Source organism: Nicotiana tabacum, chromosome 3 (genome assembly GCF_000715075.1).
Source record: "Nicotiana tabacum cultivar K326 chromosome 3, ASM71507v2, whole genome shotgun sequence".
Classification (NCBI taxonomy): Eukaryota; Viridiplantae; Streptophyta; class Magnoliopsida; order Solanales; family Solanaceae; genus Nicotiana; species Nicotiana tabacum.
In genome coordinates, this window is record NC_134082.1 from 74,098,185 (window position 1) to 74,170,273 (window position 72,089).

Genomic DNA, 72,089 nt, shown 5'->3' on the forward strand with positions numbered 1-72,089 from the left:
CTCTTTGCTAGTTTTCACTAACAAGACACTCATTTCAATTTCACTACTTACCGTCGCCTCACGGTGCCCGTGTGGGTTTTCACCAATAAGACTCTCTCATTTTATTTCTCTGTTTACCATCGCCTTACGGTGCCCGTGTAGATTTTCACCAATAAGACTCTCTCATTTTATTTCTCTCATTTTGTTGTATCAGATCCAAGTAACTCTATCCTCCCATTTTGAACCTATTTGCCGATTGATCAGAAGGACTTGAACAAGATTTTAGGGTAAAAATGATTTGGATTGAGTTACAACTTTGGAACCTTTTCAGGCGAAACCATCGCCGAACCATTATAACATTTGCCCTAGTTTCATTTTTTTTTGGTGGGGGGGAGGGGAATTTAAATTTTTATTTTAGTGTGACTGAACCCCAAAAAGAGGCTGTCTACGTATCCTTTTGAAATCAAGTCGAACGTAGTTTAGGGAACTTTATTTTTTATTTTCTTTTGTTTTTTCTTTTTGCTTTGTTTTCTCTTTCTTTTTTTTTTCTTTCCTTTTTCCTCTATTTTTCATCATTTTTTTCATTTCATTTTCTTTGTCTTTTCTTCCCTTTTTTTGTATCTTTCTTTTTCTTCTCCTTTTTTCATTTTTTTTCTTCATTTCATTTTTTTCATTTTTTTATTTTTTTCAATAACACTTTCAGGTTCCAAATAGGGTAATCAAAGAAAAGTAAAGGATTTGCTAAGGGGTGATAGTGTTTGGATAGTGAGAAAGAAAGCTTCTTCATCCCAATCAGAAAAGATTAATGCTATATAGAGGATCCAACATAGTACCTTTTGAATGCATGTGCATTGACAGTTGTTTCAGGGATATTTCCTTCGATGTGTCCCAAGTACAACGCACTCTTTTGGTATTACTCTTGTTGCAATATATGGACCTTTCCAATCTGGAACCAATTTTCCTTCAGCTGTTCCAACTTGTTGTTTTGTTCCCTTAAACTTATCTTCATTATTATATAATTCTTGATTCATCATTTCGAGGTTTGACAACGTTTTAGGATCCGGGCATGAAATCCTCAAACATGTCATGTTATTTAAATCTGCATTTAACAGAACTAAAAAGAGAATAAGAAAAATGACAAGATTAAGAAAAGAGACATTCTTGGACAATGAAATATTAATTTCATTGGATTTTTGATTTTTGACTTTTGGTTTTTTGATTTTTTGATTTTTTTTTCAATTTTTAAAGATAGAAGGGTTTACATCGGAAAGTAAGACAATAAAGTAAAATATCCGGATCACATCCTGAGATAATTCAGACATAGAAAGGATAGCAAGGCTGGCTACTAAGATTCCCATCTAATGGGGAATTTTCATGCTTGGCGACCATTTTTTGGCTTTTCTTCTGTCTCGGCAATGGCTGCAATGGTATTTAGTGCCGGATCAAATTCCTCATCTTCACAAATCATTCCGACTATTGCCCGATGTCGTGGGCAGGAAACAGATTGTTCATCACATCAGGAGCTTCTTCATCCCGAAAAACAATTCTTTCAGCTTCAATCAAATCTTCAACTGCCCTTTTAAGGGTCCAACAGTCCTCATACTATGTCCTACTACTCCAGAGTGGTATTCACATCTAGCATCAGCTCGGTGCGAGGGGGACTCAGGGTTTGGCTGGTTTAGGGGCACTGGCTACTATAGATTTAGCCTACTTAGCTTTTGGAACAAGCTTGAATACGATTCACCAATAAGGGTGAATTGATTCTTTCTGAAAGGCTCTCTTGGGCGAGGATTGTATTAGGGATCATTTGGTTGAGGATTATAAGGAGTTTGGTAAGGATGGACATTTCTGGGAGCTGGAGCTCGGTTTTGTCGATAATGTTGTGGCCGCGTGCAAGGTTACATGTTTATCACTACATAAGGAGGTGGTGCCACGACATAAGCAGCATCTTGAAGGGGATAATAATATTGAGGGACCTCAGGAAGCATATATAATTAGCTGAATAACCTGCGGGTTCCCCTCGAGCTGGAAGTCATCATGGCCCCTTATTCTCTCCTATTTCCATTTATCAAATCCTCTGAATCATCTTGAACATCTGGTGATGTGGCTTTAAAAGCAGTATGACTCAAGATTTGACCCATTTTTAGTCCACTTTCTACCATCTCCCCAATTTTGATAGCCTCAGCAAATGGCTTTCCCATAACGGACATCATGTTCTGGATGTAGTCCGCCTCTTGGGCTTGTAGAAAGACTGTGACCATTTCAATTTCATCCATTGGAGGATTTACCCTGGCATCCTGCTCACGCCATTTGACAGTATATTCGCAGAAGATTTCTGCGATTTTCTTTTTCAAATTGGCCAAAGAGTTTCTCTCAGGAGCGATGTCCACATTATACTGGAACTGACGGACAAAATCTCTAGCCATATCGTCCCACACGTGCTAATGGGTAATTTCTTGATCCGTGTACCACTCAGAAGCGATTCCAGTGAGGTTTTCCCCAAAATAAGTGATTAGCAGCTCCTCTTTTCCACCAACACCCATCAGCTGGTTACAATATCGTTTCAGGTGAGCGACCGGGTCTCCGTGCCCGTCGTACTTTTCAAATTTTAGCATCTTGAAACCAGCCGGCAAGTGGACATGGTGAAACATACAGAGGTCAGAGTATGAGACACTATTTTGGCCATTCACACCTTACATGTTTTTCAGGCTTTGTTCCAGGCTCTTCATCTTCCGAGCCATTTCCTCTTGCTCAGGATTTTTAACAACCTTTTCTTGCTCCACCGAGAGATCACAATGTGGAGGTTGAGTAAATAAGTATAGGGTCACATATGTCATTTCTGGTTGAAGCTCTGGACTCTGAAAGATAAACATTGGAGGCGGTGCCCTTGAAGCCGGTGCCTGGGGGCGAACCATAGAAGGCATGCCAGGATCATTGAACGACATTGGAAGGTGTCCGCATGGGATGAGCGGGTTGGGCACAGGGGCGTTGGTAACCTCGCCTGACCTGGGGATCAACTCAGGGAACCCAGGTATTGCACTTGGCGGTTCCCTACCATTAGACTAGGCGTCCCACATTTCCAATATGCGGAGACACAATATCTTATTCTCTTCAGCAACTGCTGATTCTAGCTGCAGAATAGTCGATGTCGGGCTATCCTCAGAACCGGTGATTGGTACATTGCTTGCAGAGGCCATCTATGCCTTTGGATCTTGTGAAGGAGGGGAGGCTAGACTACCAACAAAATCAACCACCAAAACCTAACTAGTTTGCACACCCAACAACCTTGTTAGTTTTGAGATATTTAACATATAGGAAATCGCACGTTGGGATGCAATGCACCTAACAATTAAACGCTTCTACCATGTGTTTGAACGGTTGCATGTTTCACCCCGGCCTTAACTAACTCTTTCAGTATGTACCTCTTTTCTTCATTTCTGCCTCTCTTTAATCATTCTTGATTTTTCATCTCGTTTTTGCCGCTCTTTTATTTTGGTACTCTCTTTTTCTCTTTTTGTGTGTCACTCTTGTATTTCTTGTCGCTCTCTTTTCCTTTTTCTTTTTTTTTTCACTCAATTTTTCGCTCTTTTTTCAGTTTATTTTCACTCAATTTATTTATGGCTATGATCGAATCTGATGGGGATTGCCTACGTATCATGACGCCGCACGAATCAGATCTTGCGTAGTTCGGGAAGATTGAGAATGGAGTAAATAAACTAACTTTTTTTAATAACACTCAGACGATGAAAGCTTTGAGGCAAAAGAAAAATGTTTTTTTTTTCAATTCTCTATTTTATTTTTTTTAATTTTCGAAAGAAATGCTTTAAAAGAAGAAAGGAAATATTTTTTGGATTTTTGATTTTGAATCTTTTTTTTGAAAGAAATTCTTCTTAAAATTCCTTTTCTTTTCATTTGAACTTTGAGAATTTCAAAAGTAAAAGGAAAATATTTTCATTTCAATTTTCTTTTGTTTTCTCTTTTTCTAAAGAAGAAAGAAAATATAAGGATTTTGGATGTTGCTTCTCAATTTTCGAAAGAGGGACTATTAAGAAAATGTATTGGATTTCTGAGTTTTTATTTATTTACAAAAACACTTCTAAAGAAAAGCGAAAATATTTTTGGACTTCAATTTTTCAATATTTTTTTTGAAAGAAGGACTTTTAAACAAGGATTTTTTTTTGATTTTTTTCTTCTGAATTTTTGGGAAAACTACTTCAAAATGAAAGAAACCCATATTTTGGATTTTGATTTTTTATTATTTTTTATCTCATTTATCCGTATGAAAGACTTCAAAAGAAGGAAACTACTTTTTTTTGAGTTAAAAAAATACTTCTTTTTTTTTTTGAATTTTCTAAGGAAAGATTTCTAAAGAAGGAACTAAAGGAAAATATTTTTGGATTTTTGAGAATTGGAGTCAGAACCGATGAGGTTTGCCTACGTATCTCACATCCAGTGAGAATCAGACCGGTGTAGTTCGGTCAGTTTTGACGGAACAAGGGAAACATGGCACTTGATAATTTTGGCTCATTTTGAAATGACTCTTCTTTTTTCTTTTATTTCAGAATTTCGGAAGAGTTTCAGGATTTTCCAAATACCTACTTCTTGCTCTTGTTTTTATTTATTTATTTATTTTTTTTGACTTTTTATTTCCCTATTCTAGAAGCCGGTCAACATGCAAGCCAAAGAAAACTGATACGCAAGTAGCACGTAAGATGCATCAGGATGTTCTTTTTAATTTGGGTACACCTGTCCTAGATGAACCCAACCCTTGTGTTCAGTCCCCAAGGCCAAATGCACGTGATGCAAATAAACGTTCCTACTAGGGATCCGACATGAGGTTACGTTATTCTAAGTTTAAACCTGAGGTTGTGTTCAAGACCTGCCTTACCCAAGCGAACAGCTCGAGCCGAAGAAGGGGCAACGTACCAGGAGCACGAAAGTCTACCCGGCTCTGTTGCTGGCCTAGCCTCATTCTATTTGGTATAAATTCTAACAAAAAAAAGTGGGCCACGCGAACGTGTGCACCATTTTTTAGAAGACTCAAGGGAGGCGTATAGAGGCAGTTTAATACAGTTCAAGTAATATCAAAGCGGTAAATAGGTGACAATTAGCACATTAGGTACACAAAATACAGTTATATCAACAATAAAAAAAGTCAAGTAAAAATCACATTAACAAGCTCGAATTCTTAAAACCTGAACTAGAAGTTCTGGGTTCGATCCCCGGCGGAGTCGCCAGAGCAGTCACATCTCCATTTTAGCACCCGAGGGGGGTATATAAGAGAGTTTTTCCAATTAAAGTGACATTATTTGCAATGGGATTATTTTATTTATTTTTTCAGAGTCGCCACTTGGAATAATTTGTTTGGTGTCCCAAGTCACCGATTTATTTTTTAAAATCTCAAATCGAGGAAAATTGACTTTATTTAAAAGTCTGCGAACCAGAAATTCTAGATAAGGAATTCTGTTAACCCGGGAGAAGGTGTTAGGCATTCCCGGGTTCTGTGGTTCTAGCATGGTCGCTTACTTGGCTTAAATTGTTTAACTACTCATTTAGGACCTATGTGCATTTATCCTTTTAACGCTTTTTAATTGCTTGATTATTTGTACTTAAGGAATTATCTTAAAACGAGTCACGCGTACGTGTACTCATTTTGTTTGGTGCGTCAAGAATCATGTCACGCGTATGTGTCCACAATAATCACGCTTTATTATTATTAAGAAAGTTTGGCCGAAGTTGCGCGAACGCATACTCCAATTTTATTTCTAAAATCGTAATTATGTCACGTGGACGTGTACACAATCACAATGATGGATTAAGTCGTGCATAAAGCAAGCTACGAATGTTCAAGTTATTTCCTAAATTTTGAGATTATTGCGAACACCATAGATATGAAATTTATCATTATGAAAGAAATGTAATTTACCGTTTTTGAACATATATGTACCGGTAACATTGTTATAAAGAAAATGGAGAAGCTTCGGTATATAATGGAAATAGGCAAAGCTAGTACCTCTAATGAACTGCGCCTAACAAAACTGATTCTCATATGGCCAAAATTTTCATTTTAATATCAAAATTAATTCCTAAACTTGTTAGCCCATTTTTGAGTTCAAATCTCTTTCTCAATCTTTACATCCTTGGCCAGTAGCTCATACAACACATTACCAAACAAACTCTCAGCAAAAGCAATACCAAAATCCATGAAAAATAACAGATGACATGTAAATCGTGAACACAAACTCAAGGTATCAATTATTCGTCCGATAAATTTATTTTCACTAGCTAAATTTAGCAAAGCATTCACCAAGTAAATAGACTAATTCCCAGAAATGTTAAACAAATTACACCACATAACTATCACATTTTAAATCTAAAGTAAATAAAAGACAAAAAGTTAGAAATCAAAAACTCAATTGCTTTTCTCTAAGAAGCTCGAACTCAAAAAATGTTGAAACAACGAAGTCAAACTTTCCGATCAAACTCGAAAGCAAATCGAACCAACGAACTAGAGCCTTCGCCGACGACCTCGAACGGACCCTCGCTGACAAACTCCAAACTCGCCGGTTTAAAGGGTCTGTTTCGCCACTGTTTTGTGGCGAAATCGGCAGCGATTTGAGATGTTGTTTCAGGGCGTTTGGTTGGTTTTTGCGGCTAGTTTGGGGATGTTTTTCAGCTACCTTTAGAGTCCATTTAGCTGGTATTTTTAGACTGTTTAGAATCTAAGTTTCAGCTACATTTTTGTGGTATTTTAATGGAGTTTTAGGGGGGTTGTTTTGGGGTGTTCATGGCTAGAAATGAAGAGGATGTATGGTAGTTTTGGAGCAGTCTTAAGTTCAATCTCGTCGGCCATAGCTCATGCAATCAAGCGACAAAGAGCAAAGAGCATAGAGCAAAGAGTTTTAGGGGGTTGTTTTGGGGTGTTCATGGATAGAAATGAAGAGGATGTATGGTAGTTTTTGAGCAGTCTTAAGTTCAATCTCGTCGGCCATGGCTCATGCAATCAAGAGACAAAGAGCAAAGCTTCAAAGACGACTTTTCTTTATCTCCATTCCATGCCACTTTCCTTCAAAATGAATATTTTTGAAGAGCCAATGCCTGGGTGCTCCTTGGTTAGCTTTTTGTTTTTTGCAATTTTTGTCGATAAAATTGTCTTGAGTCTTTTTCCAAAAAAGGGATGTTGCCGTTCTAGTTTTTTAGTGTGTAGGTCTAGGTATTGAAAACTTAGGATAGGGTTTCTATAATTGGGTATTTTATATGGAGGTGGGAAGGGATGATGACCATTGGATTAGAAGAAAATAAATGGCTAGAATTAAATCTTGCACTTAAGTGGGCTAATGGGTTGGGAAGAATGAGATAAGGCTAATTGGGTTGGACCATATCTTTTGGGTTTGAACTTAGGCTAAAAAGACGAAATAATACAATGTATCTATAAAAATATAAAAATCACTCTAAATTAAAATAAACTAACATAAAACTAAATACTACGAGTGAAACTATTTTTTTTATTTTCAAATGTTATAATACTATAAATATAAATATACTAATTGACTTTAACCTAAAGATAATTTTTTTTTTGCATTTTTGTATTTTTTGTGATAAAAATAAAGTAAAAGAGTCAACACTATTTAAAATAATGATACTAAACCTAAATTAAATATTTACTCTAAAATGTGTAAATCTTGGGGAGGGCAAAAAATTACATGTCTACAACGGTGATTCGTCTCATGTGTTGGATTCCATCTTAATCCAGTTGGACAAGGATTTGTCTTATGTTGAGTAGTCGCTGGCTATTTTGGACAGGCAGGTTCGAAAGTTGAGGTCGAAGAATATTACTTCAAAAAAGGTCTAGTGGAGGGGTCAACCAGTCGAGGAGTAGACTTGGGAGACCGAGCATGATATGCGTAGCCATTATCCTCATGTTTTCACCACTTCAGGTATGTCTCTACACTCGTTCGATGACAACGTTTGATTTAAGAGGGGGATGATGTAATGACTCGGCCTGTCGTTTTGAGTATTTTAGCCTCGATCCCCTATTTATTGCCTCCTCTATGTTATATTGTGGTTATGTGACTTGCTGGGTGTTTAGTTTTGGTTTCGGGGGTGTTTCGGAGTGAAATGATACACAATCCCTAAGTTGGAGCATTAAGTTGATAGAGTTGACCGTAGTTTGACTTTTGTGTAGAAAACCCCGGAATGGAGTTTTGGCGGTTGAATAGCTCTGTATGGTGATTTTAGACTTAGAAGCATGTCCGGATATTAATTTGGATGTTTGTAGGTCGTTTCGACTTGAATTGGCAAAAGTTAGAAAGTTGAAGGTTTGGAAGGTTGAAAAGTTTGATTGGGAGTTGATTTTATTGATATTGGGGTCGTCTTTCGATTTAGAAAGTTGGATTAAGTCTGTAATGTCATTTATGACTTGTATGCAAAATTTGAAGTCAATCGGAGTTGTTTTGGTATGAATCGGTATTAGTTTTGAAATTCAGAAGTTTATAAGTTCATTATGCTTGAATCGATGCACGATTCGTGGTTCTAATATTTTTTGATGTGATTTGACGCTTCGAGCATGTTCTTATGTTATTTTATGACTTGTTGGTATGTTTGGTTGAGGTCTCGGGGCCCCGGGTGTAATTCGGATCATGTTCGGCGCATTTCGAAACCTTGAAGACTGATGAATCTTCTGCTGGTGGTTTCTTTGTACGCGATCGCGAGTGGAGGTTCGCAATAACGAAAAGCTGTTTGAAAAATGCTGAAATTTATTCTATGCGATCACAAGATGGGTTACGCGATCACGAAGTTTGGAGAGTAAGTGAATTGTGAACGTGTGTCATTGGTCGCTTTCGCGAAGAAGGAATGAGGAGGCTGTAGGTCCATGCATTTTGTTCTTCGCGATCGCGTGAGGGGTTCTGCGATCACATAGCTTGTGGAGTTTGTGAGTCGCGTTCGTGTGGGGTGTTACACATTCGCGGAGAGTATTTTGGCAGCCTGTGAAAGTTGTGCTTCGCTATCACGAAGCATTTCCCGCGATCGCAAAGAAGAAGAACACTTGGGCAGAATTTAAAGTTCAAAACGTGAGTTTCATCTCATCTTTCATAATTTGAACCTAGAGAGCTCGGTGTGAGGTGATTTTTCGAGAGTTTTTAAGGAAATTATTGGGGTAAGTGATTCTAACTCGGATTGGACTATATTTCATGAATCTATTGCTATTTTCATCATCTAATTAGTGATTTGAGTTGGAAATTTAGGGAAGAATAATTGTGAAAACTTTATAGACTAAATTTTGGGGTTTGAAAGGCGATTTGAGGTCGAATTTGAGTAATTCTTGTATGGGTGGACTCGTTATCGAATGGGTGTTCGGATTTTGTAATTTTGGTCGGGTTCCGAGATGCGAGTCCGAGTTGACTTTTTGAGTTGACTTTTTATTTCCTTAAAATGATCGTAATTTTATTGTTCGAAATAGTTTCCTATAATTTATATTTATGGTATGAAGTTGTTTTGTCTAGATCCGAGCTGTTCGGTGTTGGATAATTGAGGGAAATGCTTACTGGTGGATTGAGTTAGCGTGTTTTGATGTAAGTGTCTTGCATAACTTTGTGTGGAGGAATTACTCCTTAGGATTGGTGTTGTTTGTGATAATTGTGATGTGTGGAATCCAAGTACGCAAGGCGACGAGTGTTTACACGGGCTAACTGTGGAAATTTACCGATTTTAACTGCGTAGATTCCTTTCATTCTTTACTTGAGTTATATTATCATGTTATATTCATCATTAGTTTCGCATGTTTTACTTGTCTTATGTCTTACTTGTTAATTGCTCTACATGTTTAGTCGAATTTTTTTTTTGCATACTTTATTCCATATTCATTATTTATCCGTTGATTTTTTCAATTGAAGTTATTATTCTTGGAATATCTTGTTGTTGAAGTTGGTATTGAGTTATAAGGGTCGTGATTCACATTGAGGCAAAGTGTTAAGTTGTGAAATACTATTCTCGTTGAGTTATTCACTTCCGGTTGCTGTTGATAATACTCCTGTGCATATTGTAATTGAGCAATAGGCTACTTGTTGTGAAAATACTATTGTTGTTGGTTTCTTAGCAAGTTGTGATATTGGGCACTTGAGATGCGATTTGTGATACGTTGTGATATTGATACGCATACGGTAGTATAAGGTTTTGGGGTTGAAACGCATGCGGTGAGATAAGATGGGCTTGATACGCGTGTTGCTAGTTTGGCAACTACTTGAAACCACACAGTGTGATAAGGTGGCTAAAACGCAGGATGCTATTTCAAAAAAAATGATTTTCAAAACTAAATGCAAGGCACCTGCGATGATATAAGGAAAGATCACGGTAGTGACTCTTGTTGTTACTTCTCTGTTACTTCACTTGTGTTTGGTTGTTTTGTCTCCTTGACTTAACATTTCTGATTTTCTTCCGTGATGCATTATTGCCTTGATTCTGTGTAGCAAATTTTGGCATATTCCTTACTTGTTTCATTTCCATTGTTATTATTATTGCACAATTAAATTGTTCATCCTGTTTCTTATTTATTTTAGTAGGGCCTTGACTTGACCTCGTCACTACTCTACCGAGATTAGGTTTGGCACTTACTAGGTACCGTTTTGGTGGACTCATGTTACGTTTCTGCACATCCTTTGTGAAGATCCAGGTACCTCCTACTAGTCCAGGCATTAGTAACTTGAGTTCGTACTTGCAGACTTCAAGGTACACCTGCCGACATCTGCATGCCTCGGAGTCACCCTCTATCTATTTTCATATCTTCCTTCTTTTACTAGATACAGTTGTATATGGATGATTATGACACCGTTGTAGAGCTTGTGACTCGATATCACCAGGTTTTAGGGAAATTGTATATGCTGAGTTGTGGAGTCTTCTTTATTAAAATTGTTGAGTATTTGAGAGTTTACTTGTTATTTCAGTTATTTTCGCATGTTTGTTAAGCTTTCCTAGTCTTATAGACTGATGCTATCACGACATCCTAGGGAGAAAATTTGGGGTCGTGACTAACGACAACATGGGCTACAACGTACCCCTCAAAAGGCCGTGGATACCCGAGATGAAGGTTGTGCCCTGAACTATCATCAACTGTTAAAATTCCCAACCCTAGAAGAAATCAAACAAATAAGAGTAGATCAATTGGCAGCAAGAGAGATGAACGCATTGTCGATTTCTAGCAGCAAGGAAAATGAGCCCAGAAAATAGCAATTATAGGAACCGCTGCCTTCTCCCTTGCCAAATGAAGATGATAAAGGCGAGGAGTCATTAGAATCCCACCGGGTACCAAGATACTTTCAAGTACCGGAGGAGACAGATGCAACCAAGTCCATTGCAGAAGAACTCGAGCAAGTGGATTTATTCAAATTATTTTTGGAAAGGAAGTTTCACTTCGGAAAGAGACTCAATCCCAAACTTAGATTAGGATTTATTAATTTCCCTAAAGTTAACGTCGATTGCTTTGCATGGTCGCAGTCGGATATGACAGATATCTCATTGGATGTGGCCATGTACAAGCTAATCCTTGATCCGAACTTCCCACCGGTAAGGCAAAAGAAGCGCCCAATAGCCGAGGTCAGAAATAAGTTTGTTAAAGAAGAGGTAATTCAACTTCTCGAAATCGGTTTAATCCGGGAGGTAAAATATCCAGAATGGTTAGGTAATGTAGTTTTAGTTCCAAAGAAGAATAACAAGCTTAGAATGTGTGTAGATTATAGGGATTTAAATAAGGCATGCCCTAAAGACTTCTTCCCATTGCCGGGTAGGAGTTAATGTGTTTCCTTGACGCTTACTCCGGGTACAATTAAATCAAGATGAATTCGGAGGATCAAGGAAAAAATTCTTTCATTTAACAAGTGTCACAAATGTAAAGAGGAACTTAAAGAAATGGTGACAGTAAGAAATGAAGAGGAGTTTGGTCTCTTTTTTTTACCATATCCTTCTTTCGTACATCGCTTTTCTTATCGTTTCTGTTTACTCTATTTTTCTTTAATATTGATTTATGTGTAACATAAGAGATTACACATAAGAGATTGTAATAATGGTAGCATTTTTTCCCAGCTCATTATGAGACATTTTCTTGTAAGGTCCGGGATGAGGTAGATGAGCAAGCTTAAGAATTTTGCTTATTCAATCCTGATTTGTTGATTCCATCGTTTTACCTATCAAGAAAAAATTTCTAAGTCTTTGACTTTATGATGGTGAAAAGGTTGAGATAGTTGACAAGGCGGGATATATATATATATATATATATATATATATATATATATATATATATATATATATATATATATATTATTTAAAATAATTATATGTATTGTGTAATATAATATATATTTGGTACGATATCAGTATTTCAGAATATACGTGCGATATATACTATTTATACATGTATATTATACATATTATATACCATTTAAATGTACACTTCTCTTCAATTACGATCAATTCTAAATCCAAGCATCCAGGAAAAGGCAGAATCGCATTGACATTCAGCGGAAAGAAATGAGCTTTAAAACAATGGCTATAGCAGTGTTGGGCCAATTGACAAGAAATTGAGTCAAGTGAATGAATCTAAAAATAAAATGACATAGTAAAGGTATATATGTGGTATAATATACACGTATAAATATATTATGTCACACGTACAATTTATATACATATAGTATATTGTACTAAACATATACAAAATAATATGTCATTTAGGGCCCGTTTGGCCATAAAAAAATCTTTGTTACTTTTTTCTGATTTTTATTTTCTTTTATTCGAAATCAGTGTTTGGCCATAAAATTTTCAAGTTTCACTTAAAGATAAATTTCGAAATTTTCCGAAAATTTGAAAAACTCGAAAATATTATTTTTCAAAATTTTCACTTCAGATCACTCACAAAAACTCAAGAACAGTCCAAAATTGTATTCATGTCTAAACACAAATCTAATTTTCAAATACCATTTTCACTTGAAAAAAAAAATTATTTTATTTTTTATAATTTTTTTTACCATTCTTCTGTCCAAACGCCCATTTAAACTTGAGGAAGAGATGTTGCTGCAGCCTCTACCTCATCGTCTAGATGGCTCATCTAAAACGTGTCTTTTGAGTTTGCTTCAATTAATTTATTTACCGCGAAAATAGTAATAACAATTAAATTGGATTTAGTGGTTCTAAAAATGCGTGACCTATTTTTATACTAGTTGTTAGGTAGTAGATGCTATGTGAAAGAATTAAATTCAAGAAAAGAACTTAGAAATGAGATGTTAACCAAACCGAATCGCTGTCAATCAGGGCCTCGAGCTTGCCTATTCGAGGGTCTCGGGGTCGAGTCTGAAGCTTGGCTGAGAGCTATTGAGGGTGGTCGATGGAGACTAACAGTTGTGAATAAATCAATGACGGCTCTTTATGGCCAATAATAAGCAATAAATGATGAATAATAAATAGAACATAATAGATATAAGCAATAAATGGACTAATGTGATCAAGAGAATTTATTTAGAGAGCAGAGAGAATGTTATTGTGTATTTAGTATTGAACAACAAAACTCTACAAAATGATAAAGATCTCTTTTATATATGAGGGGGAATCCCAACATAGTACAAACACATTAATTACAAAGATATGGGGCTGGTACAACCATTAATGCCTTGATTCGCCTTTTGGGCTAGTCCACTAGACTTGACCTGCCATACGCACGTGCCTTGGGAACTCTGCCTTGATCCGCCAAGACAGGTGATTCACATTGTCTCGGGGCCGGTCATTACTTATTCTGTCTCAAAGTTGAACTGTCGAGAATTCTCGGAATCGATCACTGGAAGCCCTCAACATGCCGTGATGCTCGTGAAATCGAGCCATTGATTTCCACCGTATACAGATAGTCCCCCCGTTTCCTAGAACAAAGTGATAGGAAATGATCCTGAGCCCCTACTCCATAAGCATCATCGCTATGATGTCAAACCATCATAGCATTAAATGCCATACTCAAAAAGCCGCGCAAGGGTCGCTGTCAAACACGACTATCGAGAAGCCCACAAACCGCTATTGGTTCGTCCTTTCCGCTGCCCACATGGCTCCTATAAATGCATCAATCATTTGATAATTCAAACTTTCACAACACCTTCAAATTTTCAAGGCTAGACCCATCCCCTTTCTTATTCTTTCATCTTCCACTCTTGATCTTTTTCCTACTTTCTCAGAAAAGTTTTACCACCATTATGGATAGAACTTCCAAGACAGTTTCTCAGAAATACGAGGCTTCCTCTTCATCCCAAACATCCAAAGGAAAGCCCAAAGTGATACCCACCGTTGAACAATATACTCCTACCGGTTCGACACGACGAAGGATTTCACCGTCGACAAACCTTTATCTACACCGGGCCGATGCGAACACATGTCCTGGTACATTAGCATTGTGACCGATATAGAGAAAGTGAAGGAAGACTGCCGATGGGAGGAGGAAACACTGGTTGAGATCCCCCACTTTAACGAGAGCATAACGGATCACAAAGTTGGTTTCCTTTGTGTATATACTTACCCGTCCACTCTAGGTCCGGTCGATTCCTCTATCCCTTCTTCCCTAGAGATAGATCTGGTTATTCTCGATTTGTGTGACAAGTAACAAGTGACGCTTGGTCAAATCTATCCATCTTTCTGGAGGATAGTCTACATGCTATGCCCTTCTCCGATGGGGTAGAGGGAGAGACCTTTACCCTCGACCATTTGATTATATTGTATAGCCCTGGATTTTATCGAGATTTGATTAAGCTCCACCACCGGTCCAAAAAATCATTTTTCTCGAGCACCGATAAGGACAAGGATCGAGGGTGGATGAGCAGGTTCGTCCAAGTGAGGACCTCGAATATTATCCCGACCGGGAGGATGCCATTCCCGGAGAAGTGGAATACACAGCGTAAGTATTTTTCCTTCGAACATGCTCTGTGATCTTCTTACCTCTCTTTTGAAAAATGATCTCCCCTTGGTTTTTGCAACTACCGCTTGGTATCCCGAAGCGGTTCAGGATCTGCTGGGATGGATCAGGTGGTTGGATACCTCGTTCCCGTATCTCGTCCGGTCTTGGACCAACCTAGCTAAAACGCGGTGGGTGGCCAAGAATCATGGTAAAGCTCTTCTTGCCACCTATATCTTAATCTTATGCTTCTCATTTGTATCCTTTGTGCTGATAAATTTTGGCCACTATGTTTGTGCAGGCCTTGGCGATGGTGTGCAGATGAGACCACCTCCCGATGGCGAGGTGGAGACTTCGGAGCCCGCTAAGGGCAAGAAAAAGAAGAATAAGGCGGTTGTTGATTTTCCTGCGGCAAAAAACCTAAATCACATAGGCCTCGAGCTACCATCAGGACCTCGACTTTAGCTTTCGGAGCAAGTCCCGACACTGGGGATGAAGATGATGATGAGGGCGAGTACCGTTTAGTACAGACAACGAGTTCAGGTGCGAGAGTCCCGCTAGTGCCCCAATCGGAGGTCGCTGAATCAGGATTGACTGATTCAGATCAGTCCCGTATGATGGAGACCCTCGAGGAGGGTGTGAATGTGGTCCATGATCCAGTGACCGAATGTGGTGTAGCCCCCACTGGGGAGACCGTTTCTACTGGTCCCAAAGGGTCTGGGCCCAGAGCTTTCCGAGTGTAGGAGTTATGTATACAGTAAAATCGGAGGGTCCAAGTTTCACGCTTTTTCTTGCCCAAGATCTTTGATTTCAGGTCAAAATGTCTGACTCAGCGAACAAAAATCTTGAGAACCACAGAGAAAATGGTGTGGATGTCCCAGGTGTCGGTGTACCACCACGAAACCCCGAGAACGCACCAGAACCAATTTCTGTGGATGCAGTCTCACATAATGCTCAACACGTCGATGTAAGCTCCCACACTAACAGAAGCATGCACAAGGAGACCAACAAGAAGCCCAGGAAACCTCGGCTAGGGAAGAATGGGAGGTTAGCCTTCACGTAATTTTTGAAATGTTCCAGGCACAACAACTAGCGATTGCTCAGCCGTAAAGTCATCAGAAAACTCCCAGCACGGTAGCGCCCGAGATGGCTCCCCTGGCCGAGAAGGTACCGGAGAGGTCAAGCAACAACGGGTCGGTACTGCCATCGTAAAGATGCTCGAGGAGCTCACAAAAAGGATCGAATCAGGCGAGAATAAGATAGAAGCCAACGACAAAAAGGTCGAGACCTACAACTCCAGGGTCGACCAAATTCCGGGCGCACCACCAATCGTGAAAGGTGTGGATTCGAAGAAGTTCATACAAAGGCTAAGAGGAAGCGGCTCCAAAACCCATTCCAAAGAAGTTCAGAATGCCAGACCTTCCAAAATACAACAGGACCTCAGACCCCAATGAGCACGTTACTGCTTACACTTACCTAGTGAAGGGCAAGGACCTAAAGGACGACGAGATCGAGTCCGTTTTACTGAAGAAGTTTGGGGAAACGCTCTCCAAGGGGGCCATGATGTGGTATCACAACCTAGCTCCTAACTCTATAGACTCATTTGCCATACTGGCAGACTCCTTTATAAAGGCACATGCCGGTGCCATTAAAGAAGCAAGGAAATCTGACGTGTTCAAGATCAAGTAGAAGGAGAACGAGATGCTGCGAGAGTTCGTATATCACTTTCAAATGGAATGAATGGAACTACCAATAGTCTCGACAACTGGGAAGTACAGGACTTCACTCAAGGTCTGAATGAGCGAAGCTCGGTGGCTTCGAAGCAACTGATATAGAACTTGGTCGAGTATCCCGCTATGACCTGGTCAGACGTCCACAACCGATACCAGTGAAAGATCAGGGTCGAGGACGTCCAACTAGGAGCCCCCTCGGGCTCGGTATACCCAAGTAGGATTCTAGCAAGGAGACAAAGTTAAACAAAAAAAGGTATTAGCCATACACCGACGACAGGAGAAATGCCCCGAGGTGTAACATACCCCGCAATGACCGAAGAATTTACCGAGGCCAAAACCCTAGGGGATTCATCAACAGAGCGGGATTCGACAGGAACACAGGGCCAACGGAGGCACCTTGCTTTTCGGAGTACAACTTCAACATAGATGTATCAGATATCATTTTCGCCATCAGTAACATCAGAGACGCCAGGTGGCGCAGGCCTATGCAATCAGATCCTTCGTAAATAAATCATAATTTAGTTTGTGAGTTTCACAACACGCACGACCATAAGACCGAGGATTGCCGCCAGTCCCAAGAGAAAGTAGCCAGACTACTTAGTAAAGGTCACCTCCAAGAATTCCTCAGCGATCGAGCCAAAAATCATTTCAGAGAAAGAGAAGCGACGAAGAACAAAAAAATTGAGCCACAATACATTATCCAACTGATCTTGGGAGGCATCGATGCTCCGCAAGAGCCCATGATGAGAAGAACAAAAATATCCATCACCAGAGAAAAGCGAACTCGGGATTACATACCCGAGGATGCCCTCACTTTCAGCGATGAGGACATCGAGACTTTGTCTCAGCCTCACAATAGTGCACTAGTAATCTCTTTTCTCGTAAATACATTTCAAATTAAACGTGTACTCGTGGATCCAGGTAGCTCGGCCAACATTATCAGGTCGAGGGTGGTAGAGCAGCTCGGTCTGCTTGACCAAGTCGTGTCCGCCTCTCGAGTCCTCAACGGATTCAACATGGTGAGCGAAACAACAAAATAGGAAATCACCCTTCTAGTCAACGGGCCGGCATGACCCAAAACGCTAAATTCCATGTCATCGATGGAGACATGAGGTACAACGCCTTGCTCGGAAGGCCGTGGATACACTGTATGAGAGCAGTACCGTCCACCCTCTATCAAATGATGAAATTCCCCACAAAGGATGTGATTAAGACCGTCTACGAGGAACAACATGCGGCGAGAGAAATATTCGCAGTACACAATGTGGCCCCAACACCGGTACCTCCACCTTCAAAGGAGCGGAAGGACAAGCAAATAGTAAAATAGCAATAACAAGTTACACTCTCAGTTATTCCAGACTAGACAAAGTAGGGGACCGTAATGCATTCTTATCGCAAGCAACTAAAACATATCAGGGCTCAAAACATCGCCGACACATTCTACACTAAGGTATGACCGTTACTTTCTCTTTCAATTATATTCTACACTGACCTGAGTGCAGTTATCCAACCAAAATGGCCAAAGCACTCTCCGACTCGAAGGCCTTAGGTTTCAAAAGCATGTGTTGCAATCTTTTCCTTCGATCGGGTTTTACCGGCGAGGTTTTTAACGAGGCAACATCCATATGATACAAAAGAAAGATCCAACAAGTATTCAAGTCTTCTTTTGCAATCGCCCTCAAATACTAGGGGGCATCCCCCCAGAAGGTCACTGACTCAGAGAAGCCAAGATATGCCAAGAAGGGTCTCGATAGGAAGACAATGTACCGGGCCAAACGGTCGAAAGAACCATGTCCGTATAGAACAACCGACCCCGCAACATCAAAAGCATGTATACTTGTACCAAGTAATCAAAGAATACTTCCCAAAAGCATTTTACGTGTCAAGGAAGCTCGATATTTTTGCAAAAACAGGCCCATAGCCAAAAAATGTCCTAAATACTCGGGGACTGACGTCAATAGCTTAAAAATAATGCGACCCCTGGGTCGGAGCTCCTAACTCGTAAGCCCCCAATGAGGCAACACCAAGTTCACAAGTAATGGATCTGAGCCAAGAAACTCTCGATGACTCGGGGATTGCCGTCAATCGCCATCTCCATCGACTTATCAAAACCCGAGGCCATAAGACCACATGCGGGCAGCCTCGGTCTCGTAAGACCTATATAAGGCTCAACAATATCTGTAAGACCTCAAGCAAGGCATGAACCATACTTGTACCAAGTATCCAAAACTTTAAGACCTCAAAGGCATGTAAAAATTGTAAGACCTTACTAAAGGCATAAACCCGATCTCAAAGTTTAGGCTATATATCGAACTTGTAAGACCCCTAAAAAGGTATATCGTCGATATAGATGTCGAAACTACTTCACTCGGGACATAAAGGCTCCGTCCAAACACAAATGACTCCATCACAAGGCTGTACCAGCCAAACTAACGCGACTGGAGGACGCCCGACCATCACTATAAAATCACATGCCTTCAATTACTTCGAATATACTTCGAAAAGAACCGGTTAAATAGGCTACCCTTGACATAGGCAAAAGAGCTTCGACCATGTCAGCTCTTAAACACTGGCTTCGAGATACTCAGCCTCCGAGCCAAACCTCCTGAGGTGCTCGATCATCACCATATAACGACTCACAATCGAGGTTTTTATTAAAAAATCAAAGAGTCTGGCAAACACTATTTCAAACAATCCTTATTTAGGGAAAAATAAAGCCTATATAAAAGGTCTTATCGACCCAAGGCGTAAGAGCCATTTCGCCAGCCCACGTATATAAAAGGTCTCATCGACCCAAGGCGTAAGAGCCACTGTCGCTAGCCCGCATGTATAAAAGGTTGCATCAACCCAAGGCGTAAGAGCCACTGTTGCTAGCCCATATACATAAAAGGTCATACCGACCCAATGCGTAAGAGCCTAAGATTCAGCTTGCAATTCAAAAACTTGAGGGTCCAATGAGCTTGAGTCGAAACCCGATTCGGAGACTAAACCCAAAATAGTTAATTGAATATTCCTAAGAGTAAAAGCATAAGAGCTCAAATGTCGGCTTACACTAAAAGGTCGCATCGACCAAAAACATAAGTGCCACTGTCGCCAGCCCAAAATTCAACAACTTGAGGTTCAAATAAGCTTGAGTCGATGCCCGAATCGAGGACTGGCCCAAAACAGTTGACCTTAATATGCGTAAGAGCAAAAGCGTATGAGCCATTATCGCCAGCTTACATGTAAAGGTCGCATCAACCAGGCACGTGAGAGCCTACGGGCCAGCCTAGTGAGCCCCAGGGCCATACCACGAATCTAAGGATTCCCCTCAACTCAAAGACCAGTTTATCTGGTTAAAATCAAGGCAAAAAGAAATGTAGGAGAAACAAAACCGCGAGGTTCCCTCTTTATACATACATGCAGAAAAATACAAGCTCCATTTACAAACGTGCTTTGAAAATTCTATATACAGAATCGGAAAGCTAAATCTACATCCCCCCTAGAGCCTATGGCCCATCGGCCTCATCTTTGCTATCTTCGGCGTCGGACAAAAGTAACTGAGCTCTACGCTCGTCTACCCTCCCCTACGTCAACTCTTCCGAGAGGTCAAATCCCCTAACACGGATCTTCTCGGGGGTTATCCTCTGAGACTTTCACCGAGAATATTCTTTGCTCTTATCTTCGTGGCCAAGGATCTTTCTTAGCTTAGCTTGAGCATCAACAACGTCCTTCAAACAGACCACCACTTTCTAGTCAGCCTTAGTTCGGCTCATTACAACTTCATCTCGGGCATCCGCAACCTCGGCCTTTATCTTCAAGAGCTCAGTCTCGAGCTTCGTAATCACACCTATTCGAACCAGGCTATTATCACGAGCTAAGCGAAGTTGAACCTCAAGGGCAGAAGCTTTAGCCAGAGAACCCTTCTTTGTCGAAGCCTGAGCGTTCGCCTGAGCCTTTAACTCATCATACTTGTGCTTGGCTCGGCCAACCTCATCCCGAAGGCGTTCCAAGCCCTTCACCTTTTTTGGCAACTGAAATAAATGAAACATTAGCCTCAGGAGCTAGAAGGAAGAACGCACACTCACTCGGAACAAAAACCACTTGTTCCTTCAGGTAGCTCTCATAATTTGAGCTCCTATTCGCCTCATACCATAAGTATGCAAATTTGAATTCCCTTTCATTGCAAAGGATCCTAAGGTATTTCTCCTCATCTGGAGCTTTCCATAGCCTGGCCTCACGGTGAAGCAGCTCGGACTTAAGCTTGTCGAAGGCCTACAAAGAAAAAAAACTCAGTAAAGAAGGGAAGGCGCGAAACTCGAAAGGCATGTGCAAAAAACACACAACAGAGTGAAGCCACTATGCTTTCTCGAAGGTCGAATGCACATATACTAACCTAGCTCCCTCAGCTCTGAAAGAGTCGATCTCGGCAAAGGCACGGTCGCTCGGTGCATACGATCTCGGGTTTCGAGTATCCCTTGAAGTGCCGCTAGCGGAAAAAGAAGACGATAGCGGAGGATAAACCGCCTGCACAAAAGCAAAAATCATGGGTACAACAGGCTCAGTCAATATTTCCACTCTGGGCCCCGGGTCTGGGTTCGCCTTATTTCGAGCGTCATCGCCCTACAAAGGTATCTCCTGCTTATTGTTATCATTCTTTAGCCCAGAAGCTGGTGTCCTTCTTCCCCCCACTCCCAGGGGGGCACAACCTCGCCTCGAAAGGCTCCTCGATACTTGCAATAACAGGGTTTGTACGCAGAAAGAGAAAGTGCTTTTCCAACTAAAAGAAGGGAAGGGAACAGATCCCACAACACATACCGTGGTGTTTTGCCTCCCACCTATCCTTAGATAAAGCTTGCTACTTACGCTCGTTGTAAGTCGAGTGGGTCGACAATTTCCGAACCCAGTCCGGCAGGTCGGGAACCTTGCCCGGCATCCACGAAATCGCTGCATAAAAATAAAAGAAGGCACATTTACATAACACCCCTTCACCATAATTGAAAAACTGCGAAGGTGCGAGTGTACCACTTACGTGTATAATTCCATTCCTCAGGGAATGGCATAAACTCCACGGGGATAATATCAACAGTTCATACTTGGACATATCCACTCATGCACTCCCGACCTCCATTTTCTTCATCATCAACAACGAAAGACGTAGTCGACCGGCACCGTAAGGTTATCAGACCTTGATGATGAAAGGGCCGGTATAGCCTGATAAGTTGGCTAAGCATAAATTCAAGCCCTGCCTTATCCGTAAAGAACCTCACCATCAACACTATCAGCCAAAATGATGGGTGAATTTGGGCCAAGGTAACCTGATACTTTCGAGAGGAGTCAAGCAGAACCCTATCAAGAGGGCCCAACGTGAAAGGATACATGAACACATTCAAAAACCCCTCGGCACGGTCCGTAATACTCTCAGCTAGGGATGGTACCTGGAGTACTACCTTTTCCCCCCATCCATAGTCTTTTATGACCGACTCAAGTTGTCCCTCTCTATCGAAGAAGTAAACTTCAAGGTATACTCCCTTTGTTCCTGAGCATCGGGGCACTTTTCTGACGAAAGGTTCACTCTAAAAGCAAAATGCCTCGAGATGACAACGTGAGAACTGGAGGTGGAACTCTCTCCTTCCTACCGAACGGGTACTGATGTAGCAGTCATGACAACAACAAAATTAGAGAACTGCGGCAGAAGTTTAGACAAGAGCGTTAATGCTGAAATAGCGAAAGGCCTAACACAGGAAAAAGAAGGGTAACAACTCAGAATGGTGGAATTTCCAAAAGGGCAGAAACAACCCTAAATATGGAAAAAGCAGTGACAATCCGCCTACTCCAGAGGCCGATTAAAATGCTGGCCAAAATCACTTTGGAAAGACATGCTGACGGGATTGCCTCGGTCACCTTGCAGCCATGTCGTCCGTTTGACGAACACCGTGTGATGTTTCGGGGTCCGAGACCCCCGCACCAGACAAGTCCTGAGATGGTACATGATCTCGAGGACCTCCACAAAAAAGAAACTACGTTCCAGGAAGCCTTTGGCATCATCCCCAGTCTCGAGATGGTACCCGATCTCGAGGACCTCCACCAAAAAGATGAAAGGCTCCAAGAAGCCATTAATATCATTACAAGTCTCGAGATGGTACCCGATCCGAGGACCTCTCGAAGGGGCCATTGATGTAATTACAAGACTCGAGATAGTACCCGATTTCAAAGGCTCCTCTCAAGGAGAAAATAAGTACTTAAAATTCCACTCATATGGGATTGCCCTCGGGGTACCATCTAAACCTGGGCAGTCCCTCATCCGGAATCTATCTACAATGTCATAAGGCTATCTACACTTAGTTCAAGACAAATTTTCAGACGGCTCGAGTATGAGCAAACCCTCACTCGGGGACTATTCTCGAAAGCCTAAAGGCAGTCTCCATTCTCGAGCTTCTAAGCGCATCCCCCTTTGAAAATTATTGTAGGATCTAAGGGCTAAGTCTCGATTATGGGGTTCGAATCCCTACTCTCTTTTAACTCAAAGTTAGGGTCCCGACGACCCGAGTTTATCTGTCCAACCCGGGCCCGGTCCAAGGAACGACAAAGGGATCCGAGGAGAGCCATGTTAATCAATCAAAGGTCAGAAAAAATACTCACACCGGGGCTCGATATTTGCACCAACTGATGGAGTCATGCACTCGAATTCTACACAAGCACGGATAAAGGGAAAATGGTATACATCAGAGACAAATTAAAAAAATATTTTTTATTCATAAATATTCAATTACAAAAGCCCACGAGGGGTCCTTACATAGAAACAAAGAAGAAAAAAGGTACATATGCAAGAAAAGCCTAGAGTCAATTCTCGAGGGTTCATCCTCGGCGGCAGTATCTTCGAGCGCCATCCCCTTGGGTATGCATCCTCGGCAGTAGTGTCTTCTACCGCCACCTCCTCGGGGGGCTCATCTCGGTCCTCCAAAGTGGTATATCTAAGGAAAGTGTGATGATGAAGAAGAGGAAAGTGGGAAGATGAAGAAAAGGAAAGTGAAGAGGCAGAAAGGGATGAAAAAATGCCATAGCCCGCCAAAGAGCAAAGGCTTTCACCAGGCTAGGAAGATCACGACCCAGTAGAAGATTTGGCGGGCGTCGACCTCACTTGCACAGCTACTTTGAGTCCACTTCTTGGGACATTGTGCCGTGAAAGCTACCGGCCAGAGGTACCACTTCACCCCATGGAAAGCAAAAGGGGTGAAGTGCCACACCAGGCTGGGGTAGGAAGGTGAGCAGTGGTGTATAGTCCGAACACTCTCGTGAGCAGTGGTGTATAGTCCAAATATCTGCCCAAGATGGTAGAGATCGGCCTCCCTATCTCCTCGTCTGGAGACAACAGCAGTAACAACAACAACAAGTTGGTGTAATCTCGATTGATAAGGAGGGGCCCCGGGATCGAGTGTGCATTGAAAGACGCTGAAAAGGCTAGTCAGCAGGATGCCTCGGTTGCCACAAAAGCCTATGTCAAGAATATGACGTCATCAATATAACATTATCGCGGGAAATTTGGGAGGAAAGAAAGTGGGGAGTTCCCAAGGCGTAAAGCTAGAGCTGACAAAATTTGCTAGGCTAGTCTGGGCCCGTATTGTGGCATTAACTAGGTGTCCCATCTCCATATCTTTGTAATAAATGCACTTGTACTATGTTAGGATTCCCCCTCTTATATAAAAGGGATTATTGTCATTTTGTAAACATCTATTGCTCCATACTAAATATACTAGAACATTCTCTCTTCTCTCTCTAACACATTTCTCTTGATCTCGTTATCTCATTTATTGCTCATATTTATTGTCTTCTATTTATTATTCATTATTTATTGCTTATTATTGGCCATAAAGAGACGTCTTTGATTTATTTATAACTGTTAGTCTCCATCGACCACCCTCTATAGCTCCCAGCCAAGCTTCAGACTCGACACCGATGCCCCGATTGCTACCGATTCAGTTTGGTTAACATCTCGTTTTTAAGCTCTTATCTCGTTTCTAAATCATTCACGTAGCATCAACTGCTTAACAACTAGCATAAAAATAGATCACGTATTGTTAGAATTACTTCATCAAATTTAATTGTTATTACCATTTTCACGGTAAACAAGTTGCCCCTTGGTGACATCGATTCCCTGGATGGCCTTAATTTGGGCTGTCAACTTTCTTATGGGGAGTTAAGGGATGCTCAGGACCCGAATGCTGCCAATATGGGGGGTCCTCTTAAGGTAGGAGGTGCGTTTGGCAACTTCCTCGATGATATTGATGATTCCAACAAGGACATTGATCTCGATGCTCCCAGCGCTATTGACACAGCGGAGAAGTTCCAGCAACATGTGATGGCTGCTCATGTATGCTTTTTTAGTCTCAAGCATTTTCCCTCATTTTTCTGACTCTTCTGTTTCTCCGTAGTCTAAGGATATGTATGATCATGCCCTATCTAGGCTCCGAGAAGAGCTTTCATGTCTTGGAAAGGAGTTCGAGAAACTCGCATTGGGACTGCAGGAGTTGGAGGCCTCCTCTACCTGAAAGGAGAACGAGCTAAGTGAACTTCGAGCGAGTTTGGAGGGAGTTCTAAAAGAAATGGTTGGCCTTGCTGAGCAGGTAACTCGTTATTCATAAATCTATTCATCGTTCCAATAATTTAATGTTTTCTAACTTATCCTTTCTTTTGTAGATCGGGCAGAAGAATGGGGAGATCCTTGAGCTGAGGAAGCGGAACGAGGTACTGACCTCGGAATTAGCATCGACTCAAGGTCTTCTCCAAAATGCTCGAAAAGAGATTGCCGTGCTATCTACGTCCAAGTCCGAGTCGAAGAAAAAATTGCTACTTATATGAAGGACGCCGCCACTGCAAATCAAATAGACCAAAGTATATCGGTAGAGGCTGAGCAAAAACTGATTCGGGATGTCGCCCACGCTAGTGCAAAGGTGAGGAGGCAAGCCTTAGAGAAAGCTAGTGCCAAATGTGCCGATCTCTCAACTGCGGTCGAGAAGGCTCGAGAATCAGAGGAAAAATGGGTGCTCTTAGTCGCTTTGGATGAAGGTCCCGAAGATGGTTTAGAGGGTAGTAGCAATGAAGAGTAGGCCTGCGTCTTCTTTGCTTTTCTTCTTTTTTTTTTCCGTGTATATACTCCCGGTGAAACAATCCTTGTAAAGGCGCCCTATGTAAATATATTTTTGGCGATGTAAGATAATTTTTCTGTTTCAAGTCTTTCCATTCTTTATACTCCATCGTTCTTGCGGAGTTGGCCTTCGAATTTTGGTGTTGGCTATTTGGAGCTCATACTTGGAGTAATCGGGGCCCCCGAGATCTGGTTCTATCTCGAAATTAGGTCGATAGCTCCTAATTTAAGGTTTGAGGCTGATGCTTATGATAGCAGGAAAACCTTGAGGTTTCGATACCTCCCGAACTTCACGTGATAACAACGTTCATGTGACCTAATAATGGGACCCCCGAGGTGGTCCTGCTAGTACATTTCCCAAAAAAGGTGATGCTGTCATGGACAAAATTAATTGGTTTTCTGGTTAGGCTAGTAGTGGCTGCCTGCCTTTATATATTCACTCGCTTACTTTTCAAATGGAGATTCTTCTACTTTGAGTAACTATTTCTTCCATGGAACTTTGTTCTTCGTGCAAGTTCTCTAGTCGTTTCAACTCAAAGCCTTTGCCCAAATCTTCATCCTCCTCTTCCTATTTTATCGTAGACATGACTGCTACATTGACATCTGCCCATCAATGAGAGGGGAGTTCTACCTCTATTCTGTGTCTAGTCGGTGGTACACCGCCGATACCCGGTGAGAGGGCCTCAAGGTGCTTTGTCTGGAGAAGAGACCTTACGTTGGAGAGACCTCCCAATGTTTAAGGGCATCGGGAGCATGCATCGAGGTTCATCTCCTCAATAAGGGAGGAACACCTCGAGATGATTAGAAAAAATTGCGGATGGGGAGAAGGAGTGGTACTGTAGGTACCTTCTCCGTAGGAGAGTATCATGACCCATGTCGAGGGGTTTTTGAGCGTGTATACGCATCCTTTTACGTCGGGTCCCCATGACATAGTCATGCTTGAATTATGTAAGAGATATCAGGTTACCCTAGTGCAGGCTCTCCCATCCTTTTGGATGATACTGCTGATGATAAGGTACTTTGCGGATAAGGCCGAGCTCAAATTCACCATTAGCCATCTTGCAAGGTTATATCAGCCTCTGCACTACCGAGGCTTGATTACTCTGCGGCATCGATCCACCTGGTCCCTTGCCGTTAACAACGAAGAGGACAAGGACCGAGGGTGGATGAGCCGGTTTGTTCGAGCACAGACAGTCGATATTATCCCTGGAGAGTTTTTGCCATTTCATGAGAAATGGAATTTCACACGTAAGTGGTATACTTGTATTTTTATCGCTTGGTCCATAGTGGAGGTGGGATCCATAAAGGCATCTTTTTATTTCATTCTTTGCAGCGATTCCTTAGTTGTCGAACGAAGTCCCTGACCTGGCTGAATGATCCCACAAGCTGGCAGCTTGTTCGACCTATGATAAGCTTAGGTGGCGAGACCTGTCCAAGGGGATATGGGAGGAAAAGCATCACGGTAGGAGTTTAGTGGCTTATTTCCTCAGAAAGGTACTTTTCTTTTTAGTGCACTAACTCTATCGCCGTAGGTGTTGGAGATTTTTCTGAGATGAGGTTATGCTCCCTAGGGGAGGAGAAAAGACTACTGACCTCGGGGCCAAGGGTCAATAATAAACAGAAAGAGTCTCTGAGGTGTGAGGATGCTCATGGCGGGGCGAGTCCTTTTCTGAAGTTCAAAAGAGGCGAGTCGGCCGATCTTCCGGCTTTGGAGGCCTCTATTTTTTAAAGAACCTTTCCTGTTCCCGTCGAAGGTACTTCCAGGAACAAAGGTCATGCGGTGCCTTACCAAAGGTGCTTTGAGGGATACTAGGCCATCGGACATTGGCTCGGCCTTTGGTAAGGCTCAGCGGCTTGGCTTTATGGTAAGCTTTGGTGGCCGATATATGCTTATCTTGGTTTCGCGCCCTTCCTTTCTTATTGAATTTTCCTTTGCAGGCATTTGATAAGCTTAAGTTCGAGTTGTTTCGCCATGAGGCCAGGCTGCGGAAAGCTTTGGATAGGGAGAAATCCCTTAGGCTCCTTTATGAGAGAAAGGAAAGTGAGCTAGTATACCTGCGGTATGATGCGGACCGAAGTCGGAACTGCGAAAGCCATCTCAAAAGATAGGTAACCTATATTTCGTATTGATGTATGCTCCCCCTTTCATTTTCGGAGATTAATGTTTCGATATTCCAGTTGGAGAGCAAAACGAAGGAGCTAGAACAAATTTGGGGCAAAGTTAGCCGGGCCAAACGTGAGTTTAACGAGTTGAAGGCTCAGGTAGATGCCCAAGTTGCGGAAAAGTAGTGTGCTTTGGCTAAGGCTTCTGCCCTTGAGATGCAAGTCCGGAACGCTCATGCAAATGATTCTGTCCGAGAGAATATGATCACAAGGCTCGAGTTCGTGCTTTTGAAGGTGAAGGTCGAGGTGGTGAATGACCGGGCTGAGGCTGTAATGAGCCGCACTAGGGCTGACCAGAAAGTGGTGGCCTATTTGAAGGGTGTTGCCGATGCTAGAGCTAAGCTGAGGAAAGCTATTGATCATGGGAGCAATAGTAAAGAGTACGCAAAGTCTAAATCACGGAGGGAAACCCTCGAGGAAATTCATGCCAGGGGCTTCGACCTCTTGGAAGAGATCAAGCGAGCCAAGGCGGAAGAATATGATGCTAAATTCCTTCTGTCCGATGCCGAGGATGGCGAGGATGGGGCTGTCAGGCCACAGTCCCCAAGGGGAACGAATATTTCCTTTTCGGTTCGGTATATAGTACTTTCAAAGTATGCTGTAAATGGAGCTTGTATTTTTTCAAGATGTATGTATAAAGAGGAAACCTCGCTATTTTGTATCTTCTGCATTTCTTTTTGCCTTGATTTTAGCCAGAAGAACTGGTCTTTGAGTTGAGAGGAATCCTTAGATTCGCGGTATGGCCCTAGGGTTCATTAGGCTGGCCCGTAGGCTCTTACGCGCTTGGTCGATGCGACCTTTGGTTTTACTGCTGGCGACAGTGGCTCTTACGTTTTTGCTCTTAGGCATAATCAGTTAACTATTTTGGGTTCAATCTTCGAATCGGGTTTTGATTCCACCTCATTCGACCCTCAAGTTTTTGAATTTCAAGCTGGCCATTAGGCTCTTACGCGTTGGGTTGGTGCGACCTTTTGTGTGGGCTGGCGACAATGGCTCTTACGCCTTAGGTCGATACGACCTTTTATGTGGGCTAGCGACAATGGATCTTACGCCTTAGGTCGATGTAACCTTTTATATTGGCTTAATATTTCCCTCGTTAAGGACTTTTTGAATAGTGTTTGCCTGACTCTTCAATGGTTTAACAAAAAACCTGGATTGTGAGTCGTTATGTGGCGATGATCGAGCACCTCGGGAGGTTTGGCTTGGAGGCTGAGTATCTCGAAGCCTGTGTTTAGGAGCTAACATGGTCGAAGCTCTTTTGCCAATATCAAGGGTAGCCTGTTTAACCTGTTTTTTCCGAAGTATATTCGAAGTAATTGAAGGCCTGTGATTTTATAGCGACAGTCGGGCATCCCCCAGTCGCGTTACTTTGGCTGGTACAACCTTGTGACCGGAGTCATTTGTGTCTGGACGGAGCCTTTATGTCCCGAGTGAAGTAGTTTCGACATCTATATCGAGGGTATGCCTTTTTAGGGGTCTTACAAGTTCGATGTATAGCCTAAACTTTGAGATCGAGTTTATGCCTTTAATAAGATCTTAAAATTTTTACATGCCTTTGAGCTCTTAAAGTTTTGGATACTTGGTAAAGTATGGTTCATGCCTTGCTTGAGGTTTTACAGATATTGCAGTTGCCTTATATAGGTCTTACGAGACCAAGGCTACCCACATGTGGTCTTATGGCCTCGAGTTTTGATAAGTCAATGGAGATGGCAATTAATGGCAGTCCCCGAGTCGTCTAGGAATTCTTGACTAGGGAGCCATTACTTGCAAACTTGGTATTGCCTCTTTGAGGGCTTTCGATTTCGGAGTTTCCGACTCAGAGGTCATGTGGTCTTGACTTTTCGATGCCAGTCCCCGAGTGTTCGGGGCATTTTTTGGCTCTGGAACTATTTTGTGATCTTATTGTTGCTTCATTAAGAGCTTACGAGTTTGAAGCTCCGACCCGAGGGTCGTATTGTTATGAGTTGTTGATGCCAATCCTCGAGTGTGCAGGACATTTTTGATAGAGGAGCCGTTTTTGCAAAAGTACTGAGTTTCCTTGAAACGCAAAATGCTTTTGGGAAGTATTCTTTGATTATTTGGTACAAGTATACATCTCTTTGCTGTTAAGGTCCCAGTTGTTCTATACGGACATGGTTTGTTCGACCATTTGACTCGATACATTATTTTCCTATTGAGCCCCCATTTGGTGTATCTTGGCTTCTCCGAGTAGGTGGGCTTCCGTGTGGATGCCCTCCAGTATTTGAGGTTCATTGAAAAAGAATCCTTGAATACTTGTTGGATCTTCCTTAGGTAGCATATAGATGTTGCCTTGTTAAAAACATTGCCGGTAAAAACCCTTTTTGGGATAAAAACTCGGTCTAAGGAAAAGAGTACAACAGATGCTTTAGAACCTTAAGGTCTTCGAGCTGGGTTAGCGCTTTGATTGTCTCGGTCGGGCACCTGCATAAAGGTGAGTACGAGGTGTAACTTGAAAAGGGAGATGGTTGTACCTTAGTGGTGATGGCGCTTTGAACCTTGGTAGGCCTTTAGTTATCTACTCAAAGGATGCGATACAACCCTTTGTTTGTTCATTTGGAAATAGTCGAGAATATTCCTTGTGATGGCGAAGACGATGTCTAATACATCAACGTTGAAGTTGTATTCCGACAAGCGAGGCACCTCCGTCAGTCCTGTGTACCTATCGAACCCAGCTTTGTTGACGAGTCCTCGAGGATTTTGGCCTCGATCAATTCTTCGATCATTGCGGGGTATGTTAAGCCTTAGGAAATTTCTCCTATCTTCGGTGTATGGCTGGTACCTTTCCTTTTTTAGCTTTGTCTCCTTCGCCAAAAGCTTTCTTGTGTATATCGAGCTTGAGGGGGCTCCTAGTTGGTCGTCCTTGACCCTGATTTTTGATTGATATCGATTGTGAACGTCCGACCAGGTCACGGCAGGATATTCAATCAAATTCTGCTTAAGCTGCTTCCAAGCAACCAAGCTTCGTTCATTCAAACCTTGAGTAAAGGCCTGCACTGCCCAGTCGTCTGAGACTGGTGGTAATTCCGTTCGTTCCATTTGAAAACAAGATACGAACTCTCGCAGCATCTCGTTCTCCCTCAGCTTGATCTTGAGAATGTCAGACTTCCTTGTTTCTACTTTGATGGCACCGACATGTGCCTTTATGAAAGAATCTGCCAGCATGACAAATGAGTCTATGGAGTTAGAAGCTAGGTTGTGATACCACATCATGTCCCCTTTCGAGAGTGTTTCCCTGAACTTTTTTAGCAAGACGAACTCGATCTCATCGTCCTTTAGGTCATTGCCATTCACTGCACAAGTGTAAGCAGTAACGTGCTCGTTGGGGTCTGAGGTTCCATTGTATTTCGGGAGGTCCGACATTCTGAACTTCTTTGGAATGGGATTTGGAGCCGCTTTTTCTGGGAACGACCTTTGTATGAACTTCTTCGAATCTACACCTTTCAGGATCGGAGGTGCGCCCGAAATTTGGTCGACCCTAGAGTTGTAGTTCTTGACCTTTTTGCCGCTGGCTTCTATCTTCTTCTCGCCCAATTCGATCCTTTTTGTGAGGTCCTCGAGAATCTTTATGATGGAGGGGTCCGCTACCGACCCATTGTTGCTTGATCTCTCCGGTACTTGCTCGGCTGGGGGAGCCGTCCTTGGTGTTACCGTAATGGGAGTTTTCTAGTGACTTTGTAGCAGAGTCGCTTTTTGTTGTGCGTGCAAAATTTCAAAAATAACGTGAAGGCTAACCTCCCGTTATTCCCTAGCTAGGGTTTCCTGAGCTCCTTATTGGTCTCCTTGGTGCACGCTCCTATTGGTGTGGGAGCTTACATCAACGTGTTGAGCATCACATGAGACCGCGTCCACGGGAATTGGTTCTGGTGCGTTCTCATGGTTTTGCGGTGGTACACCAACACCTGGAATATCCACACCATTTTCTCCATGGTCCTCAAGATTGTTGTTTCCGCCTCCATTTACCGAGTTAGACATTTTGACGTAAAATCGAAGATCTCAGACCAGAAAAAGTGTGAAAGATAACTTGAGTTGTGTAGTGGAACCAGCAAGAAAATAATCACTATTATTTTTAGCCCCACGGTCGGCGCAAAACTGTTTACCGCAAAAATGGTAATAATAATTAAATTTGATTTAGTTGTTCTAAAAAAACGTTGATCTATTTATATGCTAATTGTTAGGTAGTAGATGTTATGTGAAAGACTTAGAATCAAGAAAAAAACTTACAAAAGAGATGTTAACCAAACCGAATCGCTGTCAATCGGGGCCTCGAGCTTACCTATTCGAGTGTCTCGGGGTCGATTCTGAAGCTCGACTGGGAGCTATCGAGGGTGGCTGATGGAGACTAACAGTTGTGAATAAATCAATGACGGCTCTTTATGACCAACAATAAGCAATAAATGATAAACAATAAATAGAACACAATAGATATAAGTAATAAATGGAGTAATGAGATCAAGAGAATATGTTTAGAGAGCAGAGAGAATATTCTTGTGTATTTAGTATTGAGCAACATAATTCTACATAATGATAAAGATCTCCTTTATATATGAGGGGGAATCCCAACATAGTACAAATACATTAATTACAAAGATATGGGGCTGGTACAGCCATTTAATGCCTTGAATTGCCTTTTGGGCTAGTCTACTAGACTTGACCTGCCATACGCACGTGCCTTGGGAACTCCGCCTTGATCCGCCTAGACCGGTGATTCACATTGTCTCGGGGCCAGTCATTACTTATACTGTCTCAAAGTCAATCTGTCGTGAATTCTCTGAATCGATCACTGGAAGCCCTCAAGATGCCGTGATGGTCGTGAAATCGAGCCGTCGATTTCCACTGTACACATAATTCATCCCTCAATCTTCTCATATTGTAATCCTACTGCAATTCTCAGATCAAGGGAAGTTTTCGATCTTCCTCAATTTTATGTTCTAAATTAGATTTCGTTCTCCCTTAAAAATGGGAGTGAATGTGGTAAAGGTGGGTGGATATCAGGATAGTGGGGATTATAAGTGGTGGTGGTAATTATGTGCATTTGATATTTTAAGGGTAGTTGGGGTGGTGGAGGGTGTAAAGATTGGGTATAGTGCTTATGTATGTCGGAGTTCAAATTTAAATTATTTTAGGATTGGGTTCGGGTGGTATTGGGTGATGGATCTGAATGATGGTGAGCTTAAATTTTGTATATGTTTTGATTATTTTAGGGTGGAAGGGCAGTGGAGGAGACAGAATTTAGAATTTTGCTGAGGGGGTTAAAAAAAGGAAAATTAAGACAATTGTGGCCAGTTGAAATTGAACCAGCAACCTCACAAAGGTTTTGAACCCCCTTGACCATTGAGCTATGCAATTGACCTATGTCAAGAGAATCCAAAATATATATACAGAACCACAAAATGATTTTTGTCTTATATGTATAGTATAATTTTTCATCGATCCGCCCCCTAAATTCGCTCTTGTGGATGGGGGTGGTAGAGGTGAGAGAAGTGATATATAATGGGGAAAGATAATGGGCAAATATCACTTTTAGCCCACGACCAAAACTATTTATATTCGGTAGCCGCAAAAGTATATATATTAGTAGTAGCATGTGATATTACAAAATTTCACTATCGGATAGCAATTAATTTTCAAACTTGTTTAGTTATGAAAAATGCTCTATTATTGGGGGTCAATTTGAGCATAATTTAAGTTAGCTCATCTAAAAATTTGGACCACTTTGAGCAACCTATGTAGCCAAATTAATACAAAGAAATCTTGTTAACGATAAAATGATAATTTCTTTCTATGTTTGGGTCGTTAACCAAAAGTTAAGCAAATACCGATAATTCATCGGTTGAAATAGACACATAAAATACATGATTTAATTCTTACATGAATGAGTAAGTTTGTGTGCTCAAATACATCAAGTTTGTAAGGTATTTACTGTTAGATATATGATTTAATGAAGGAAAATAACTTACTTTTACTTGCAGGAAAACAATTCCAAATAAGGAAGTCGGAAGGCAAAATGGAAGAGTACCAATAAAGAAAAAGTCAAGATTCTACTGAAGATCTAGAAACAAAAATCAATAAATCAATCATGTTGTGATTACGAATTTCATGGAAAACAAATATTTGATTCTAGCTATTTACGAAAGGCTTATTAATCAATATGTATGGAAAATTTACAAAGAATAATCAATCAAATCTATAAAGGAAGCAAAGACTTGCGGAGGAAAGCCAATTACATATGCAACACACCAAGTAAAGAAAGTTACTATCATATTCTTGGAAGAAATTAATCCTGATTGATTTTAAGGATCAATTCCCTTGGGTATTCCACCATCTATGGATCTGTCATGCCTAGAAGATTAGCATTCAAATCGCATATATACAACAAGAGATGCAAATGAAAGACATACTTTGATCCAACCACTATCAATCTTTTTGTTCTACTCCAAACAAGCATTGTAGTCTATTCAAGATTTACTGTGTAACTAGGATGAGAAGAAAGAAAGAAAAATCACCGGTGAGGCATTGTATCAGAAGCAAGAAAAGTACTATTATCGTGGCGAAGCTGTTGGTGTATAATAACACCAACATACATGTATCAAAAGATTTCAAATACTTGAAAGAGAACTCCCTTGCAACCCAAGGGGATTGGATGTAGGATTCAGTTTGAATCCAAACCAGTATAAAACATCTGCAATCATTTACTTTCTGCTATTATTATTCTGTGTTTTGTTTATATCTCTCACATCAAGAATGTAGTCAACTAGAAAGAAAATTAGTCAACTACCTTGCAAAAGAAATGAAAAATTACACACCACACAACCTCTTGCACTTTCAATTGGCATCAGAGCAGGTCTCACATATTTGCTTAACAGAAAGTGAGAAAAGACCATGTCAACTCAAGTAACTACCGGTGCACTATTTCAAGAAGGGACATCTCAAGTAAGGCCGTTGTATTTCAATGGACAACACTTCTCCCACTCAAAAGTGCATAGGGAAATATATGCAAAATCATACGATGTCAAAGTGTGTCGCATGATCAAGAAGGGAAACTATCCCCTTCCAGCAGCAAAATATGACAAGAAAGCTTAAGGACAAACATCCACTAATCTAGAAGATATAGATGATTATTCCGATGAACAATTGGCTGTAATTCAAGCAAATGCTAAGTGTAACGACCCGATCAGTCATTTTGAGCTCTAGTGTATCATTCCGATGGTTTGAGGTCGTGAGTAGCTTCACTTCATATTTTATGACTTGTACGTGTAGTCAGAATTGAATTTCGGGATGTTCGGAGTTGTTTAAGAAGGAAAATTCTACATTTGAAAGCTTTAAGTTGGAAGAATTGACTAATGTTTGATCTTTGATTAAATGACCTTAGAATAGCAATTTAAAGGTTCCAATAGGTTCGTATGATGATTTCAGACTTGGGCAATTTAAGCGCTTATTATGGAAAGTTGGCATTTTGAAAGTCGGGCACGAGTTAATGTGTTTCCTTGACGCTAGAATTTCATAAGTTTGGTTTGAAGTGGATTTTTTTGTTATCGATGTCTGTTTGGGATTCCGAGCCTTGGAATAGGTTCATATTGTGAATTATGACTTATGCATAAAGTTTAGCGTCATTCGGAAATGTTTAAGTATGAATCAGATGCGTTCGTCGAAGTTTGAATGCTTGAAAGTTGAGAGGAATATTTCGATAGTTGATTCGTAGTTTTGATGTTGTTTGATGTGATTTTAGGCCTAGAGAAAGTTCGTGTTATGTTTTTGGGCTGGTTAGTGTGATTAGAGAGGGTCGCGGGGGCCTCGGGTGTGATTCGGAGTAGTTTCGAACCATTTTTCCTTGTTTTGCAACTACTTGTGCTGGTGTCTGGTTTTATTCTTCGCGAACGCGGAGGGTCTCATGCATTAGAGAGGAAGGATTTTTGGGATGTGGGATTTTCTCATCGCGAACGCGAAACAGAGGTCGTGAACATAGATAAGAGAAGAGGCGACCTACAGGAACGCAACACGGAGGTCGCGAACGTGGAGAAGGCAGGGTGGCTGCAAGGTAGAAGGCCTTCGCGAATGTAAGGGGAATAGCACGAATGTGAAGGGGATGGGTAGATGGTTATCGCGAACGTGATCAGGTTGTCGCAAACGCGATGAAGGACGGGATCGTGCAAAATTTGTTTTAAATCGAGATTTTTGCTCATTTCACTCATTCCTCTCTTGCTTTGGGCGATTTTTGGGGAGATTTGGAGGAGCCATTTTCATCATCAATCTTGAGGTAAGAGATTCCTACATATTATAAGTTAAATACATGGTTTATATATGGATTTAAACATGGAAATTCGTAGAAATTGTGGGATTATGGTAGACAACCTAGAAATCATATTTTTAGATTTTGACCACGAAATTGGACATGGAATTTGTAACGACCCGGCCGGTCGTTTCATGAGTTGCAGTCTCGTTCTCCCCATTTTTGCTTCTTTATGTGTTATTTAGCTATATTTCATCATATCGTGTTGGTTTTTCTGTGTTCGGAATGGTCATGGAGTGAAATGAGACACTTAGTCTCTTATTTGGAAGCTTAACTTTGAAAAGTCAACCGGATGTTCACTTATGTGTAGAAGTTCTCAGATGTGAATTCTGATAGTTCAGATAGCTTCATTAGGAGATTTTGGACTTAGGAGCGTATTCGGAATGTAATTTGGAGGTCCGTAGTAGATTTAGACTTGAATTGGCGAAATTAAAAATTTGGCGTTTTCCGATCGGTAGTGGAAATATTAAAATCGGGGTCGGAATAGAATTCCGGGAATTGGAGTGGGTCTTTTGTGTCATTAGTGATGTGACTGTAAAATTGGAGGTTATTCGGACGAGGTTTGATAGGTTTCATCATCGGTTGTGAAAGCTTGAGGTTTCAAGTTCATTAAACTTGAATTGGTGTGCGATTCATGTTTTTGTTATTGTTTGAGGTGATTCGAGAGCTATGTTGAGTTTGTATGATATTTTAGGACTTGATGGTACATTTGGTTGAGGTTTCAGAGGCCTTGGGTGTGTTTCGGGTGAGTTTTGAGCGAGTCCGAGCATTATAGGAACTCAGACATGGTTTTGGTGCTTAATTTTCGCTGAGGGCGAAGGAATTTTCCCTGAGGGTGGAATAATTTCGCTGAGGACGGAATAGGTGGCGCGACAGCTTAAATTTGGTCACGGAGGCACTCCAGGGCAGATCTGCAGATTCGCTGGTCCGACTTTTGATGCCTATAACTTTTGATCAATAGGGAATTTTGAGATGATTCAAAAACGAAAGTTGTTGCCCTTCGTGTCAAGTTTCTGGAAAGATAAAGAAATGATCATTTGGACGTATTTAGAGAACATTATGGAAAATATACTAAGGCTTGTTTGTGCAGATGCTGGGACGGTGATTTTTGGCGGTCAACGGAAATAGGAATCCGAGAGGTGCACTATAAATACTAGATTTAGTGTTTTATTTCATATTGTGACCTAGAGAACTCGGATCTTGGCGATTGTTTGAAGGGATTTCAAGAAATTCATCGGGGTTAGTGATTCTAACTTGGATTTGGCTAAAATACATATATCATTAATTTTATCATTTGATTAGTGATTTGGGGTGAAAATTTGGGAAAATTTGTGGAACTTCATAAAACGAACTTTTGGAATTTGAAATCCGATTCGAAGGTGGAATTGAGTGAAATTAGTATGGTTAGTCTCGTAATTGAGTGGGTTGTCGGATTTTGTGAATTTGGTCGGATTTTGAGACGTGGGCCCGGGGCCCGACTTTTGAGTTGACTTTTTGACTTTTGATCTTCAGCTTAGCATTTTCTTATGCGATATCCTTTAGCTCGTGTTTATTGTATCAAATTGTTTGTGGCTAGATTTGACGCGTTTGGAGACCGGTTCAAGAGACAAGGGCATTGCGAAGTAGAGGATTGATCAGGTTGAGGTAAATAACGATTGTAAATCTAGATCTGAGGGTATAAAATCTCGAAATTTTGTACTGATTTGATAAATGAGGTGACGAACATGCTAGGTGACGGGCGTGTGGGCGTGCACCAGCAGAGATTGTGACTTATTCCGTCCCGTGGAAACTGTAGAGTTGCATATTTTGATAAACTCTATATGAAATCCATGTGTTTAGAAATAATTATGTTAGCTTGGGTTGAATGCCATGTTTGTGGCCTTGTGCCGTACTATTTTGACCCTCAGGGGTATTTTACTACTATTCTCACACTGTTTTGATTCTAAAGCATATCCTCAACCATGATTTCTACCTGTTTATTGTTTGATTCAGTTTCATCACTCTAATTTCAAATATGTGATAATTGTTTGGGCTAAGTTCCCTGATTTTTCACTGAAATGGCCGAGCGGCTGTGAGGTTGATGACTAAGAGAGGTCGAGGGCCTGATGGTAAGGATTATTATATTTATGGATCGGGCTGCACGCCGCAACGATATATATATATATATATATATATATTTATGTATATGGGATGTATATGTATATGTATATGTATGTATATGTATATGTATATGTATGTATATGTATATGTATATATATGTATATGTATATGTATGTATATGTATATGTATATATATGTATATGTATATGTATGTATATGTATATGTATATATATGTATATGTATATGGATCGGGCTGCACGCTTGTCACGACCCTAAACCCGGACCCGGTCGTGATAGTGCCTCTCTTGAAAACAAGGCCAGTCGGCACATTCCCAATTCATTTTTAAGCAATTAAGTAATAAAACTAAGTCTTAACATGATAATAAAATCCCAAAATAAGGTAAACAATGCAGTTGCGGAATAGACATAGCCCGACATCGGGGTGTCACCCGTTATGAGCATCTATAATAATACTATAAGTCTGAAAGAGTCTACTCAACTATTATATAACTAAACAGAAGAAAATAAGATTGAGGGAGAAGTACTAGGCTGCAAACACCGAGCAGCTACCTAGTGTAACTCCGAATCTGCTGGAAGCTTTATGTATATGTATGTATATGTATATGTATATGTATGTATATGTATATGTATATGTATGTATATGTATATGTATATATATGTATATGTATATGTATATGTATATGTATATGTATATGTATATGTATATATATATATATATATATATATATATATATATATATATATATATATATATATATATATATATATATATGTGTGTGTGTGTGTGTGTGTGTGTGTGGATCGGGCTGCATGCTTGTCACAACCCTAAACTTGGACCCGGTCTGATGGTGCCTCTCTTGAAGACAAGGCCCGTCGGCACATTCCCAATTTATTTTTAAGCAATTAAGTAATAAAACTAAGTCTTAACATGATAATAAAATCCCAAAATAAGGTAAACAATGCAGTTGCGGAATAGACATAGCCCGACATCGGGGTGTCACCCGTTATGAGCATCTATAATAATACTATAAGTCTGAAAGAGTCTACTCAACTATTATATAACTAAACAGAAGAAAATAAGATTGAGGGAGAAGTACTAGGCTGCAAACACCGAGCAGCTACCTAGTGTAACTCCGAATCTGCTGGAAGCTTTGAACCCTCGCAAGCAGGACCTGAAGCGCCTGAATCTGCAAATGGGGTGCAGGGAGTGAAGTGAGTACTCTAACTTAGTGAGTAATAATATTAAATGCAGACTGAGAAATAAGAAATCATGTAAATGCACATCAACAGGCTATAAAGAAGCAGTAAAAGCCAGTAAAAGCAATGAAATAGTGAGAATATGTAAAGTCACTTAAGTTCAGTTTAAGCTTCTTAAAAATGCCTTTTTAACAATTAAGCAAGTAAGTGACAGGCAACTAGGAAAGATAAATACATAAAGAACCGCTCCTCGGGTACAATGTCAACAAAATTCGCCCCTTGGGCAATATCATAGAACAACACCAGCCCCTCGGGCTATATCTCAAATCACAATAGGTACCCGCGCTCACTGGGGGTATGCAGACTCCTAGAGGGGCCCCTTACGGCCCAAGCGCAATATCAAGCCATCTCGTGGCATAATCACATAGGCTCTCGGTCATATATCAACTATCCACCTCATAGCGTTCATATTTCAGGCCCTCGGCCTCATAATCATAATCAGTGTTTCCTCACAACATAGGGCATCGGCCTTACTCAGTTCGAATCTCATAAGTCACTCGGGAAAACAATAAAACATGATGCTCAGCCCAAAATATCATTCAATATATCATTTTAAGGGTTAAAACAGAGAAAACATGGATGAGTTATGAAACAGTAGAATATAGCATGACTGAGTACAAGTATAAAGTCAAGACGGTGAGGAAATATCAGAAAAAATCCCCTAAGGGTTCAAATAGTTGGCATGAGGCCCAAATATGGCATTCAACCCAAAACATGATGATAGCAAACAATTTTCAATCAAATACGCGGTAAAACAGTCATTTGAGATGGACTAAGTCACAATCCCTAACAGTGCACGACCCCACGCTCGTCATCTAGCATGTGTGTCACCTCAATATAGCACAACGATGTGCAATTCGGGGTTTCATACCCTCAGGACATCATTTAAAATCATTACTCACCTCAATCCGGTCCAAATTCCAGCCCGCGACGCCTTTGCCCCTCGAATCGACCTCAACTCGTGTCAAATCTATCCAAAATCATAATCACGACATCAAAATATGCTTAGGGAACGAAGCCCATGCGAAAATAATCAATTTACAACACAAATCCCGAAACTACCAAAACCCGACCCCCGGACCCACGTCTTGGAATTCGATAAAATTTACATCAATAGATTCCTTACCTCCCCACGAGTTCATACATATAAAAAGTACCAAAATTCGACCACAAATGGTCCCTCAAATCCGCAAGCCTAGGTCTTCAGTACCAAGCCCTAGTTTTCCCAAATTTTAACCGTTAATTTCCACTAATTACAGCTCTAATCCATGAAATAATTCCATAGGATCGATTATTAAACTCAAAAATCTTACCTCCAAACCATATCGCTTGATTCCCTCTTCAAAATCACCCAAAAAGCTCCAAAACTGACTTGAAATGGTGGTAAACAACTAAAAAATCGCGAAGGACTTCTTTTATACCTTCTGGCCCAGGGATTTCGCACCTGCGGATAAATCGAAGTAAGAGTTATGGTAAAGTATGACCCACCTATATGCAGTAAAGCCATACAAATAGATAAGCGGATCTATGAAATAAGGTGTAACAATATTCGTATGTTCAACAAAGTACCGAGCAAAGAACTTCAGTATACCTATAGATGCCCAAAGGGGCATATTATCAAGCTCTGTATATTTTTTCAACGTAAGGCCTAGAGATAGGATAAAAGCTGGAGGAAAGAGGAGAGAAAAGTCGCATAGGCGCACATTCAAGAGAAAAGTCGTACAGGCTGCATGCCAGAAGATAGCAAGAGTTACTAGATTGTAAGAATTCCGACCACGGACCGTGGTGCGAGAAAGAGGCCTAAAGCATGCCCTGGCCTTTGGATTTATTCAATGAATAGTTGCCTAAATAGCAAGAAGATTATTAAAGTATCCGCAAGAGCTTTGCAACCATTAATTCCACAAATTAAAGCGTGAACAAGGAAAAATAATAAACACCAAACCATAAACAAGCTGTTACACCCCATGTCTTCGTACGTGGAAGTACACCATAAGTAAATTGATATAAGCTCGAAAATGAGATGTTACATTCCCCTTTTTTTCGTACGTTAAAGTTTCGTCGTAAGTTAATCGACGTATGTTCGGGAATGAGATTATTTTAAGATTATAAGCATTTTATGCTATTTCAAACAAGTAATGAGTAAATTCGTGAAGGTGAGAGGGTAAGCAAATCGAAGAAAGTGAATTTTGTCGAAGTTTGACATTTTGGGATAAAATACGGCCCAATCTAAAATACCCGGTGTTTATGGGCTAGTACCATACAAGGTACCACACGGACATGATAGTAAGGTGTATAAGGAATATTAAAAGTGAGTAGTATTTTAAACAATTTGAGATAATTCTTAATTATGTAGATAATTGGTTAATTATTGGGTAATGAAATAGTACCCAAACAATTAAAGAATTATTTGATAATGATTAAACCCCCACCCCCAACTAAGGGGTTATGTGGCAGCACCCCAATTCTAATTAAGTGACTCATTAAATATTTGGATAGATGGCATAGTTAGAGGGATTAGGATGGCTTAGTCATCCAACAAGTAGTTGGTGCTTTGGAGTTTGCTAAGCGGTTCCAAAAGCATTCTATAATTAATAAGACTATCACTTACTTCACATTTTTGGAATGGAAATTCACATTTCTTACTAACCAAATTGATATCTTATAGAGATGGCTGATTGTGAGCTCTTTAAAGAGCAAAACAAATCCGTACAAAAAAATGATAACGTTATAGGGGGAACACCTAGAATGCACCTTAGTGATTGCAAACAATTACACATATTGTAGTTGTAAAGTTAAATTGAGAATACACAGGTCCTAGACACAAACAGGATCTCATGGGTGAAGTAGAGCAAGTTAAACTTAGATGTACAAACTAGATAAACACTTCATGAAACATTCAAGGTTTTAAAAATACTAATCATATACAAAACAAGCAGAATCTAGACATGCTGGGTGAGACAGTAAATACACAATGCAGCTTAAACATACTAGTGAACAAGTTATCTAAAGCAGTATTGGCATGTTAAACAATGTACTAGTTATAGCTTCTAACAGAACAGATTTAAACATGATATGTGATACAATAATCTAGGCATGTTGACTGCATATTGAATAGAGTAGCAACTAGAACTGGAATTTACAACTAATGAACTGCAGCAACCAAGAAACACATAGTTTTGGAATGTGAATTGAATCAAGACATACCAGTTAAGGAGATAATACAGAGTATAGAGCATAGATGGTGCAAGTAGCCAGCCTTAGGTTACAACCGGCTGGATTAGTAAGAATTACAAGTAACAGAAGAGAATAGAGCTTTGAGAGTGTGGGAATATAGATGAACTATTGTTCGTGTCCAGAAGTGAGGAGTAAGGAGAGCATATATAGCAGTTAAGAACAAGGAAAAATAAGGTAAAGGGAATCAACCCTTCAGCAATTAAGGAAGCCACACAATCAATTATTCATTAGTTAGTATAATTTTCCCTTAATTCGGGTAATCAACCAACGGGAAAGGCAGAACACATTTAAGGAAAGAAAATCAAACGGGTAATTAGGGGTAATAGACAGAATTTTAATTAAGGAAATGATTGGAAACGAATCAGTAAATATCACAATTAATCAAACAAGGTAAGAAAGCGGCTCAGGATTGCAAATAAGGAAATAATTAGGAATAGGTCTTAACAAAACAAACTGATAAATCAAGAATCCAAGTCAATCACTGATTTAAGGAGAAAAGTATAGGTTTACCATTAATAGGTAAAAAATTAACATAGACAATTGAATCAGTTGAAGAGTCGAACCAAGAACATCAGTAGATGCACATTAGGATCAAAAGACCTCGAATTAGGCTAAGTAAAGAAACAAAATATCTTTAAAGAAAAGTCATGGACAAACTCAGAACCCTTCCAAATCTACAAAGATCGGACTGATTCATGTCGAAAGATTAAGGTTTTGAAGAGAAAAGGGAGGGGTAAAAAAAACCTGGTTTGAACCAGATATTCGAACCATGTGATTTCAGTAGGAATCTCTCGCAAACCATGGACGAACCCTTGAGGAGCTTTGAATGAGATCTGGACCAGATCTTTTCGAGTTCCTTCCACAAATCCAGATAATCGAACAACCAAGGGGAAAGGAGACAAGTAGAGGCTTCGTACAGCCATAGGATGCCATAGATCGGACAGGGATTAAAGTATTAAGGCTTGATTTTGGGTAACGATGATTGGAGATTAGGGTTAGGTTTCAGAGAGAACCTAGAGAGGAGGGGATTCAAGGGCGTCCGCATGTGAGAAATGACTAGGGTTTGGGAGTCGTTTGGTTTAATTTTGGAAAGGGCAACCCCAGACCTTTGATCAAAATGATCAACGGTCAGGATTTGACCGGGTATCGATTTGGGGCAGGTGAGGTATTGGAGTGGACTGGTTTATAAGGAATTTGAGGCTAGTTAATAGGCTAGGTTTTAAAATTGGGTTGGGCATTAGGATCATAATTGAATAAAAATAGGGCCAGATTTAAATGGCCAATTTTAATAACTAAATAATTTATAAAAATAGTAAATGATTACCAAAAAAACACTTTCTACACTAAAATGATTTAAAATATTTATTTAACATTTTAAAAATATAAAAGACCATTTTATGCATAAAAAATATAATTATACGTTAACATTGGCTATTATTGCAAAGGTGTGCAATTTAGCTTAAAAATGTAAATGCAATTATAAGAAATGCACCAAAAATATTTAAACAATTATGATGGCACAAATAATAAATTTAAATTACTAAATCATCGCAAAAGTAATTTGAAGGATAACTATTGGATATTTTATAAATAAATGAGGAGAAATAAATTGATTTAGAGCTTTTAAAATTATAGAAAATTTATAAAAATACTTATGCATGTTTATAACTACAAAAGTGCTATTTTGAAAGTATACATATGTATTAAAAAAATATGGGAAAAAAGTGGGTATCAACAGCTGCCCCTCTTTACCCGGGAATGATGAAAGAGTTTTCGGGTAAAGAAATGATGGCCAATTTTGACCTGACGGAATGTTTTGAAAGACATAGGCTGGACTCTGGTCTTGAGTTGCCTACATATCCCTGGTCTTACAGGAATCAGGTCATGTGTAGTTCTGAATTCATTGGCAGAATATACCGATGAAGTCATTGCAAGAACAGACGCGAGATGCAAGAGAGGCTATGGTGAGCGGTTAAAGTTTGAGACAGTTGAATGAACTAGAGCGAGGTCACTCCTACTAGGTTAGCAGTTGCTTGCTGGTCACCTGCAGATGAAAAGATGTTGCGACATGTATTTGCACGAAAATTTAAACATGATGCAGATTTCCTTTGGGCCATAAAGGTTGTCTTTGGACGGTTAAAGATGACGTCCTTGGACCACGACGTCCTGGGCCATGAAGCTTATGATAAGGTAATCGCGGGACATGAAATGATGTTCTCGGGCCATGAAGATGGTGCCTCCGAACCATGACGCCTTTGAATAATGATATGCAAATTTGAGAGATCCTCAGGCCATGGCATGATGTCTTCCGACTATGAGGATGATGCCTTTTAGACTATGCCGCCTTTGGATAGGTTGGCGATATTTCAGCCCATGAGGTGCATTAATATGATGCTACCAAGACAATGCTTAGTCTTGTGAAATGAAGGGAAAAGCTTAGCCCGATTGAAAAGCAAATAGGTAGTACTAGAAATAGAGCAATATATATATGCAAAGAGGGATAGTGCCTAGTCATATGCGAATATGGAGGCAAGTATTAGCCTTGTGCATATATGGAGGCAGGGATTAGCCTCATGCAGATATGGAGGCAAGGATTAGCCTCATGCAAGTATGAAGGCAAGGATTAGCCTCATGAAAGTATGGATGCATGGATTAGCCTCATGAAATTATGGAGGCAAGGATTAGCCTCATGCAGGGATGGAGGAAGAGATTAGCCTCATGCAAATATGGAGGCAAGGATTAGGCTCATGCAATTATGGAGGCAGGGATTAGCCTCATACACGTATGGAGGCAGGGATTAGCCTTATGAAAATATGGAGGCAAGGATTAGCCTCATGTAGGTATGGAGGCGAGGATTATCCCCATGCAAATATGGAGGCAAGGATTAGCCTCATGCAATTATAGAGGCAGAGAGTAGCCTCATACAGATCAGGGAGGCAAGGATTAACCTCATGCAATTATGGAGGCAGGGATTAGCCTCATGCAGATCAGGGAGGCAGGGATTAGTCTCCTGCAGATATGAAGGCAGGGATTAGCCTTGTGCAGAGAGGAAAGGCAGGGATTAGCCCCATGCAAGTATGGAGGCACGGATTAGCCTCATGCAAGTATGGAGGCAGGGATTAGCCTTATGCAGGTATGGAGGCAAGGATTAGCCTCATGCAGGTATGGAGGTAAGGATTAGCCTCATGCAGGTATGGAGGCAAGGATTAGCCTCATGCAAATATTGGGAGGCAAGGATTAGCCTGATGCAATTATGGAGGCAAGGATTAGCCTCATGCAGATCAGGGAGGCAAGGATTAGCCTCATGCAATTATGGAGGCAGGGATTAGCCTCATGCAGATCATGGAGGCAGGGATTAGCTTTGTGCAGATAGGGGAGGCAGGGATTAGCCTCATCCAAGTATGGAGGCAAGGATTAACCTCATGTAGTTATCAAGGCAAGGGTTAGCCTCATGCAAGTATGCGGGACAAGGCTTGGTCCCATGCAAAGAGAGAGTAGCAAATAAGAGTAGTGTATGTCTTAGCTTGAGATATATTCGGTGTTTGAGGGCCTTATTGATAGTGATCTTGTTATGTGTATATATTTGTGGACGCTATTGCTACGCCAGATGTGCCTGCGTTTAAAGAAAATTGTAAGTTTTGTGAGGGGGAGGTTGGTTTGTGCTTCTGTCCGCTAGTCTTTCTTTGCTCCATTTTGGAGGCCTTTTCGAGTTTCCCCAGGTAACACCTGGCTGTTACAAAAATAGAGTTTTCAAAAATATGCAATTATTGGTAAAAATAGAGTTATTTTAGAAACATATTGAAATATCAAGTAATTTTTAGATGAACTAGTGACTGTAACACATTTCAAAGACATTGCAGCTCTCTTATGTTAGAATTTTAAGGGTCCTCCTCAAATTTCTACCCCAGTTTGGTGATGACCCATTGACCGTTTGCGGGTAATGAGCCTTGTTGAACCTTCTCCGAAATTTTGAGAATATTTCTCAAAATTCTGCCCCAGTTTCTTAACCGATTTGTAACCGTTTGACATATGTTGGTATTGGCTGGACTTGCTCCGGAATTTTAAGGGTCCTCCTCAAAATTCTGCCCCAGTTTTTGATCTTATGAGGGGGGGGATAGGGAAATGAAAGTTTTATTATGATATGACCGAACCCATAAGGCTTCCTACATATCCCCTCTTAAATGGAAATTAGGTCAAGCGTAGTTCAATTATATCAAATGAGGAAATGTAAATAATCTAAGCATAGTATCTCTTGACTGCATCTAAACTGATTGGTTTGGCTAGATTTCTCCATCAATATCTACAAGTATGAGTGCTCCTCTTGTCAATACCCTATGAACCGTGTACAGACCTTGCTAGTTGGGAGAGAATTTCCCTTTGGCTTCATCTTGATGTGGGAAGATCTTCTTCAGCACCAGTTGTCCTGGTGCAAATTTCCTTGGTTTGACCCTTTTGTGGAAAGCTCTAGACATTCTATTCTGATAAAGTTGGCCATTACACACCGCGTTCATCCTCTTTCAATCGATAAGGGCCAATTGTTCATAGCGGCTCCTTATCCACTCTGCATCACTGAGTTCAGCTTCCTGTATGATTCTTAAGGAAGGAATTTCTACTTCAGCTGGGATGACAACCTCGCTACCATAAACCAACATGTAGGGAGTTGCCCTGATTGACGTGCTAACTATAGTGCAGTATCCCAATAAAGCAAAAGGTAGCTTCCCATGCCATTGTTTGTGGATCTCCACCATCTTCCTTAGTATCTTCTTGATGTTTTTGTTGGCAACTTCTACAGCTCTATTCATTTGAGGTCTGTATGCAGTGGAATTCTTGTGCTTGATTTTAAAAGTTTCACACATAGCATTCATCGGATTACTGTTGAGATTTGCAGCGTTATCAGTAACAATGGACTCGGCAACTCTAAATTGGAAAACAATACGACCTTTGACAAAATTTGCGATGACTTACTTGGTTACAGCTTTGTAAGATCAGCCTCTACCCATTTTGTGAAGTAATCAATGGCTACTAGAATAAACCTGTGTCCGTTTGAAGTAGTGGGCTCAATCAGACTGATAACATTCATTCCCTAGGCGGCGAATGGCCAAGTTGAGCTTGTGGCATTGAGCTCATTTGGTGTCACTTTTATCATATCAGCATGCATTTGCCATTGGTAGCATTTGCGGGCATATTGGACGCAATCTGTCTCCATGGTCATCCAAAAGTAACCGGCCCTAAGTATCTTCTTAGCCAAGACAAAACAATTCATATGCGGGCTGCAGGACCCGACATGTACATCCTCAAGAAGTTTAGAAGCTTCTATTGTGTCGACACATCTTAGCAATCCCAAATTGGGAGTTCTTCTATACAAATTTCCTCCACTGTGGAAGAAGTGATTAGACAATTTCCGGAGTGTGCATTTCTGAGTGTGATTTGCATGCTTCAGATATTCTCCCTTTGACAAATACTCTTTGACGTCATGGAACCAAGGTTTTCCATCTGTTTCTTCTTCAACATGAGCATAATACGCCAGCTGATTATGGATTCTTACTAGGATGGGATCAATAAAATTCTTATCTGGGTGTTGTATCATAGATGACAAGGTGACCAATGCATCGGCAAACTCATTCTAAATTCTAGGCACATGTCGGAATTCTATTTTTGTGAACCTCTTTCTCAATTCCTGCACATGGTGCAGATATGGCAATATCTTGGAATTCTTGGTGGCCCACTCTCCTTGTACCTGGTGCACAAACAAATCTGAATCACCGATTACCAACAGCTCCTGAATACTCATGTCGACTGCCATGTTGAGTCCTAGTAGGCAGGCTTCATACTCTGTCATATTGTTGGTTCAGGGAAATATGAGTTTAGAAGATACCGGATAATGTTGACCCGCTTCTAATACCAAAACTGCTCAAATGCCCACTCCTTTGAAATTTGCAGCCCCGTCAAAGAACATCCTCCAACCGTCGTATTCTTCGGTAATGTCTTCTTCTACAAATGACACTTCTTCATCAGGAAAAAAATACTGTTTCAAGGGTTCATATTCTCCTCCCACCGGATTTTCAACAAGATGGTTTGCCAATGCCTGTCCTTTGATTGTCTTTTGAGTTACATAGACGATATCGAACTCACTCAACAGTATCTGCCACTTGGCTAACTTCCCAGTCGGCATGGGTTTTTGAAATATGTACTTCAGAGGGTCCATCCTGGATATGAGGTATGTGGTATAGGCGCAGAAGTAATACCTCAATTTTTGAGCAGAACAGGTCAAAGCACAACAAGTGCGTTCCTGCAGAGAGTATCGTGCTTCATAAGGTGTGAACTTCTTTCTCAAGTAATATATGGCTTGCTCCTTTCTCCCCGTCTCGTCATGTTGTCTTAGAACACATCCGAAGGCTCCGTCCACAACAGATAGATAGATTAGCAAAGGCTGCCCCGACTCTAATGGGACCAAAACTGGTGGTGTGGATAGGTACTCCTTAATTTTGTCGAAGGCTTTCTGACAATCCTCGTTCCAACTTGTCTCGGCATCTTTTCTCAGCATTTTGAAGATAGGTTCACATATGAATGTGGACTGCTCTATGAAGCGACCGATATATTTAAGATGCCCTAGGAATCTCATCACAACCTTTTTGCTCCTAGGCAGCGGTAACTCCTCAATAGCTATGAATTTAGACGGATCCAGCTCCATCCCTCGACGACTAATAATGAATCCCATTAACTTTCCCGTAGGGACCCCGAATGCACACTTTGCGGGGTTCAGCTTCAAGTTGTACCTCCTTAGTCTGTCAAAGAACTTTTTCAAGTCTGCTCTATGATCTGCGACCCTCTTGGATTTGATAATGACATCGTCCACATACACCTCTATTTCTTTGTGTATCATATCATGGAAGATGGTTGTCATCGCTCTCATGTAGGTAGCCCCAGCATTCTTGAGACCAAATGGCATCATCTTGTAGCAGTATACCCCCCATGGCGTAACAAAGGCTATTTTCTCAGCGTCTTCTTCGTCCATCCAGATCTGGTGATAACCCGTGAAGCAATCTACAAAGGATTGGGGTTCATGCTTGGTACAATTTTCGATCAGGATGTGTATATTTGGCATTGGGAAGTCGTCCTTGGGACTTGCTTTATTTAAGTCCCGATAGTCAACACATACTCTGACTTTCTCATCCTTCTTCGGAACTGGCACGATGTTAGCTAACCAGGTTGGGTACTCAACCACCCTGAGAACTTTGGCTTTAATTTGCTTGGTAACTTCTTCCTTGATTTTCAAGCTCATGTCTGGTTTGAACTTTCTGAGTTTCTGCTTCACTGGCGGACACATGGGAATAGTAGGCAACTTGTGATCTACTATGGACGTGCTCAAACAAGTAATGTCATCATATGACCATGCTAAAATGTCCTCATACTCATTTAGGAAACGGATGTACTCTTCCTTCTCTGTCGGTGACAAGTGAATGCTGATGCGAGTCTCCTTGACGGTCTCGGCGTCCCCCAAATTTACTGTTTCGGTTTCGTCCAGATTAGAGTTGGGCTTATTCTCGAAATTTTTAACTTCCCTAACAACTTCCTCGGGTATTTCATCTTCTGAATAACTATTCTCATGTTGTGTTTCCTCATTACATGTCACAATTATCGGTTCATCAAGAAAAGTAATAATAACGCTCTAGAAATAAAAAGTGTAAATAATAGTAATGAATAATAAAGAGAAAATGCATTTGATTAAAATTGGGAAACCTCCATACAAGTACGGCTCGATGAATAGGTCAATTATTTGGAAACAAGTAAGTCTTTAAAGCAAAATTACTAAAAATCTTAAATGACTAGAATGGCTATAGAAATAAAATTTTGCCAAGCTACCTAGGGACTCGGCGGGCCCGGGATGGTGTGGCGGTCCAGTTCCTGAGAACAACTCCCTTCTTAACGGTCTGAATAGTGAGGCCTTCTTCCTATTCCTCTTCAATTATAGCACTGTAGTCCATGTCTTCATCCTCCAAGAACAGATTCTTCAACCCAGCTAATGCTTCCTCGTCTACAGTTCCCCATATTGTATCAGCTTGGTGAAAAGCATGATCTAGATATGGCACTGGTTGCTCAAGAGTGTAATACAGTCCGCGCCATGGAGCCGACCAATCATTATATTCTTACTATGTGTACTGATATCCGAGCCTAAAGGTAGTACCATGACACTTTAGCCGTATGGGTTTAGTGATACCCTGGAATTCTTACCCAACACTTTACCGGGTTCATATCCAGACCATGCCAATATGCTTTCTATTTTACTGCTCCACCATTTATCTTTCTCGACGGCATTGACACGTTCAATGTGATGATAGGTTTCCCCTCCTAGCCTTCTTCTATGTCCAATAGCCGGGATGGTTTGACTAGTGTAAATAGGGTTACTCCTATCTCCGTGAATGATCACCTCCTGACGATTCCATTTAAACTTCACGGCTTGATGTAGTGTGGAAGGCACGGCCCCAGCGGCATGGATCCATGGTCAGCCTAATGGAAGATTATATAAGGTCGGTATGTCGAGCACCTGAACCTCGACGTCGAACCATGTTGGCCCCATCTACAAGCAAAGGTTAATTTCCCCGATCATGGCCCTTTGAGACCCATCAAAATCTTTCACGTTCATTCTTCCTACCTGTATTTCATGAAAACCTTTGTCGAACCTTTTTAGAGTGTCCAACGGACAAATATTGAGGCTTGAACCTCCGTCAACTAGGACCCTGGAAATGAATTTATCTTCAAGTTGCACTGTGATATGGAATGCTCGATTGTGATTCAACCCCTCAGGCGGTAGCTCATCTTCAAAGAAGATGATCTTATGACTTTCCAGTACCTGCCCTACCATATTGGCCATTTCTCTGCCAGTGATGTTATTGGGTGCATAAGCTTCGCTCAGCACTTCCATTAAAGCGTTCTTATGCGCCTCTAAATTTTGCAACGACGACAGGATGGATATCTAAGCTGGGGTTTTGTTCAAATGGTCAATAACGGAATACTCCTTTATTTGTACTTTCCTCCACAGGTCATCTGGACATGTTTCAATGACAGGCTACCTGGTAGTGGCTTTCTTACTTGGTCCTCCCAAGTGTTCAGATGTATAGACTCTTCCCGTCCTAATCATTCCTTGGGCAGCATCGGATTCCTCCATCTTTGCCTTTCCCTTTCGCTTAGCCTCAACAACATAACCCCAGGGTATTGTTTTTGAGTCGAAAGGAGGTGTGGTCAATGCTGTCACTATGAAAGGTGTGAGCACTTCTACTTCAAGTGGAGCAGGGGTGGTCGTAGGTGGAGCTACCTCTAACTCAAATGGAACTAGTGCAATTACGTCAACCTCGATTGGTGACTAAGTCTATACCACAATAGGAGTAAGTGTGACTACAACTTTAAAGTCATCGCCTTCTCGAATAAGCCCAATCGACCCCTCAGGGTCCTACTAGTCGTTCGTCTCTATCACTTGTACCCCACCGCCTCTATGATCAGGGAGAGGGTTGTTGCAAACATTAGGTGTGGCTTCCTTTGCTTGTATGACCTTGTTGTCAATTAGCGTCTAGATCTTATCCTTCAATGTTCGGCACTCATTAGTGGTGTGTCCCTTCATACCGGAATGGTACGCACAAGTTTTGTTTGGATTGACCCATTGGAATGGATTTTCTAATGCCATAGCGGGAATAGGAGTGACGTAACCAGCGGCTTTCAACCTCTCATACAACTGGTCAATGGGTTCAGCAATGGCGGTATATTGTCTGGGTGGCTTGTGGTCGAAGTTGGGTCTTGGTCTTGGATAGTTTGGATGAGTTGGGGTTGATTGGAAATGCGACAGCTGGGTGTTATAGGAGTGATGGACAGTGGTTGGTTAGGAATATAGGGGAGATGAGGGTTGATATGTAGGCAGTGGTGATTGGTATGTGGGCAGAGGTGTTTGATATGTGGGTGGAGGTGTTTGATGGGTAAGTGGAGATTTCGGGCCCTGAGCCACCATTACTGCCCCGATGTCTCTCTTCTTCGATATGCCGCCTAATGTCAATGCCTTAGTTGTGGCATGTAATGCCTCAAAATTAGTTACCATTCTGCTTTTGATGCCCTCCTCATATCTTTATCCGAGTTTGATGATACCAAAGAATTTATGATTTTCAATAACCATCAACCTTTCATAATATTGCGAATCCTGTGCTCTGACGAAGAACTTTTTCATCTGTTCCTTGTCCAAAGATGGCCTGACCTTGGCTGCTTTCGACCTCCAACAAGTACCATACTCGTGCAAAGTCTCGATAGGTTTCTTCTTAAGATTCTGGATGTAGAAAACATCTGGTGCATTTTTTGTGTTGAACCTGAACCGGTCCATGAAATCGGACGCAATACTCGCCTAATTGGACCATTTCTTGGGATCTTGGCTGATGTACCAGGACAAGGCATCTCCATTAAGACTCCTCATAAAGAGATTTATCCGGATATTTCGTCTTTTCTGACCCCGACAAGTATGTCACAATAGGTACTCAAATGAACCCTGGGATCACCTGTACCATCAAACATCTCGAACTTGGGGGGTTTGTACACCTCTGGTAGTTCTACATCTGGCTGTATGCATAAGTCTTCATAGTTAAAACCATCTATTCCTTTGTCTTCTTCGACACCCTTAACCCCACTCGTCAATTTCTTGACTTCTTCAGCTATGTTTTTAATGAGCAGGTCCTTCTTAGAGGATTCTGGTGTATAGGAGATTGGTATGATAGAGTGAGGTACAATTTCCACATATATATAGTTGCTTTTATGGGTGCCGGGGACTTGGGCGTAATGATAGTCATTGGTTGAGTTTTGAGAATCGAAAATGGGTTGTGGTATGTTTTGAGGAGTGTGGTAAGTGATGGTTGGTGGGTATTGAATTGGTTGATGGTGATGTTGTGGCAGAGTTGGTATCGGTAAAGGATTGAGATTTTGGGGTGCAGTTGCGTATTAAGGCAGTACAGGAAGGTTTTGTGGATGTTGATTTTGTGTATTTTGGGGAGGTGCTGGGTTCTTTGTGTTTTGTTGGTTGATGTTGGGGACATTCAGGGTGAGTTACAGGTTTGCCAAATTGCGAACCTGCTCAAGTTCTCCTTGTAATTCCAATATCTTTTGTTCTAGTCTCAAGACTAGATCATTTCGTGCCGTAGTACTCCGTCCGTATGAAGTTTCTACATTCTCAATAGTCTCCTTTCGGATTCCACTTAAGTCGTCCATTTTCGCTTTCCCTCTACTTTTTGTATTGCTTGGATGAGGAGGAGGTAGAGGGCCTCTAGATCTAGTGTGATATGCTGATAATGCCAGTATGAGCAAACCAACCTAGGGGATGGGAGTAAAGAATAAAAAACAAAAAGGTAGACAAGTCAGTGAGGGTTCTGAAATATTTGCAGTATTTAAACACATATTGCGGGAATATAAATTTGTGTCCTGATTTGGGAGCCTCGTTGTGCCCAAGGTAGGCCTAGCGACAAATAGATTTGGAGAACTGTAGATGCAGTATACTTCATTTCATAATGTAAAAATAGACGAATCCCAAAACGACACTAAGATAATAGAAAAACAAGTTCACTACTGGCACTTGGCCTCATTACATTTAGGAAAGCAAATAAATCTAGCCTACTTGGTCCCAGAAGGACCTTCCCTAGAGTCGATCTTCTTGACTCCATCATATAGGTTCCATAGCTCGCACAGACCCAGCAACAGGTAGGCTCTGGGTAGATGTCCTCCTTCACTTCCTTCAGCATTCTGGTAAACCTCAATCCTCTTTATGACTTTACCCTCCAGATTTACTAGTCCTCGCTCCATATATTCCACCTTTCTGTTGGAAGTGATAGCCATTTCTTTCCATTCGTCGATCAACCTCATATTTCTCTTGTGTATTTCTCGGTGTTTATTCTCAGAGTCGTGGGCCCTTTTGCGCACCCTGTTGTATTTGACTTGAGCTTCAGCTTCTTCATCTATAATCCTATTTCCTCGGCCAGCTCCTGGCATTACCATTCCCTTCAGATTGTCTTCTAACCATGCCGGGTAGAAAGGTTCATACCCTGCATGATACCTGTCTGGCTCGATGGTGTTCTTTTCCACGATGATCTTACAGTGCCATATGTGTTGACCTTGGCATTTGTAAGGAACATTGTCATTCTGAAAGTCAGCTCTGAAATGGCTCATCTTGGCAATCCTAGGTACAACCTGCTTCATGCCTGCCTGCCTCATAACTCGGATAGGGACATAAGGGTATATCCCTCTCAACCCGATCAACACCAAGTGTTGAGCGTCCCTGAATCTGATGATGAATTCGTCTGTTGTGAACCATTCAAGAATCCATTGTACATGTTCCTCATTTAGATTGTCGAAGAATTCTACCCACTCTTTCGCACTTTCCGGCTGAGCAAACCTGTTCGGAATGTAAGTCATCCACTTGGGGCGATGGAAGGCAGTATGGTCATTCTAAGCCCTTCGCGGAAATTCTTAGCAATAATGACCCTTCTGAAGATGCTCTAATAACCACTACTGCAGCAGCAGATTACAACCCTTGAAATGTCTGATCCCCCTTTGACAGCTTTCTAGAGCCCTATAGATGTCGGCTATGATCATGGGGACTATAGTGTATTTTTGTCTGTTGATACCTTCCATCAGAGTTTTGGCGACCATGGCCAATCTAATGTGGATTCTTTCCCTTTTCATTGGGAACACTATCAAGCCCAAGAAGCATACAATGAACACGAACACTCTACGGTGGATGTGGCCCAGAGAAGTGATAGAGAGCTCGTTGTGGAAGGTATGGTAGGACTTGCTATGACCATATCTCTCGTACAAGTATTCGAAGGGTATGTAGGACTTCTCTAGGCAACCTAAGTCAGCATTTTGCTTCAACCCCATCATTTTTAGAAACCCCTTACCAGTACGTTTCTCTGGTACCAACAACCTAGGGCTATCCCAAGTCAATCCTGCAAGTCCCCCAATTTCCTTTAAGAGTGGAGTCATTTATCTGTCGCCGAAACGGAACACATACCTTTCATTGTCCCAGAACAAAGTGGCAACCTCGATCAACCTGTTGTTTTGATGAATGTCTAGAAGGGAAGGCAAGTTACCTAGGTACTTTCTTACATATTTCTTGTCACTTGAGGAAAGGTCCTCCCACCAATCTAGCAGCAATGGTGGAATGTTGCTAACCATACCGACTTTGGGGACCTCGTGCCTCATTTTCTACAAAACAAAACAGTTAGGCCCTTCTCCCCCACTAGACTTGACTATTTATAAATTCATAATTAGCATATTGGCATTTAGTTCTATAAATTAATGCACAGAATGTGGTTGTGTCCGTTGGGATTATGGAAACCCCGGTGGACTTTTGGATATGGCTCGTCTTAAAGGATTATTATGTGGACAACATATTAATCGGACTAGGTTTGACCATGATGCATGCATAATTTCAATCAGAGTAAGGTTATTATGGGGGTCTAGACTGGTACCCACAAGCGGACAACTTGAGGGGGAAAGGCACGGAACCGTCGACTGCACCGCTGATCTACTAGTTTTACCGCAAATAAGCCTTTACGAATTTAAGGATAATAAATAGGAAAAGTGCAACTACTCGTCAAGCGTTGCTATAGGATTTGATACGCACGAGTGGAATATGATGTGGAGAATGATTTATGCAGCAATAAATAGAATGTAGTCAAGTATTTGCACGTAAAAATAATAACTGCAGTATTTAAATAATTGAAGGCAGTTACAGAAAAAGAAAACAAGGAGACAAGCCAGTTTCAGGAATAATGAATCATAAATGCTTAAAAATAGGCAATTAAATTCAAATAAGGGGAAATAGTACGAGATAATGCATGCTTGGACTAATTCACAAAAGATAAATTCGTTATGGTAAGAACCTAAAATATCCCCAGCAGAGTCGCCATGCTGTCGTGCCCCTTTTTTCCCTCTGCAGAGAGAAGTCCGGGTTTCGACATTCATGGGTGTGCAATGACTCATTTTCTTTTAGGAATTGGATATTTAAAGAGTCGCCACCTAACGGATTATAGTGCATTAGGGCACCTAGAGCAATTAACTCTTCGGTTGGTTTGCATTACCATAGATTAGGGTAAGGGCTCGAAATAACCTCGAGGGGAAGGTGTTAGGCACCCATCTTGGTCCACAATTATGGGTCCCGACCGAACTTATATTTATAAATTAGTCCTTTTAACAAATAAATAGTTTAAACACATACTTGCAAATAAAGGCATGTTTTGGCATTTTTAAGCACATATATGATTCAAGTAGTGAAATAAAAGGAAAGACTTGAACATGTGGCACATATATAAAGGATAGTAAAATTGATTTAAACGACGGGAGTTGGGGAAGAGGGGTCCTAGGTTGGTTAGCCTACAGGATCATACCCACACAATGCCCGGTAAACATTCCTCAACGAGGGGTTACACATGACATTAGCATGTAGTCATCATATTCCTGACTACCCAATTCCCTCCCTTGGTCATAGCCTAAAGCGTTCTAGCAACCTTGAAATATATCCTACACGTGCACTACTCATCCCTTCCTCGCAACCCTGGAGGTATTTAAGACCTCTAATTTTAGGTAGTTCTAGACCATCCTAAAGTTTTAAAGGATAAAAGTCTAGGCGTCAATCAAAAACAACTATGACTACACTTAAAGGAGGAACAAATAAAGGCTCACATTTTACCCCCACAATTATAACAAACAAGTGCACATCTCAAACAACAGTTTCAAATATTTAAGAGAAAACACTAAAACATGATATATCTAAGTGAGCAGAAAGTATAAAACATTGAATTAGGACTGATGTGTCAAAGATCTATTCAGCTTTCCTACTAATTTTAGACATGTGCATGTGAGTAGTTTTAAAGCGCAGTTTTATAGTTATAGAGTCTTTATTTCCCTACAGGCTTGCCTAAGCGTAATAGTGATGTCCTATGAGCATGATATCTATATTGATTAGGAATGTAGTAAAACAGTGATCAATTTTAAATGGACAACTTGAGATCCTATAGATATGCTTTCTAACGGTATTAATTTAAAGCAGTGTTTGAAAACTTATTAAAGAAGCGAGAGATTAATCGACTAATCCAATTCAGAATAAACAAACGTGAATTAAACTGCTTTTCTAACTAAACTGATTTTAAGTTCTATAGGTATGATTTCTATTAGAGCTGATTTTAATTCATATAGGCATAATATCTAATTATTAAAAGCCGATTTTGAACTTATAGGCATGATTTCTAGGGAGACGAATTTGAATACATGTTGTAATGAAAACTGAACTTCAATTACTTTACACTCTATAGGCATGATATCTAATTATAAAGATGATTTTAACCTTATAGGCATGGCCTCTATTATTAAAGCCATTTAGATCCTATAGACATGGTTTCTAATTGTGAAAGTAAAGCATGCAGAATTTATTTTAAACCAAAGCAGATCCTATAGGCATGTTATTTAACAGATCATATTTTGAATCAAAATAGACCATATAGGCATGTTATCCCCCCAATTTACCCCAATACATAACTACCCACCCTTTTTTACTAATCACCCCAATGTTTGTTTACAATAATTATTACAGACCAAGAAATAAATATGAATTACATAAATAAATAGAAGCTAAGCTATAAGGAGCATGAAGCAGGCCCAAAACAGTCATGGTGTACCAAGCCTTCACTAATCTTAAATACCCAAAGTTCCATAGCCAAATTCATGTCTGGGTGTGTCAGAGTTCCCTAAGGATCCCGTGCAGTGCTCACACCCAGATTTTCCTCAAATATAGACTTATTATGTGCAGTGTGGAAGTGCCAGCCCTGATATGCCAGAGTTCAGAGAGGTCTCAAGGGTCTCAAGGCAGTACACATATCAAAGGGGCAAAACTTAGCAATCTAAGAGTAAGGTGAGAGTGAATAATGATTTGACAGAGTTAGGTAAATAGTATAAAGAAGGTCTTGGGAAAAGAGATTTCTGAAAACCTGTACTGGTTTGAGTGGAAAACAGTTTGAGAAAACATGAAGAACATGTTGGGATCAGAGATCAAGTCACAGAACATACAATTTCAGAACAGATTTCACACAAGGGAAAGAGGTAGGGGGAACACCCAGAATGCACCATAGTGATGGCAAACAAATACATAGATTGTAGTTGCAAAGTTAAGTTGAGAATACACTGGTCCTAGAAACATTCAAGGTGAAGTAGAGCAAGTTAAACTTAGATGTACAAACTAGATAAATACTTCATGAAACATTCAAGGTTTTAAAAATACTAATCACATACAAAACAAGGTAGAATCTAGACATGCTGGGTGAGACAGTAAACACACAATGCAGCTTAAACATACTAGTGAACAAGTTATCTAAAGTAGTATTGGCATGCTAAACAATGTACTAGTTATAGCTTCTAACAGAACAAATTTATACATGTTGTGTGATACAATAATCTAGGCATGCTGACTGCATATTGAATAGAGTAGCAACTAGAACTAGAATTTACAACTAATGAACTGCAACAACTAAGAAACACATAGTTTTTGGAATGCAAATTGAATCAAAACATACCGGTTAAGGATATAATAAAGAGTATAGATCAGAGATGGTGCAAGTAGTCAGCCTTGGCTTACAACCGGCTGGATTAGTAAGAATTACAAGTAACAGAAGAGAATAAAGCTTTGAGAGTGTGAGAGTATAGATGAACCATTGTTCTTGTCCAGAAGTGAGGAGTTAGGAGAGCATATATAGCAGTTAAGAATAAGGAAAAATAAGGTAAAGGAATCAACACTTCATCAATTAAGGAACCCACAAAATCAATTATATATCACTTAGTATAATTTTCCCTTAATTAGGGGTAATCAACCAATGGGAAAGGCAGAACACATTTAAGGAAAGAAAATCAAATGAGTAATTAGGGGTAAATAGACAGAATTTTAATTAAGAAGATGATTGGTAACGAATCAGTAAGTATCACAATTAATCAAACAAGGTAAGAAAGCGGCTCAGGATTGCAAATAAGGAAATAGCCAGGAATATGTCTTAACAAAACAAACTGATAAATCAAGAATCCAAGTCAATCAATGATTTAAGGAGAAAAGTATAGGTTTACCATGAATAGGTAAAAAATGAACATAGATAATAGAATCAGTAGAAGAGTCGAACCAAGAACATCAGTATAGGGACATTAGGATCCAAAGACATCGAATTAGGCTAAGAAGAATCGTAGAATTAAAGCATAGGACAAAATCAGTACCCAAGTAATTTAGACAAACAATAATGTCGAAGAATTAGGGCTTATAGCATAAATAAATTAGGGATAAAGCAATCTTCATGAAATCGGTCAAAACATACAAGAAACAGAAGATTAAACAATCAAATATCATTAAATGTTTTTGAGAGAGAAAATTTCGGGAAACCCTAGTCATAGAAGTCAAAAACTAGAAGTATTATAGTGCTTAAAATCGGTCAGTAGTAGAGGAATAAGAGAAACTTAAAGAAAAATCACAGGAACTCGAAAAAATTTTCAAGTATGCAGAGATTCAAATAGTAGATAGCAAAGAAACCAAGATATAGTGTTAAAATCGGTTGCCAGTAAAGAAACAAGATATCTTTAAAGCAAAGTCATGGATAAACTCAAAACCCTTCCAAATCTACAAAGATCGGACGGATTTATGTCCAAAGATTAGGGTTTGTAGGAGAAAAGGGATGGGTAAAGAAAACCTAGTTTGAACCAGAGATTTGAACCATGTGATTTCAGTAGGAATCACTTGCAAACCATGGACGAACCCTTGAAGAGCTTTGAACGAGATCTGGACCAGATCTCTTCGAGTTCCTTCCACAATCGAACAACCAAGGGGATAGCAGACAAGTAGAGGCTTCGTACAGCCATAGGATGTTATAGATCAGACAGGGATTAAAGGATTAGGGATTGATTTTGGGTGACGGCGATTGGAGATTAGGGTTACGTTTCAGAGAGAATCTAGAGGGGAGGGGGATTCAAGGGCAGCCGTATGTGAGAAATGACTAGGGTTTGGGGGTCGTTTGGTTTAATTTTGGAAAGGGGGACCCTGGACCGTTGATCAAAATGATCAATGGCCAGGATTTGGCCAGGTATCGGTTTGGGGCAGGTGGGGTATTAGGCCTGGGCTGGTTTATAAGGAATTTGGGGCTAGTTAATATGCTAGGTTTTAAAATTGGGCTGGGCATTAGTATCAGAATTAAATAAAAATAGGGCCAGCTTTTAAATTGCCAATTTTAATAACTAAATAATTTATAAAAATAATAAATGAGTACCAAAAAAAAATCTTTGTACACTAACATGATTTAAAATAGTTATTTAACATTTTAAAAATATAAAAGACCATTTTATGCATAAATAATATAATAATACGTTAACATGTGCTATTATTGCAAAGATGTGCAATTTAGCCTAAAAATGTAAATGCAATAATTAAAAATACACCAAAAATATTTAAACAATTATGATTGCATAAATAATTAATTTAAATGCCTAAACCATAACAAAAGTAATTTGAAAGATAATTATTGGATATTTTATAAATAAAAGAGGAGAAATAAATTGATTTGGAGCTTTTAAAATTATAGAAAAATTATAAAAATGCTTATGCATGCTTATAACTGCATAAGTGCTATTTTGAAAGTATACATATGTATTAAAAGATATATCGGGAAAAATTGGGTATCAACATATAGTAGTTAAGAGCAAAAAATAATTAGGTAAAGGAGATCAATCACTCGGCAATTAAGGAAATCACTGAATCAATTCACACGCCAAATCAGTGTAGTCTTCCCTTAATTAAGGGTAATTACCCAACGGTAAAGGGCAGAACACTTTTAATGAAAGAAAATCAAGTGAGCAATTAGGGGTAAATGGACAGAAGTTCAATTAAGGAAACAATTAGTAAAGAATCAGTAAATATTACAGTTAATCAAATAAGGTAAGAAAACTAAATAAGGTCGCAAATAAAGGAAATAATCGAGAATCAGCACATAGGTTTTAACAGAGCAAATCAGTGAATCAAAAATTCGAAACAACACTGATTTAAGGGAGAAAAATATAGGTTTCCACAAATAGACAAATAGGCTAAAATACAATTTCATAAACACACAGAAATCAGTCAAGAAGTCAAACCAGAAACCCTATAGAGATGAACTAGGCTGAAAAATTACAAGACATTAAACAAAATAGTGTAACAAGTAACATAGACAGGCTCAGAGTCAAAGCAAACTATAAGAAACTTAGGGCTTTAGCGTAAATCAACTAGGTTCCAAACAATCTTAACATGAATCAATCAGTAGCACTTAAGAACTACGATTAAACACTCGAAAATCAGAAAAGTGGTGAGTTCAGTAAACCCTATTTTTTAGGAAGAAAGGAGAATCAATTGAAAAACCATAAGACTTTCGAGGAAACATGTGAAATACGTTCAATCGGTCTCAGATCTGAGAAGATCAAAGGTAAAAATTAGGTTTTTTTAGAAGTATAACAGAGATGAGGTCATAGACTTAGGAAATCATGGATTCGTATCAAAATAGGAGAGGCTTTTTACTCATGGTCGAGCAAATGGCCAGAAATAGGCAAAAAAATCTAAGGTGCAAACCAGACCGCCTAGGTCCCTTGAGATCTTGTCAAGGATCCAAGAAACTGATGAACCACAACAAATAGGAGGCTTGAGATGACAGAGAAACATCGTAGAACGGAGGGCTAAGCCGGTGACGGTGCCTGAAGATTAAGGTTTAGGTAGAGAGCGTTTGAGAGAGAAAGGAATAGGTGACAGCGGGGTATGGTGGAAATGAATTAGGTTAGGAGGGGGGTCGTTAGGTTGATTATGATAAGAACAAATATGGGCCGTTGATCTTAGAGATCAACGACCAGGATTTGGGAAGGTCTGAGTTGGGTTTGGATTTGGGCTTGGTCTTAGTGGGTTAGGGGTTGAAATTGGGCTGTTCAATTATGCTAAATCCGAAATAAGGGGGCTATTTGTTAAATACCCAGGTATTTGAATAAAAATTATTTTATAAAATAATTAACAATGAGAAAAAATAATTTTCATGCACATAGATACTTTAAAATAATTATTCAATATTTTAAAATATAACGCGCTAATTTATGATAAAATAATGCAGTGATGTATGCATGGGCTATAATTGCAAAATTATTGCAATTGTAACCAAAAGATGTAAATCTGGCCATTTGTGAGATTATTGGAACTTAATAGGACCATAAATGGTAATATTTAATCAAGAGATGTTTTAAAATAATATATAATGCAATTTTGTATTTATTTATATGAATAAAATATTAAAATAAATTAATTTAAAAATGTAAAAAATTATGAAAAAATACCAATTGATGCTAATGCATAGTTTTAAAGGAAAATATGCATTTCAAAAATATTATAGGGAAAAATTGGGTATCAACAATATGAATTTCCTAGAGTTATTATATATTACTTAATTCTTCCCAAAAATAAGAAATATAAATTCGAAAATTTCAACCTTAAAGTCCCTAATCTTAGCTCTATTTAAAACAGTTAATATGCATAATCAACATCACAATGCAATCAAAGCATGACGTAAATCTAAAACTACTCGGATATCGCATGGAATATAGCTACGCACAGACTCTCGTCACCTAATGCATATGTAGCTACCTTAATTCACAACGAAATACACCTAAGGGGATAAGTTCCCTCTTACAAGGTTAGGCAAGAGATTTACCTCGTTCTGAAGCTCACTTCCTGTCCACAAATAAGCTTTAAATCCTCAACTCAGTGCCAAACAACCTAAAACTAGCCAAATATTATATAAGTAAGTCAATATGTACCCAAAGTTCATAAATTAACTATTAGGGTAATTACTCACCCCTAATTGGAAGATTCCTAAAATTCACCCGCGGGCCCACGTGCACGGATTCTGGATATTTTCGAAAATTATTGTTAAACATAACCTCACAAGCTCAAATATATAATTTTTACCCAATCCCATTATCATTTTCGTGGTCACATCCCATTTTTATCAAAACCTAGGTTTTCAACTAAACCCATAATTTTTACAATATTACACGTTAAAATCAGCCCTTAATCGCTCAATAAGTGAAATAATGAACCAAAAATGGCCTAACACTCGTCTTAAATGAACCTCACTACCCAGCAATTTCTGCTTTTGCGGTGAATTGGCCGCTTATGCGGCTCCTAATCTTCGGAAAGTGCACCGCAGATGCGGCTCTCCCTCAGCCAGCCTACTTCCTCATCTACGAAAATGGCTCGCTTCTGTGAGCCCGCACCTACGACGCATGTGCCATACCTATGACCTTGCCGCTTCTGCGGACAACTGATTGCTTCTGCAGTCGCACATCTGCGGCCCTATGTCCATCTTACAGATTCATCCCATGTAGCCCAAATGTGCACCTGCAGCCAGCGAGACGCTTTTGCGGTGCCGCACCTACGGCAAATCCTTCGCAGGTGAGAAAGCACCAGAAGCCTTGCTGCTTCAGAAAATTCTTCCAAGTCCAAACGAGTTTCATGCATCATCTGAATGGCATCTGAGGTCCCCAAGGCCTCGTCCAAACATACCAACAAGTTTAAAATCATAAAACGGACCTGCTCGACCTCTCAAAACAAATAACATAACACCAAAACTAAGAATCACACTTCAAACCAATTGAATCAACTTATGAACTTCAAGTTCTTCCAACTTGCTTCGAACGCGCCGAATCATACTTGAACTACTCGGAATGATACCAAATTTTACGTGCAAGTATTAAATCACCGTATGGAACTACTCTTAGGCTCGAAATCCCAAACGGACCTTGATAACACTAAAACCTATTCCAAACCAAATTTAAAGAACTTTAAAACCTTTAATGTGCCAACTTTCAACTTTATGCGCCGAAAAGCTCCTAAGTCATCCAAAACCTGATCTGAACATATGCCTAAGTCCAACATCATCATACAAACCTATTGGGACCGTCAAATCCCAGTTCTGAGGTCGTTTACTAGAAATGTTGACCCAAGTCAGACTTGACCCTTTAAAGCCAAAATTAAGGAAATAAGTGTTCCGATTTCAACCTGAACCCTTCCAAATCCCGAACTAACCATCCCCGTAAGTTATAAAATAATAAAAGCACATACGGGGAGTCTTATTTTGGTGAACCGGGATCTGGAAAGCAAATCATCCAGTTAGGTCGTTACACCCGCTCAACCTGTTGACCATTGCTATTGTCACGCCCCGAACCTGGGTAGGCGTGGCTGGCACCCGGTGCCATGCTAGCCCGAGCGAACCACTCTGTAACTCATGATATCGTTCGGCCAAAACTAGAACATGCATAGTTCGAGTTAGATGGACTTATTCCTTTTGTAACTATCATAGGCCAACCTGCCCACAACTTGTAGTGCATAACTATAAGTGGGCAATACTGTATCAATAAACTATCGTTCTTTATAATATGAATACATATGGCTCGGCAAGGCCTCTGACATACTATACAAAATAAACCTTTGTCTACAAAGCCTCTAAGATTATTTGGCATCAAATGGGATAGGGTACCGACCTACCCATAAGTCTGTAGCAAAACTCTAACACGATGACTCATAGACTCGGCCGTGCTCCGAATGAGGTGGATTCTTACCGATGCTTTGCTAAATGCCAATCTCGTCTACTATGAGGACTCGTCAAGCTTATTGTCTATACCTGCAGGCATGAATGCAGCGTCCATAACAAAAAGACGCCAGTACGAATAATGTACAGAGTATGTAAGGCATGTAAATCAGTATATAAAGGACATGGAAGAAACATGGAATAAAGGACTCAACCTGTAAGTCTGGATAGCTCTGTAAATTATGAAATATTTATAATGTCATGCATATGCGTATAAATGTCATGTAATGCATAGGTCTGTACGTACATAACATCATCAAGCCTCTGAAGGGCATCCCGTCATATCATCTCGGCAACTGTGGGCAAATCATCAACATATACCAGCTGATCAGGTGGTGGTGCGTATATAACGCCATAACCTTTCCCATATCCCATATACATATATATACATACATATATACGGCGTATATAACGCCATAACATCATCACGCCTCTGAGGGCATCCCATCATATCATCTCGGCCACTATGGACAAATCATCAGCATATACCAACTAATCAGGTGGTGATGCATATATAATGTCGTAACCTTTTCTCATATCCCATATACATATATATACAAATATACGCGTATATAAGGCCGTTTGAGTCATGGGTAAATGTACATGTATAAATGAATGAAATACATGAAAATATGTAATAATCTCAATATTCCTTTCGGATAAACTTTATCAACTGCGTATTATTCTGAGACCAATGAACAGAAGGTATAATAATATGACACATGAAATTTCAAAAACATGTGCACCTCTAACACTATTATGAATAAAGTCATTTATGAAAGTTGTACATTTTCTCGTTCGTTTGTGTTGTATAGATCATGCCCAAAGAAAGCATAAATAGTCTTAACATATGTGAAAAGAAGAATCTTTAGCTACAGCTTCATCTTGCGTTTTAGAAGAAGAAAGGACTGAGAAACTCCATGGAATTACTATTACAAGTAATAGTGGAATGTAAAATCATTCTAGCATCTTTACACAAATTTGAGTCTTGCATAAACTCAAGAATTTCAACATTAGACACGCATATTAGATAAATTAAAATACTCGCATTTATTTCATACTTCGTCTGTATCTATGTTATGCAAAAGTGATAAAATACAAAGTAAATGTCTCTCTTTCTGTTTCCTTCCCTACAGCATCATGAAAATTTTCTAATGCAACATCTATTAAGATTTTAGAATAATTACTATATCTATTAAAGAAAATAAAGTTGGACAACTAAGATCATAGATAACCATCATTTCTTCTTGTTCGCACATCAGAAATTAAATTAAAATGTGAGTTTTCAAATATGCATTATCTCTAAACTACGGCTCCTTACTTTAGTTCTTTCAATCTGTTTCATGAGTAAATGAATCTAAATCTTCTTTCCCTCTTACTTCTCTTTTTTTTTTTTGGATTCCTTTTTGAAAAAAGGGTGATGTAACAGAGAAGTTGTATATAAAAGGATATAGGAAAGACTAGTAAGTAGATTAACTAATCTTGCATTGGTAGTGGGACATTTTACTATATGAACATGCACAAATTAGAAGGAAAAGTGGGTAACTAAAGTGCAGGCGGGTAGAATCTACTGCAATCAAATCCCACCAACAAAAAGCCACAAGTGAACTCTTAAGCAATGATGTGAAGCTTAGATAGCATATTTTCGTAGTAACAATACTTCAAGCTGCCTAGAGATATCTTTTCGAAATGTTAAGAGACCAAGTCAATGTCTCAAATACCATCTTCATTTGAATTGAAGTTTAAAAACTATTCTGAAGAACTAAAAATAATGAATAATACATAAAATACTTTAACTGTAGATATCGCAACAACATTTGAGTAGAAAAATTTAAACAAATATTACATCCCGTACTTTAATATTAAGATAAGTCGTAATAATCCATATGAGCTTGAAGGGATTAAGACTCCGTAAGTTTACCAATCTTGATACCGTTAAATATTATGTTAGTGTGGTATTTTTTTTTTAAGTGGAGTATTTTAGTAAAAGTTTTATAAATATAATTTTGGATAGTTACCATTATTACTATTTTCAGATATGGTAAATTATACACATAATATGAGAAAGTTTATGAGATTTTCTTTATTGTAAAGATAGAAATTATTTTCTCACAAGAAAAGAAGGTTATCTTTTTACCATTTAAGAATTAAGCGTACGAAATTTTTTTACTCTTTATATGAGATTAGGAAAATTAGAAATTAAGAAAATATGTATTTTTTTTAACATGGATATTTTAATAAAATAATAGTGTATGTATTAATGTTATATGGTACCACGCGACCATGTTAGTAAGGTGTATAAAGTGTATTAAAAATAAGTAAAATTTTAAGTAAGTTGAGATAATTCTTAATTATGTGGATAATTGGATTAATTGATGATTTTTGTGCAATATTAGTTAGTAATTATCCAATTTTGGATAAATTTTGAGCCCCCACGTGGCAGCCTTGCATCACTAAGTGATTATTCTTCATTTTAGACAAAGGTCATACAAGTACTGCCTTATTTACCATTAATCTTCTTGATGACACCAATATCATCTGTAATTTTACACCATTTTACATTTGCACATTAATCATAAATGGTCGAGTTATTCTGAAACTACTACTGCTCTCTTGTGGCTACTTTTGAACCGTCATTGATTATTGTACAGGTTCCAGTTATGCAAAAGTTTTATCATTTTTCACATCACAACATGCGTATTTTACTTTCTGTTACTGTATCTTATATGAATTGGAGATCTCATGTTTACTCATACTCATGGAAGATTTGCTTGCAAGTAGCATTGTTTTTAATTTTGAATATTCTTCCAGATACTTACCCAAGTCTCAGATGAAACAAATTACATATAGTTCCTGAATGATAATCATGTTCTTGCTTTGCACGTACAAGTATATTCCTGTGGCTCCTTACAAATTTTCGGTGTTTTCTGTTCCAGGTACCATGCTGTTTAACCAAAAATCTGAGTCTTTGGTTAAAGCTAAAAAGAAATTCGGGTTACTGATAATCAGGAGACAAAAATAAAATACTTTTGAGAATGATGGTAAAAAAGCAAATAGTTGTGTATTTCAGTGAATTCTCAGTAGTATTCCGTGTCCTTACAAATGATGATACTTCTTCCTTTTATAGATAATTCTTGGTAAAGGAATGAAGTCTCAGCTTTAATGATATAATCATGAGTAATAAATGACATTAAATAAGCCGTTATACAATCATTCCTATTAAATACCAATTTTGTAACGTATCAAGTATTTAATAATGAATTTGGACTCCTTTCTGTCATCAGATCTTTGTCTTCAATGCCTTCTAATCCGTTGGCTATAAATAATTTAAATTAGTACGAGACTCGTATCTATACGTCGTCTCGTGCCTATTTAAATTCTTCTTCCCGTGGCTGTCTTCATCCGTGCCTCTTAGTCAATTGCTGCGCTTTGACCATTTAACTAATCCACGTGTCATGCCACATCATCTTTAATATAAATTCAGTTTTTTCCCAATACAGATAGTCCCCCCACTTTCCATTTTTTTATCAATTAAATAATTGGGAAGTGGATTTTCATGTAAAAGGAATTTTTGCCACAATTAATGCTCATGACAGTATTAACGCCTCAATAGTCTTTTTCATTTAATGTTCTGCCCATGTGTCATTTTCTAATTGATTCCGCTATTCATACCCTTTTTCGAGACTTCTTCATTCTCACTATTTACGAAGTGATAGTTGCCTTTATTATAGGCTTTCTATCATTACACTTCTAAAGTTGACGGTTCCCATTTTACACATAACTTTGTCTTCCTTTGTCTTCTTCACAAATCTTCAACACATACTTCCTTCTTAACAATGTCTTCTTCAAACCCTAACCGTAAAAAAGTTCCAATTCTAGATCAATTCCCCAACGCCCCTGTTAGACACAGAAGAGGCGGAGGAGGTAGGCTTCGAACAGGGTTAGAATCTACACGAGGTAGGCTTCAAGGAGTTCTATCCCAAAAGCCCCTTCTTCTAAAAGTAGGGAAATTCTTGATTCTTCTCAAGAACCCTCAGTTGATGATATAGTTCCCAGTGATTTGTCTTTTGAAAGTGACAAAACGTCTCTTCAAAAACAAATTACAAATTTAGATAAAGCCGATACTTACCCAACAATAGTAACCGAGCTTACAATCCCCACCATAAGAAGAGATTGTAACTGGAAGGATAGTCTCCGAATGTCAATTCCTTCCCCAAATCAAAGAATTTCCTCTTTTAGAAGTGGGTATTCTTCTGTTTATACTTACCCCTTCACTTTAGGTTTTAATCCTCTGATTGACCCAGTTATTCTCGATTTTTGTCGTTTCTTTATAATTTGTTTGGCCCAAATCGGTCCATTAGTGTGGAGAACAGTGGCTTGTTTGAGATTTTCACCTCCAAGGCCAATGTCAATTTCACCTTTTCTCACCTCATTCATCTATACCATCCTAACTTAATACGCCATGAGGTTTTTACCTTAACTGCAAGGAGCAAAAAAGTTTTGGTAAATCCTGAGGATGACAAAGATCGTGGATGGTATATCCGTTACGTTGCTGTTCGTACGGTGGACTTGATTGGCGAAACAAATATTCCCTTCCCTGAGAAGTGGAATTTTGAACGTAGGTTTCCTTTTATTTACCGTACCTACTTTTGAGAATTTCAAAAGAAAGTTTGTTTTTAACCTCGTCCCTTCTTGGTTTTTTGTAGCAACCATGGGAGATGTGGAACCTATTCCCAACTTCCGTGGTTGGGTAGACTCACTTTTGAAGATTGCTTCTAGGGAGTAGAGAACTTGGAAATCAATTTCTTCCTTACATGGCTGGAAGGTCAAAACACATGGTATCCCCCTTTTTATATGTTTTTTTTACATGTTAAGCATTTTTTCCTCAACTTTGATCATGTATATCCATCCTTTAATTAGGATTTGGCATTAGAGGAATGACGGCTGAAGTAGCTATGGCCATTCGCATGTCTGCGAATGCTGCTCTTGACTTGGATAAGGCTCGAGCCTTGCTGCCAAAAAGGAAAGCTATAAAGGAAAGTTCTGAAGAAGAAGAGGAGGGTACCTCCCTAATTACCAGGCCAAGGGTCAGGAGACGAATAATCATTGATGATGAAATTGATAACACTCCTTCTCGAACCTCCACCACCGAGCCTGTTTTGATTCATTTTGACGAGGACACCGAACCAAGAGATAATAATGAGTCAATTCAGCATCTTTTTGACAGTGGTTTCGGGAGTGGCGAGCCCGGCCCTGTTTTTGATGAAGCTCCTCTTTCCTCATTTGTTCCTATTTCCTCCATTCCTCTGCCGACCGTAAGTATTTCCTTACCAGTTTTGACGACTTCCGTTGTTTTGCTAGTTTCTACCGCACCTGCTTCCGCTCCTGCGTTGGTTTCTACATCTTTTCCTTCCATTCATGTTTCTACATCTTCTCCTTCCATTCCTTCCATTGCTCCTCTTCCCTCTGTTCATCGTACAGAGACGGGTTCTAGCAGTGGAAGTATGACTATGAGAAGTGTTACTTTGGAGGTTCCTGCCAATCATAGCCTCTTGAGGAAGACCGGTAGAGCCGATGTTTGGCTCGAACCTCTAATTGGAGATATCGAGAAGAAGAATATGGAGAGCCATAGCTTCTTAACTCTGATGAATGACGTAGTTCATTCTACTTTGAAGGTGTTTTTTCTTCTTACCAACAAGTTTTTTTTAATTATCTTCAATCTCTCATTTCTATGAGTTATCTCTGTAGGCTAACCTTATTGGCACGGAATTAATGGGAAGAATCTCCCTACTGGAAAGAAAAGCCCGTGAGTCTGAAAAGACTGTCCACGAGGCTGAAGAAATAGCTAGGGGAGCCCAGCTTGAAGCAACCAATTGGAAGGGGCAGCAAAACCGTGGTTTAGCTTCTGAATTGGCAACTGCCAGAGCTTCTTCAAGCCAATTGAAAAGAGACAAAGAGCTTTTGGAATGCTCTTTGTCAGAACAATTATCCAAGGCTAGTGAAGAAGTTAGGGAGCTGAAGGCACTTTTGGCTAGGAAGGAAGAATATGCAGGAGAGTTAGTGCAAAGCTTGACTCAAGCTCAGGCTGACTTACAGACTTCTTCTGACGAGATTCATGCCTTGAAGAGTTCTCATGCCTCTCTTGAAGCTTCCCTTGATTCCATTTAGCTGAATACCAAATCTTAAAAAACGATCTTGCTATGTGGGAAAATGAATATGGACTTCTAGAGGAAAATTTTAACATAGAGGTGAGTTGGGCTTTCCTAAAATCTCATCGTGATGCTTTGACGGAAGCTGCTCAAGAAGGTTTTGACTTGCAGTATGAACTGGCCAAAGTCGTAGATACCATCGAGAAAAGCCAACAGTCTACTGATTCTCCTTCTCCTGCACTTGAAGTTCCTGGAACAGAAGAACTTTTAAATGAATAAGTGACTACTGCAACAATTGGGATTACAATTCCTGCTTCAGCTGAAACCGTTCATGTTGCTGCTTCTTCAGAAGTTGCCACCGTACCTGTGGCTGAAAGTGAAATTAATATTGCAACTTCGGATGTGCTAACCC